Genomic DNA, 72,089 nt, shown 5'->3' on the forward strand with positions numbered 1-72,089 from the left:
AAATTAGTTGATGGGATCTGCAAACAGTAGAAAATTAGATGTACAAGAATCAAAAGCCATTTAAGTTCTTTTCTTTGCTCACCATTCTCATGATGGAAATGTAATACACCAGTAATACCAGCAAGAGCTGATAAGTGTGAATGAATCTGGGTGCTGCGTATCTCCTCCCCCACTTTCCTTGCCCTGGCCTTTGAGGTAGAGAAGCCCATCTCACCCCTGGGTGTGGCCACACCCAGACAAGCAACAGGAGAGAAGAGATCACCACTCCAAGACTGGCCGTAGGAGATGAACGGGACTGTGATGATTGTGAAAAATGCGCAGTCTGGGAGAGGCTGGATTTCCCAGGGGGCTTGAGGACACCCATGGGTGGTCTGAGTGCCCCTGCAGGTGAGATTAGGGTGCCCTGGGTACCTCCCACCCCTGCCTCACCCTGGAGCACCAAGACTCGCTCTGTGCCAAATTTTGCCATAGGGATGTGACCATGCTGGCCCCAAGCCCACACCTCTGACCTCCTGCTGAAGGGCTTCAGCTCCAGGCAGGCTCAGCCAGGCACCAAAGGGCCAAGAGACACAGGATGGCCAAGCCTCCCCCAGTGGTGTTTTTGAGGAACAAAAGTGTGCTTATTTTCTTTGCTGAAAGGAAATGTCTTCAGGAGCCAAGATCACCAGAGGAATGAGGTCCTCCCTCATGACTTCGTCCCACTTGTGCTTGTGCACTGGAACATCTCACCCTCAGCAGACACAGCAGAAATGCAGGCAAGGTGGCAACCCCCGGGCTGCACATTGGATCAGGGTCTAAATGATACTGGGATTTAAAAAAATTTGAAAAATAAAAATTCGAGGAAAAGAATTTTCCAATCTGAACTTTGAGACTACAGTTTGTCCCAGCTCCTCCTTTCTTATGATAGGCCATGGGCCAGGACTGCTGGTAGGTGTTCTCCGAGGCAGGATGACTCCTCTTGGACTTCGATTCAGAGCCACCATGCCAGAAGATGCTGCTTCATGCCTTTTCCTCCAGTTCTGCTACTTTGCATTTCAGATGCAGGGGCATGGTTTATAGCCTAATTCCAAAAAACAAAGACTTGGCATCTATTTTTTATGCTTTGTTAAGTAGCTGTTTGGATTTTTATGATTCAACTTATATTCATGGGGTTTTAGGTTGTGTGCAGCCATCCAACAGCAAGATTAAATAAAAAGTGGAGTCCCTTTATTGATTTGCTTTAGGTTAAAAACAAACATGTCATATATAATTGAGATGTACACTGCTTGTAGATAGTACAGAAGACATTTATAAAGCCATCGAAAGAAATAATTAAACTGAATATATCACAGCCACCTTTCTGAATCATTCAAACAGGGAAGTTTACACCCGTAAAAGGCTGATACTCCTTCTGGCAAACTTTTAATACAATCATTTGGTTTGTACTTTAAATGCCTGGCATATTTTAACCTTGGAGATAAATGAATCTCAGTGGGATTGCTGAGTAATTAAGAAAAGTGTGTCTGATGGTCTTGCTTCATATGGAGAGGTGAAATAACACCAGGAGAGTCAGCTGATCATTTGATATCTTTACATTAAACAAAAAAAAAAAAAAAAAAAAAGGCAAACCCTGAGGCATGCCATTGTTATGCTGTGTGACAGGGATTGCTTTCAAACAAGTCGTGTTTTCAGTGTTAGCTGTATCATGGTTTTTAAATTGCCATTTAAAATGTAAACCAATGAGCATTCTGGAAGGAAGTCTCCTGAGGCCCCCTGAGCCGGAGCATGGAGGCCTCAAGGCCGGAGGTCAGGGCTCATCTGCTCACTGGGGCTTTCCTTGATTGAGGGCGACAGCTCAGTGGGAAAGTGGCAGTGGTGGAAGGGCTTGAGGAGGAGCAGTTTGGTGTCTGCTGGCTAATTACTAGCAAGACATCTGCAGGAGCTGCTTATTTTCTAGTAATAGGTCAAGATATAGTCAGGATGGTCTTGAAAACTTGCTTTAGGGTTTTGTGTTGAGCCATCTGGATGCCCAGTTTTACTGAGGGCTGAGACTCCTGGTAAGAAATGTCAAAAAGCAGCTGAAACGCTGAGCCCCCAAAGGAAACCAGGCTTTGAATTACTGCCCGAGTGTGGTGTGCCATGAGGATCAGCACACACAGTTTTAGTCCCAGTGCTACTGCACACAAATCACACTGGGAAGACTCCCTCAGCTATTCCTGCCAGCAGAGGGATGCTTCCGCATCAAGACGTTTCACTCAAAGTAGTCACTTTGCTGGAAAAACCATGGAGAGCAGGCTCTGGGAATTTTCCCCCCAGAGTAAAGCAGCAGAGTCATGTCCCAGGCTGGAAGCTTTCAGCCTTGGTCTCTGCTGGCTGCCCAAGGTCAGGCTCTGCTCGCCCCTCGGGAGTTGGCTGTATCACAGCCAGGAACGCGTGGCGTCAGCTGGGATTTGTGCTGACAATATTGCTCTTGGTTTCGGTGAGCGTCCTCCAGCATGAAAAGCATTCCAGGAAGGAGGTGGCTGTATCCCCAGGGATGATAACTGATCTCGTCGTGAAAAACATTAGTTGTTCTCTGGAAAACAGAGCCTCCATAAAGACATTATGCAATTAGGACCATTGCCCCTTAAAATTATTATTTTTCACTAAAAGACATTGTTATTATTGGTGGAGAAGTGGCTGCAGGAACAGTCCACTTGACAATTGTGTCTGAGAGCATGGGGCAGAAGCACCTGTTTATTGACTACATAAATCAAATTAATTTAGTTACATTTACAAACACAGGAAGAAAAGCAATAAGGTCTGTCATGTGGCTGTGCCCCAAAACAGGCAACACTGTCAGTATTGAAACTGCTCTCCCCAGGGAAGCCAGAAATGTGATGTGGCTGCAAGTATTCATTTGGTTGTTGTCATTTCCAGTGCTACATATTTTAAATTTACTTCAAGCACTGTTGAAAGCCTATAATGGCGAGGAATTACCTGCCCAGAGGGACCCTGGGTGACATGCCCACCAGCACGAATGGAAGTCGTGCTGTCTTGCTCCACGGAAATAGTGAATTAAGGGTTTATAACCAAGGTTAATAACTTCAGATATATCTCCTTCTACCACAAAAGGAAAGTGAATTATTTATAGGCAGAAGTCCTGCCCCCCTGACTCTCACCTTTTGCCCCTCTCCTCTGCTTTACCAGTATCCTTTGCCTTGTCCATGACTCCAGCCACACCTAAAACACGGCACAGCATTGCTCTTCTACCTGGGATGCAAACAAGAGCTAAAAAGAAGTCATATTTGGAAAACCCTACCCAGCATTTCTCGCTGTGGTATTTGCCACCTTATCCAAGGCCAGATGGGCTGTGTGACGCAGAACCTGGACACCTCAGCCTGTGTCTGACTTGTGAGATGCTAATCCAGGGCACAGGGAGACACAGTCCCTGCAGAACGTAGCCCAGAGGGAGCTGGGGGGCTTTCACTGCCCTGGGCACCTGGAGATGACAATCACTGGTCTGCTTCATCTCCACTTCATTCAGCATAATCACAAGGGTATACTGAGCTGAAGGACAGCCCCAGGATTTGTTTCAGGGAGGACTGAAACAGAGGGGAGCCACCTCATTTTTTCTTCCTGAGATTACCCTGAGGTTGAAATAAATAGTCTAAGAGTGAAGTTTTGCCATCAGATACCTGTCTACAAATGCCACTGGTGTCATGAGAGCACCACATACGAGCACAGGAAAAGGATCGGGTCCTCCAGGTGAGGCCCTTCCTCTTCAGCATATATTTTTGTGTACAGCTTCTGGGCAGATGAGTCCCTGCACTATCTCTGACCTCGATGGGCTCAACCTAAGCTATCTGCAGGCTGGAAAAATGCCACCAGCTGCCAGGATGCCTTTTGGTACTTGTGCAGATGTGAAAGGACACATTCCAAGCCAGCTGTTCCTGGGTGTAGCTCATGCAGGACGGGCGCCTCTGGTGACAAGCTGGGACATGGTAATCATCTTAACAGCACTTGGCACTGGATACTGCCTCTCATCCTCATCACTCCCCAGTCTCTGTGCCATTAGCTAATTGAGCTTTGCAGCAGTGCCTCAGAAACACTGGCTTTGGCAGGCACATTTTTCAAATGACTAAATACAGATTTGGAAAGGCTACATGTGCCTCTTGGCCAGTGGTCATCTGTGGGATCTGTGAGCCTTTGGCTGACAGGAACTGGTGAGGCGCTCAGATAGTGAAGGTGGCCCCTGGTATCACCGAGACTACAATGGAAGATGCTGCTCTAATCTGTCCCAGAAACTCTTATGAAAAGTGATTGGAAATTTAGAGAAGGGGTCTGAAATTCAGACACTTGTCCAACCATTCCCACCCTGAATAATTTATCGTTCTTGTGACCCATGAGAGCAGGGACTTCATTCTTTCTTGCTGAGTTGTTTGGATACAGACCTCCACCCCTTCCTCCATGCCCTCCTCCTTGGCAGGGGAGTCAGGAGCAGCAGTACCTGGTTCACCAGGGCTCCTCTGCTGCCCCAAAAATCTCCTCACCATTTGACATGAGCGCAGCGAGTCTGTCTCCTTCCTGCTACCTATCCGTTCTTTTGCACATCCCTGTGCGTGTGTCTCTGTGTCTGTTCTAAAGCAGCTGGACTGAAAAAAGCCCACTGGGACTCTGGCAGGCTCCTAGGGAGGCCCCCAGCATCCTGATTGCACACCAGCACTGGAGCTGAGAGCACACGGAGAAGATTAAAGGGCAGCAGCACAGCTGCCACCAGCCTGCATCACCAACTGCCACTTCCCCTGGCTCAGCACAGCTCTGGGAGTGAAGAGAGGGCAGAGACAGCCTCTCAGGCAGACCTCCCAGCCACAGGAAAGCTTTTCATCCCTTAAAACCTCCTCAGAGGTGGAGGCGGCCTCTGAAAAAGCTGTTGCTCATGCTGTCAGCAGGAAAAGGAGCCTCCTCCGTGCATCCCTTCTGGCTCCAGGAGCTTCTTCTCTCCAACGTTGGGCGACGGAGGCAGACACGGTCCATCCACCCAGCCGGTGTGGCCCGGGGCAGCAGAAGTCTCCAGTGGGCACTGTTAGGCTGGCAATTGAAAGCAATAGGTCTTTATGGTAATTTGGGCACCAGGCAACCACTATGAATAGGAAATGATAGCAGTTACTTTATCGAGTAACAGCATGAAAATGTGAAGTGCCTTTATTGAGCTGCTGGCTTGCTGGTGAGAGTTAAAGGAGATGCTCTCTCGGGTATAACATTTGCAGAGAAGTGGCATGAGATACTGCCATAAACTCCTCCGTTAATAAGCCAGCAGAGGAAGGCAGAGAATACCTAATGCAGCTGTGTGAAAGGACAAAATTAAGATGGTAGAAGCAGCAACATTTTTCCCTCGGCAGCAGATGTACCCCAAGGAGAAATGAAGAGTTTCCCTCTTGACCCAAGAACTAGAAAACTCATGTAGAAAATAGGAAGGATGGCTTTGAAAGGAATAAAAGAAAAACACATCTTGCCACATCAGTGCCCTCCAATACCAGCGAGAAATTTAAGTCTCTTCTGAAGGGAAGATAACCAGGAAAGAGACCAGCTCAGCAGCTGTGCAGTGACAATGCTCTGCAGGTGGCCAGGGGGTACAGAAATGACTTTTGCTTTGTGACAGATGGGGGAGACATGGCTCAAGTGTGTAAAAAAATGGCAGCGTACATCCCCACTTACTGCCATGATGGTGTTGGATTGCAGCGTTGCAAAGCAGCTCTGAGGGCAATGACCATGCACGGTTGAAGGTGAGCTGCCCAGAGGAAGCAGAAAGGCAACACTCAGGAAACACTGGGAAAACGTCAGAATTGTAAAATTGGTTACAGTTCAGCAAATTCTGTTTTCTCCCAAGTTTTGAAAGATTGTCTGTGGCATTTATCACTGATATCTTAACTAGCATGTTATTTAACTGCTTAAAAAGCTGCTTTTGATAGTTCTTGCCCAATGAAAGCTGTTCTTCTGAAAAAAAAAAAAACCAAACTGTTGAGACATTTAGGATCAATTTCTGCTTAAAGCATGTGTACAGTTCCAGTGCAGCTATCGCCTATATCAATGAATGTAGTCAAAATGGATTTCTGATCAAGAACTTTGGTAAAGCAAACAACTTCTGACAACACTTCTTTGCTTTTGAAAAAAAGACAGATAATCATTAAATAGGAGAAAAAGAAAATCTGCTTATATTCTCACCTGCCATCACTGTAGTTGCCCAATAAGATGAGAGGAGGGAGTACCTCCCTGCATTTTTTGGGTAGACCTGTGATTCTCCTCCATGACCGCAGGCAGCTCTGGCTTCCTTGTAGTTGCACTGGTGTTAAACCTGCCCTGCAAGCGAAGTGGAGGAGTGGAATGGAGACCCCAATAGTGGACAGGTCATGCTTGTAACCAGAGCACCGTGATGTCTCTTTGCTTCTGTAGTCATTGATGGTGAGAAGAAGATCGGGTTCGAGAAGACAGGAGAAGGGGGAGGAAGAGGAGGAGGAGGTAGAGAAAATACACAGAGAAGCTGCAAGATTGACCTGACCTTGGGCAAGAAGGGTGCTTTGCAAAGGAAACACTACATGTCTATTGGGTTTGGTGGAGGAGGTTTTGGGCAAAAACTGGGTCTTCACATGCAGAAATCTGTGATGGCAGAGACTGCCCCAGCTCAGTGAAGGAAAGCACAATGACTTTCTGAAGTCAGAAGCTCATGTAGGAAAATAATTCAGACTGAAAATATAATAAAAATTGCTAGTGGTAAAGATACATAATCTTTGGAAGAACTTAGCAGGAGATGCCACTGGTCTTCCTGGTCTCCTTCAGGAGAATCTTCAAAGCCAGACTTTTTGGAAAGAATGGGCTCCAATCAAAGCACAAAGCAGTGTGAACTCACACATGCTTTACAGAGGCCAGGCTGGAGGGCTGAAACTCTTGTTCAAGTTGTAAAAGTTGTTGCTGTTTCTAAAAGGCTCTGATTCCTCATGGATGTGCCCTCCAATGCCCTAAGATGACAGCTGTAGGTGCTTAGGGAATGCTAGGAGAATGGACAGCAGGTGGTGATCCTTATCCACAAGTCAACTCAAAATGGCATCTCCTATAGTCACTGCAGAGGACAGGGTGCTGGGCTGGAGGGATCGTTGCACTGGCCTAGTGAGACTTTTCGTACGTTCTTGCCTAAAAGACAACACAGGAAAAGGATAACAGCACAAAAACCTCTCTTCAAAATCTGCTGTGAGAGCCAGGAGAGCACATGAAGCTTTGTACATTGTTTGGATCCAAAGGATGCAGAAAACTGCCTGATGTCACAGCCAGGTGGCAGGTCAGATTGGCCTGGTTCCTTTCTCATGGAAATAAAAAGCGTGTAGCCACAGAACGTCCTGCATCAGCCAGCCTTGCCAGAAATCCTACCAGCACTCAGAAACATGGACAGGCTGGAGAGGGGCCTGAATGTACACTCGTGATTGCCCCAAACAGCATCTGCTCTCCTGTTTTTGGGATAAAGACTAATGTTGGTAATGTGGCAGGCTAGGTTTCCCCTATGGCTATGAAGCAGCATGTAGGAAGGTGACTCCCAAAAGTGCCCAGTCAGAAAAACAAACAAATCTGGTTGAAACCAAAAATCTCATGTTGGGTTTGGACAGAGCAACCCATCTCCCAGGCTATGATCCTGCCAAGTCACACAGTGCCTGGACACCTGAGGTTTCCCAGGAGGATTCTCCTTTCACCTTGGCAGCTTGGACTGAAAAACTGGACAGCTATTGCTGCTGTGGTTGATTTTTGTGTCTGGCTGATCCTATTACTGTGCAAGCCTGACGCAGCTGCAGCAGCAGCTCAGTGTTTAGAGCATTATAATCCCATGCATGTTGCAGTGATGCCACTTGAGCTGCTAATTTGGAAAAATCTGGATCCTAATGGAGGTTTAGCTCAGGGACTTCTGCCACTTCCTACTTGTCTGCTACAGAATTAACCATCTTGGAAGTAACAGCTGCAGTCACCAGAAATTTGCAGCCAGCAGTGAAATGGGGTTCACCAAACGCCCCTTGCAGGTGAACTCATTTCCCCTCTCTCTGGCTGCATCCATACAGCTAAATAATGACATAAGGACCTGCTCCATGGTGTGAGACCAGGTGAGTCAGCAGCTCTTGGATTCCCAATCCTGGGTGAGACCACCATGAGCTCAAATTAATGGAGTTATGCTGGTCCAGAGCCTCTGTATGTGAAAACAGAAGAAAGAACTGGATCCACACCCACATGCCAGATGATGCTGTTGATCCTTTTCAAGACAAGTTGCTTGCACAGCCAGCAGCTGTGTCTTGGTTGGTGCAGGGTCCCTCATCAAGCAGGTGCTAGAATTTTTGAAATGCAGTAAGCAGGTGCTGTGTGGGAGTCTTTGGACAAAATATGGACAGTAAAATATTTTCCAGATGTGCCACCATGAATGTAAGCAAGAACGAGCATTCAGTTACCTTCAGATGTACTGAATGCTCATTTTCACTCTTCCTCACAAATATTGGTGGCAGACAGATGCTCCTCAGAAGGTCACACATAGCAAGTATGATAGGCACAGATGCACACAGGATTTGGGAACTGCAAAGGTCCCTTACTCATCTTTGAACATGGTCTCTTTTTTGGAGAACAGCAACACTTTTTGTATACCAGCCCAGAGGCAAGAACACATTTTCAGGTTGAAGATGATTCTGTGTGACCGTGGGATCAGGGATACCTCTCCTCTCCACCCTGGAAGGCAGCTGAGTCTCAAGGTGGATGGATCACAGAATTCCCAGAGCCCTGAGGTTAGCAGGACTGCAGGGATGGGGGTTCCATCTCTGCTGCCCATGGATATGGTGGTGCTCCCCAAGTCTAGGCATTTAGTCAATAGTCAAAAAGAAATTATCTCAAATATTCTCAAATCTCAAAAGGGATTCAGGTGGCAATAACCAGTGTAAACAGCAAGGACCTTTAGCTCGTTTATGGCTTTGATGGCAGAATACTTGCACTGGTAACTTGCAGACTGAAATTTCCTGGTATCAAGATTTGTGCAGCTACTAACTACAAATCAGGGAAAAACAAATAATAACTTGCTGGAGGCTCACAGTTACTTTGGGAACAGAGAGAGAAAGAATACATTTAAGCAAATCAATTAATTCACTTGTCCTCAAGTCTGTCTGAAAATATTCTCAAAGTGTCACTCAGCACTGCAAAAATTATCTCTTTCTCATTTACAACCAAATTCTAGGAACTGAGGGATACATATTCCTTCCATCCTTAACGTTTTTTGGGGGTTGTGTAATCAGCTGTTCCAGCATTCACAATTTTCACTTATTTATCTACTGAGGTCTTTTTCTTTTTTTTCTTTTTTTTCTTCCATGCACAGCCTCTCTGCAGTCTGGCAGAGACAGGATTGCAGTATTGATTTAGGAAGTGGCAGTTGTGACAATACAGTCCCAGGCTAATTCCCGTGCTGTACGAGGGCTGCTCTGTCCACAGCAGCAGCCTCACCCCCAGCATGGGGCTCACTTTTAAAAAGAAGAAAAAAAATGAAAGAAAAGCTACTTTTCTCTGTTCTGCTTTGAAGGGGAAAAGGATTACCAAGGCTAAATAAGCCATCTGAGTACTTAGCTAGCAAGCCTAAATAGTACCCTGATAGGAAGTTCTGGCAGAAAGCTAATTAAATTAACTCTCTTTGATTTATTAACAAGCAGAGCAACATATCACACAGGATTGTCCCATGAAATTAATGTGCTTTCTGATTCCCTTAGCTGCTTCAGCTCAGTCACCTCCCAGAAAACCCGGTCATGGGGACTCAAGTTTAATGAGGCTCAATGGCTCGAGAAGGATCCCTGCCCACCAACAGAGATACGCACTGGTAATAATACCTAAAAGCATGTTTATTTTCGTTGCACTTCCCTAATTCCTTTTTAATGCCTAGGACTATCTAATGGCTAATTCGTAATTTCCTGCTCACTGATATGCAGATGAATGACAAGGAAAAGCCTTCTGCATGTTTAATTATTCTGTTGATTTAAAAGCCACTTTTCCCTCAGTGCAAGTTTCTCTGTGTGTGTGTGCTCTCATGCATCACATATTTCATTATTTTTAGAAGCATGCTCTGTGCCTTTTAATGCTCCCATAGTTCCAGCATCCAGTAATTACCATGTTTTGTGTCCAACGGACCTGATCCACCAGCAAGTGTAAATCAGAAAAACATTGCTGTTTTTAAATGGAGTTATTCCAAGTTACACCAGACCTGAGACCTGACCTCTCCTATTTTCAATGATGGAGAAAATGTTATTTGTGTGCTGGGACTCTTGTGAAGTAGCAGGATATAAAATTTAGAAAACTTCAGAGCAGTGAAAATCCAAATTGAAGCCTGTGAAGGCACAGACAGTAAGAATCTATTTATGTAGCAAGCTCTACTTCTGCTTAACCCCTGCAAGGAGCTGTAACTCTCTTTGCATATTTGATTTTTCTCCCTCAGTAAAACATAGTCTGCTTAACCTATTTTTGCTACTTTCCGGCAGTTTCACTGGAGGGGTTCTTCCCTACGCCTTACATTTAGCTTTGCTATCTGAGCACTCCTTTGTTAAATTAAGGCAATTAATAAATGGAGATGTTAAGCAATCAATTTTGCCTGCATATCTCCACAGCCTTACGTATGACTGGCTGTAATCACAAGATAAATGCAATGTGCTGATGTATGGTAATGTTCAATAATACATTCTCTACCAGGCTCAATTCATCAGGGAGTTTCTGGAGGGGAGGCATTTGTTATTGGCTGTCTCCGGACCTCAAGGATAACATTCCTGTCCTTTCCATTGGCCGCCCCGCTGCTGCAAGCCTCTTCCCGTCTTATTTTGATGATGAATATGAAGGCATGCTAAGCTGTGCCGGAGAGCAGCTCTCGCCGACTACACTCCCACCCCGGGCTCAAGGACTCCAGAGCTCCCCGGCTGCTTCCCCTGCCCACTGCCAGCAGCAGCAGCAGCAGCAAGAGCAGCAGCAGCAGCAGCAGCAGCAGCAACGCCAAAAGTTGTGATGCTTTTCTTCACCCAGTGCTTTGGGGCTGTGTTAGATCTTATTCACCTGCGGTTTCAGCACTACAAGGCAAAGAGGGTTTTCTCAGCTGCTGGGCAACTTGTCTGCGTCGTCAACCCAACACACAGCCTCAAGGTGAGTTAAAAATATATTTTCTCTTCTAACATCTCCTCGCCGTCCCCACCGCCGCCACCCGTGATTCTCCACAGGGAATGAAATGATGCTCTGGCAGCAAGGAGAGAGTGCCGTTAACACATTGCACCCTGGCAGAGAGGACGTTTGCATTCTCTGAATGCACGATTCCCTTTGGAGCAAAGGAGAAGCAACCCACTGCTCCGAGAGATCGTGGGAAGTCGCGGCTCCCCCTCCCCAAAGTTTCCTCATGCATTTCGCCCACACTATGAGCATGAATGTTGCAAGCGTTTAGTGAAAATGATTGGGAAAGTTAGTTGGATGAATTAACATCCCTTGCTAGTCGAAGGATGCTGTGTGGTCTCCCAGGCTGACACTCCAGCACAGAGGGATGCTGCCAGGCAGTGGAGAGCAGGAAGAGGGGGGTGGCAGTAGAGGGATCTCCTCTGCTGCCGTTTGCTCTTTCAGGGGAAGAACGGCTGTTTCTGTCTCCTGGGGGGAGTTGCAGGCATTCCTCTGGCTCTGAAACTGTCCTTAAGCTGTTTGCAAGGTGAATCTATTTTAGGAAGGAGAATACATCTGCTTTAATGCAAAACTATTTATAGTCCCCATAAAAACACTTCTTTTAGTTGCACAGTTCTGAATTTTCACTGACAAAGTGTCAACAGCTCCATCTACACCAGAGCCTTCAAGTTTGTAGTAGAGAAGGAGCAGCAGGGGGAGAAAGCAATCAGGAGGCTTTAATTACTTTATCACACTAGTGAATGACCAACTTTAATGAAGTGTCTTCTGTTTTGTGAGAAGTCCTTGCTGACCTGACTCGTGAGGTAGCTCCGCTATCCTGGAGCAAGCTTAGAAATTAATTTAATTCAGGACAACTTATTTTTGGCACTGCAAGGGTTTCTGTGAGGTACCTGGAGGGGTTGCAGGAAGCATCTTTCCCGAGCTCCTGGTCCCTGGGACGTCCATTGATGGGGTAAATCCCTCTTCAGAATAGCATCACCTCACAAAAAAAAAAAAAAAAAAACAAAACAACAACAAACCAAAAACAAAAAACCAAAGGGGCATGTTTCCCACAGTCATCTTTCCCGTCTCAGGCTGTGCTAAGGCAGAAGGAGATTGTTTCTAGCAGGGTGCCGGCCCCGGGAGGATTTTCCTGTAAGGCTGTGCTCTGAGCACTGCCGGCTGGGGCAGGCACTCCCCGGGGCTGAACCGCTTGGGTGCAGGCTCGCCTCTCCCGGCACCACGCTCCTCACAAGATAACTTAAAAACACACAGCCCTGTCATTATCTGAAAGCTTCTGGTTGTCTGAATGGGTAGAAGAAGTAGCTGCATTCCTAAGTGCACGGGGAGATTTTGTCAGTGAATTCTTCTGTGCTCAGCCCTTTTATGTGACAGTCTCCTGCTACTTTCATCTATAATTTTAATTTTTTTTTTTTTTAAGCGTACAGAAAAAAAGGCTCTCAACACACAACAGGTCCCAACACAATTTCAGTGCCAGTGGAACTGTCTGATAAGGTCCCATAAGCACTCAGGGGGGTGACTATTGCTCCACCGTTACTTTAAGACTAGACCCAAGTTTATCCTTTCGGGTCCTGCCGAGTTGCAGGTTTGCTACGATAGGAGCTGCAGCTGTGTTAAACATATAGGGCACTTCATTTTCCTAAAATCCACAGTGGCCAAGCTCTTCACTGCTCAGACTGAAAGCCCCGCAGAAAGATGAACAATCTCAGTCCTGCTGTAGCAGGATTTGAATGCAGGCATTGGAAGCAAATTTTCTTGGAAACAAACAGGACCCTCTAGGAAAAGGTCTGGTGTGTCAGTGAAGCCCAAGTAGGACTTGTCTTGACTGGGGTGGGAATTTCTCCCCTGATAAGGCTGCATTGGGAACCCGAAGGCACAGGTGTCTCCACAGGAGCCTGTTGAGACACCATTCAGATGAACAAGCTGATGAGAAACTCTCTGCTGTGATAAACCCCTCTGAGTGTAGAGTGAAACGTGCTGTGCAAGTGTTCCAGGTTACCCAGCTCATTACCAGCCACATAAATATGGTGGGCTTCAGCTCTGATGTGCTCCCCAGCTGTTCAGCTTCCCTCCAGCTGCGTAAGGAATGCATCACCACCACTTTGTGGCAGCACCCAGAGGAGATGTGGGGATCAGGTCCCTCAATGCCCAGCATGACACAAACATTGCTCACCCATAGCAGCCTGTGGGCCAACTGGAGGCTGCTGGCTCCAGGCAAGCAAGGCACCTTGTCCAAAGGCTGGTGTCAGAGCGAAGCCAGGTGAACCTGCTGATCAGGGTCACCATTTCTCCCCCAGGGATGCACAGGGAGGCTGTTGTTGCTCTCAAAAGGCATCTAAGGGACCAAGAAATATGAAAGGGACAAAGTTATTTTTCTGTGGTGATTTACAGTATTATGACTACTTTGATGTTTCTTAGTCTATTATTTCTAGCTGGGTCTTTTCAACTGCAATATTTTGTTGACAGTCCCCAAATCTATCTTAACAATTGACAAGTGGAGTGAAAACTGTATTAAGGTTCGCAGTTGATGAATACAAACCTGCTTGGAAACAAGGGCTGGGAGCAATGTCATTTCTCTCCTTTTTCTTCAAGACTTAAATGTTTGTGCTTACTCCAAAATCATAAGCCCTTTACAAAGGGATTACTTTATCCTGTATCTCCACAGCGCTGCTGCAAGGGGACTCCTGGTTGATTGGTGCAAATGATAAATGACAGGCATCACACTCTGGTGTGATTATGCACATTGACATCCTTCACATGGGCCAGGTCTTCAATCAGTGCCACCACACATAACTTCATTAAAGTCAATTGCTGCAGGACCTCCATTTTCACTCCTTCCACCCAAGGGAGTGCTCAGGGATGTAGTGGGACTCAGCCCACACAGGAGGATCTGTAGCTGGTGATCACGTATGTGTGTCAGAGATGTGGCATCACAGAAAGCACTCACTGAGCAGCAGAGGAGACCTGGTGCCCTCCAGGGAAGGTTGGGCTGGCTTCTGCTACCACAGACCCACAGCTAGACTAAAGGGGCACTCCTGTAAAGTTATGCCAGAATGCTGTCATCATCATCATCACAGTCTGGACCTCTGACAATAACCAGAGCCTGTCACTTACCTCTTCTTTTAGGAGAGATCCAGAGGTTGGTAGAGAAGCACACACTCAGAGAGAAACCCTTGTATTTCTTCCCTCTGAAAAGCTCATTAATTGGGAAGGCTTATGAACATTTCTGTGTTTCTTAAAGGGCAAGATGGTAAAAGTGTCAGTACAGACACCTCTATTGATCTGCTGCTATTTTTGCTGCACTCAAGAAGCAGACATGGGTGACTCTAAGAAAGAAAGACAATTTTGCAGCTGTCCCCCTCTATTTTGTCGGCTTGGCAGGAGTATGAATGGGAGGGGGTGTTTGTTTTGGAGCCTTTGTCCTTCTTGCCACTTTCTGCTCTTTGTCCTCCTACAAAGCTTTCCCAGACATAGCAGCATCTCACAGCACAGTGCTATGCTGGGATCAAAATTCACTTGCCAAGCAGAGAAAACCACTTATTTACCACACTTCTATAGGTCACCTTGGTCCTCAATCATATTGTATCCATTACTTTGTGACCTGCCTTCTTTCAAGCATGTGGTCAACCTGACGTCTTCCCTTGGAGAGGCACAGTTGGTCAACAGAGCTCTCTAGCCAAGTAGCTGCTCCCTCCAAAGCCAAAGTCCCTCCAATTAAAGGAGCAACACTTATGCTGCTGGCTGCAGGTCCCAGCATGCAGGGAAAGTTTGAAGGTCCTCAATTTGTATGGAAGAAATGGGCAGGGTTTTCTGATCCCGCAGAGGTGAGGCTCAGTGAATTCCTGTCCGTTTGCCCCCTGTCAGTAACAATTCCCCCCAGAACTGCAAACTGGAAAGAAGGTGAAGTTGGGGGCATATCTTCACTCCTTAGCATCAGTCCTTGTCCTGATAGCCAGCCTCACATGGTAAGGGACAGCAGTGCAATCACATTCCAGACAGGTGCTGATGCTTCATGAGATGCTGCATATGGCTGAGTAAAAAAGATCTTCATTCAAGCAGTTACTAGCTTTTTACACACAATTTTTAAGTCTTTGGGGAGTGTGAAAACTGCTCTTTTAAATAATAAAAACTGTGTTTACATTACTGTAGTAAAAAAACACCAATCCCCACCTCTGTAGGACTTCACGAAACTTGTTGAATTACAAAAAAAAAAAAAAAATTCAAACAAGGTGATAAAATAGTTCAATCTTAATATTCTAAAAGGGTCCTAACATGGTTTATGGATCCAAGCTGTCTTTCAGCCAGTTTTTAAAGTAACAAGCAAACCTGCTCTGACTTAGGGAAGGGATTTGAATCCTGTTGGAACAGTTTGGCTCTGCACCCAGTGGCCAGCCAAATAGCATTGTAATCCACATTACCCCCAGGAGGATTAAAGTGCTAGGATGCATTACACCCCCATGAGATCTACTTATTTGGTGCAAGGGAGGAGAGCAACTATGAAACCTGCTGCTAACAATGCCCAGATGCCGCTGTCTCAGCCCAGACAGCCTCAAATCTCCCATGCAGGGCTGTGATTTGGGGACAAAGTGGTGTTTGGCCCCAGTGTCCAGCAGGATTGTGACAGCTGCAGTGAGAGGATCTGTAAAATGCTGTGCTACCTGCAAACCTGGCTCCTGGCAAGGTGCCTGTTTCCCATCCCAGCTATGGGCTAGGACTGTGTGAGCACTGGGTGCCTCGGCTTTTAAATCCTTTTGTAGGGATGCGGATAGCAGCAGGCAGGGCTTTGTCAGCCCTGCCTCTGTTTGAAGGAATTCCAGCTGACCTGCTCGCCCCAGGAGGCTCGGTCTGTCCTGAGATGTGACTGTAAGGGTGCCCTGCAGACAGGAGGCACAGCAAGCTCAGGCAGCTCTCCGCCGGGGCTCTCCACTGGCTGTTTCCTGGCCCCAGAGCCCCTCTCTCCAGAAGCCATTAACCTTTAGCCGGCAGATCCATCCACCTGCACTGCCCTGGGCTACAGCAAAGGGCAGCGGGGGCATCGCTGCTAGCACACCACAAAGCGGGACAGCCCCGAGCTTCTGCCTGCTCTCACAGAGTAACAGCCACGGTGTCTCCTGGGGAGAGGGAGGGAAAGAGCCCCCAGCTCAGAAGTTTCTGTGCTCATAGGCTCAGGCTTCCTTCTCCTCACCTCCCAGCCCAAACCCACTGCAGAAAATTAATTACCATTGTTAATTGGTGCTGCGTGTTCTGCTACAGCTCTGGAGGGGGATGGAGTGGGCAAGCACTGAGTCCTTTCCTACCCACATTTGATTTTGAGAGTGAATTTGAGGCAGTAGCACAAGGGGTAATGGTTTTAAACTGAAGGAGGATCGATTTAGATTAGATATAACGAAGAAGTGTTTTTTATGATAAGGGTGGTGAAACGCTGGCAGTTTTCCCAGAGTGGTGGTTTATGCCCTGTACCTGGAAATATTCAAGGTCAGGTTGGACAGGGCTCTGAGCAGCCTGATCTTGTTGAAGATGTCCCTACCCATTGCTGTGGGGCTGAAGTAGACGGCCTTTAAAAGGACCCTTCCAACTCAAACTATTCCAGGATTCTCTGATTCTAGATTAAATCTGACCTGGTTGCAGGACATTTGAAGTCAGATGTTATCAAGGGAAGACAGTGATGTTATTTTAATATTAGAGAAACGTCTCTCCCCTTAACAGGGTGTTTGACAGCAGGGTGAGGAGTAGCCATCAGACACTGCCACATATTACTGTGTGATCCACCCACTCTGATATGGCTCAGGAATATCAGGAATTTCTCAGTGCAGCCCTTTGGGTTAGACATAATAGCCCAGGTAACTCTCTCAGGAGAAATACTGTCCCAAAGGAATTGCTGTGACTAACACAGAGGTGCAGAGGAAAAAAAGGGGTGCTTTAGTACAAGGCTTGATTACATGAAATCAGTGGCAAGGTCTCAGTCTGCTTCCCAGCAGATCAAAGGCACACTGAATATGGTCCTGCAAGTCTCTACAGGTGCTAAAATGTCCTCAGTCAGGTTCCCAGGCATCATGAATTTTGCCTCAAAGTCAGAATTTACAGAGTATAATTTTTTGTTTAACCATTAAGATTCTCACCTTGTAGCAAAGGACTCCCAGCATATGTAGCTGGGTGACATTTAAAACCTTCATTTTTTTTCTCAGTAACAATCTGAGGTTCTTAAGTAATGCAAGAAATTGAGTTTAAAGGTAACACACTGGATCCCAAGAGCTCTGGTAAAATGAGGGAGAGGAGCTGCTGTGACCTGCATTCTCAGGACTTTGGTGCTTCCTATGCTGTTTAAAAGCCCATAATTCTTGTTCTGCCTGGCTCAGAGTTGAGACTTTGTGTCTCTTTTGGCACCCCCAAAGTCTTCCCCTCACAACAGGGAATTGGCATCCCACAACGGAGTGCTCAAGAGAGAAAAACTGAACCCTGCAATAATTTCACAGGGTGGCAGTGGGGGAAGGACAGTCCTAATGCAGCTTTACTGGGAACTGAGCGAGGAAGTGAGGAGCAAGGGGGGACACAGCCACACTCTCCTGGCTGCATGGGGCCTGCTGCTCCCCTGGCATGGTGACCATGGGAGCAGTGACCGTGATGGGCTGCCCTTGGCACCGCTTGTGGCATTGGCACTGGCACACGTGGCACGGCACAGGATGGTACAGAGCCCTGGTTCTCTTTGGAGCCCCTGGAGGTGGGTGTCAGGCAGCACATGAGCCACCAAAAAGGAGGGAATTCCTTTGGAGAGCTGAACAAGGTTTAAGCAATACACTGGGCCTGCTTTTGCTGTGAGTTTTGCAGCAGAACTGAGCAGAGCTGAGCCACTTCAACTTCTGATGGAGCTAGGGGAAGCCACTTGCGTCTAGCTGAATGTGACAGCAACTTCCCAGCCTACCTCGGTATGCATGTGGTGTGTTTGGAAATAAAAAACATTGATGTTCACTCATTAAACACCTTATCAGGCTGCATTCTTTTTCTTTCTTTCCATATCTTGCCTCTTTTTGTTAAGTATCTCTTCTTCTCGGCTCTTGCTCTTTTTCATGTTTCCCATTCCCTGCTTTACCAAAGTCTTAAAGCAAAAGATTCTCCTCATCTGTCATTCAAAAACCTTATTTGGGGCTTTTCTTGCTCCTGCTGAAAGGAAAGCATCTCTAACTTCACTGCAACTCTGGATGTCTGATTTTCCTCCCACCTGTTTCAGAGGAAATCATAATCACTCAATCCTTGGCGTCACAAATTTCACTCTTGACAGATGAAGTTCCACTTTAGCATGATCACAGGCAAGACCAGGAGAGCTGCAAAAAGCAGTGAAACATTGTGTCACCAGACTTGGATGCAGCTGGCAAGGAAGCCAAGGGCTTTACCCGCCTGCAAAAGTTAATTGCCATCCTGAACTGGCCTGGAGGTCCAGCAAGCAGGTCCAAGTGAGGAGCTGCAGCCCTTGTTGTCCACCCAGCATAGTGAGTCATGGAAATGATCCCACCAGCTCCCAAAAGATAATATCTTCCTTCTGCTTTGGTGTGGCAAAGCAAATCCACTTCCAGCAGGGGTTTAAGCTGGAGGTTTTGTGTGCACGCCGCCAAAGCAGACACTCGTCCCTTCTGCTTCCACGCTGCAAGGGCAAGCAGCTGGGCAGGCAAGTGGCTCAGCTGTTTTTCAGAACCTCACACAAAGCTCTTACCCCTTGGGATTATTTATGGCTGTGCTGAATGGAAAAATTTCTCTTGTGCATGGAGACTTCCCGAAAATTGCTCTGGGTGACCTGCTGCTAAGAACCACCTGCAATGCTTCTGCTCAGCTCTCCCACAGCATTCTCCAAAGAGGAAAGAGCATCTTGGCACTGCCAATAAATTTCCTGACACGTGTGCAGTGTACAATTTGAAGTACTTTTATTTATTTAGAGGCATTTCTGAGCATCTTATATAACATTAATGGATTTATCTTTAGCTCTCCCCTTTCATCTCAGCAATACCATGAAAGCATCACTGGAGGAGAACAGCAGAGACCTCTGAGTACTTTGTGTGTTTATTTTGGTGTTCTTTTTTTAAAAGACAGAAATGTTTGAAACAACTTTGGGAAGAAATTAACCACCTATTTCCATACCAGATGCAGTGCTTTCAGTTCTAATCTTTTCTTCCAGAGCAATTTCATTCTGAACTGATCCAAACTGAAACCCTTTTTCACTTCCAGATTAGCCTCCTCAGTAAAAGTAAATCATTCAAACAGCCTTAGTATTTCACACATGGAAATATTAGGGTTCAGAGTAGCTGATGAAGTGCCCATCAGCTCCCAGTAAATGCATAGCTAGGAAGAAACACGAGTCCTTGTGAATATTTTAAACACAAGATCACACACTCTTTTGCATCAAATGCCAGCTGAAATGTAAGGAGAAACAGAGAAATGGAGCATAAATAAGACAGAAAAATACTAAATTGGTAACATCTCCTTGTGCAGAGCACAAATGCCATAGATGAGCAAGGAGGCGGATGCTACAGAGCAGAAAACCACATCAGCAAAGGATGAAAATGTTCTTCCACTCCTGGAAACCGCCATGTGGAAAATAGGCAAGGTAATAAGCCTAAAAATGGAGTAAATGACCACCACACAGGGATTACACAGGGCAGCTGGGGTAAGGGGGTGGTTATGGTTACCTGCAGGCTTTGTGAAAATGGGAGGCTGAAATGGGAACAGCAGGATGGTGGCAAGTGGGGTGATTGTGGCAGTGCCCCGGCCTCAGCAGGAGCGCTCAGGGGCTCAGTGTCAAGCACATGCACAGATATGGATGGAAAAATAAGGATGTTTTGCAGATCAGACACTCAGACATACTTATTCTGAAAATTATCAAACTTGATCCAGCAAAGGACCATATAAAAAACCTGCTGGAGTTCAGCAGATGTACCCACCCATTTTCAAAGGTTCGAGGCAGACTGAAGACACCCTCCTCCTCAGCAGGGATGTCTGAGTGCTGCATTGCAATGTCTGCCTTGCTGAGGACACCTGGCTGCACACAGGAAGATGCTCTCTATGCTGGTTGGACTCTCCTGTATGAAAAGGCACACCACAGGCCAGGGGAGTGCAGGCTTTGCTTGTAAAAGGAGGGCAGTACTGTGAGTTCCCTGCTTTTTCTGCCTGAGAGCTGAGGTGCAACATCCTTAGGAGTGTAGGATCAGACACATTCTTTGTTCTCAAAGAAAGACTGCTTTTCTTGCCACCAACAATCAAGGAAGCGGGAAGACTAGCTTGGGATGGATATGTCATTTTTGTCTAGCTGAAGTTAAATTAAATGAACCCCTCTGATACTCTACAGTTCCTTTGACTCATGCAAAAGGAAAACCAAGCAGGATAGTTGTCTCCTTAAGACAAATCCAGAAGTTCGGGCACAGTAACACCAAATATTATGTTCACTGTTTAATACAGATTCAGGTAAGACAACTTTCTTTCCACTTCAGAAAAGAAAGTTTTTAGGGAGATTTCAGATATAGCAAAAAAAGGTCTGGCAACATAACTGCATGCTGGAGCTTTCAATTTATTTGTACTAGAAGGAACTCATCACCTGGAAAAAAAGGTAGGGAATTACTTTTTGAACTAGCTGAAGACAGAGAATTTCAGACAAAGTGAGTGAATAAAGCATGGATTTTATTACCTTTTCCAGGTAAGACAGAGGGACAAAGAGCACCTATGTGGTAGATAAGCTGAACATGAGCCAGCAATGTACCCTTGGGGAAAGAGCAGCCTCATCCTGAGCTGTGTTAGCAGGACTGTAAACCAGTTGCAGTGCAATTTCTGAGATCACATCCACAACTGCCCAGAACTCCTTTCCCACCCGAACTGTTCTGTCCCTGCAATACTCCATAAAAACTGAACTTGGTGCTAACAGGCTGGTGCAGCAGTACAAGGGTGTTGAGAGCAATCTTTGAAGGTTTGCCTCAACAATAACCAAACAGAAGTCATATCAGAAGAACAAATATGAAAAGAACAAAGAAGGCAGACAGAAAGTCTTGTGGGACGCACTTGGGAATCCAAAGTGCAGCACAGGAGACTGACACCAGTGAAAAAGTATGGAGCTGTGCCAGTTACACAAGTATCTGGTAATTTAGACTCATCAGAAATGCAAATCCTCATGGTGGTCCAAAGCCCAGATATATCACCAGCTAATTAAATCAGTCTGGACTGGAAAGGAGGTCACTGTGGCAGATGAGGGACGGCAAAAAAAACTAAGATATACTCCAAAACATGCTTTGGGACAAGCACCCTTATTTGTAGTTACAAGCAATGCTAAATAAATTCTGACAATGAGAAGACAGATTGTTCAACATCTACCAGAAAAGACTTTCTACCATGGCACAAGTGTAAACACACTCCTAAAGAGTGCTGAGTGGAGAAAATAATACAGAGCCAGTCACATGGCGAAAATAATCCACTTGGACAAATCTTCCTCTCATTCTCCTTGTGGGATGGCTTCCAGCAGAAAGAAAATTCCTGGGCTTATTCAATTAACTGCTTCATGATTACTTTCCCCCTATGGTAGAATCCCTGATGCTTCAGACCCACTTTTGGATGTGCAAGCTGTGTTAATTTGCTGTGCAAAGAGGCACAAAGCAGAGAGGTTACTTAGGTAGTGTCATTTCTGTTCCCTGCCTGGATTCTGAGTCTGCTCACAGGCTCAAAGGAGTCTGTTTCTGATTGTCTTTGATCACTCAAAGCCACAGGTGTAGCATAGATTTTAGTGACTTAGGATGAGATAGCATCACTAGAGGTGAGGAAATGCTGATTTTTCCCAGCCTTTTTAGGCCAGCTCATGTTTTGCAGGATGCAAGTCTGTGGGTGACCTGTGTTTTGTTGGGGGGCTTTGTTGGACAGAAATATTGCCATTCCCCATGACTTTGCTGGTTCCTTAAAAGCTGTCATAGTTCTGCTGCAGTGGCAGCAGAGAGGGAAACAAAGCTTGGTCCTCAGGCCAGCTCCAACCCATTTCACAGGCTTTTGTGGGTTTATTAAAATAGTTTGCATTTGTATGTCACACTAGAGAGACAGCAGAAATGCTGTGTTCTTTGCTGCTCTGGCAGTGGCTGTGTTGGTCCTGGAATCAGGAATGTCCTAGCCCACCATAGCAAGGTTCACCATAAGATATCTGACAGGAGCCCACGACACATGTCCTTCAAAAATGTTTTGTTTCAGGTTTGTTGGCTTGGGAGATATGTTCACATCTTATTTTCTCTCCTCACACCCCTAGGAAATAGTTGTGATGTGGTCAGGGTATTGTCTGGCTCGTTCACTGTCCTCTCTGTCATCATTCTGGCATACGCTTTTTGGGGACATCTTTCCCCATGTTGAGCAAAGCAGTGTCCCATATAAATATTTCCCTCAACGCATCAATTCAAGAAGGTTAAACTTCTCATTATTTGTGCTTCAGGGAGTGGCTGAAAATGCAAGTTTTTCACAGCCACACACCAGCCTCAGCAGAGTGCAAACTCAAAGAAGGCAGCAATGCAGCAGGAGCACATTCCTTACAAATACGTACGTGTCCGCCTGCAGACAATTCATAGCTATGCCCGGGTCAAGATTTAAACTGTGTCAGGAAAACAGATGCAAATGCTTGCAGTAATTCACCATTCAGTAATTCACCCCATACAGCCAAACTGGAACCTTTGTCCAATTACTGTTCCTGCCTGGAATCTCAAGGGTCTAAATCACATGGGAAATGATGCAGCTTTAAAAGAAAATTAACTTTTGCTGAGTTTCTTCTGCCATAGAAAATATTTCAAAAAAGAGACTCAAAAATATTAAGGTCATGAATGTTTGCACAAACATAATCACTGGTCTGTAAATAACTGATTATAAAGACTGAATTTTGTTTCAGGCTGGTGGTAAAAGATGAAGGCACTATCAGAAAACAGATCTGAAAGCAGCCTAATCTCCAGAAGCTTCACAAGGCAACTGGAGATAATTTATACTTGCAGCTAAACATGAGCTTACTCGTATCTCTTAATAACTTTTAAGCTTTTAATGATTTTTTAATAATAAAACAGTGATTAGAAAAGAACATCCCAGTTCACAGATAAATCCAGGCTGTGTCTGGATATTTTGCTTATTTGCTGCTTTAACTAAAGTAACTTCAGTTTGCCAGGGGCCAATGAACAGCCGGTAGCAAGAGAACTCAGTCTGATGGAGCAGATGTTGGAAAAGGGAAAACCTTTTCATTGCTCACTCAGAGGGAAAATCTGCCAAAAGCAGCCTTTCAGCATTTTTTGTAGTAGCAACTTTTGCTTCTTGGCTTTTAGAAGAAACTTGCAGATCAAGTAGCTTTTGAGGGGGTTTTTTTGTGGAAAAGGACCTTGAGGCTCTCTACAGGCAAGACACACAGTGGGTTGCAGCCTCCTTTGGTCCTGGATGACACAAAATTACAGCTCAGGTGCTCCAGGAAGACCTGTCCCACCTGGTACTTGCAAATGGCAGAGTGTTAAAAGCTGAACAAAAATCTACCGTCTATAGCCAAGAAGTCCTACAACTTAGGTATGGGTTTTGTGGTAATTTGTTTCCCTGTTGGGAAACAACCCTACATCCTGGTGGACATCACCAAGATTTCCCCAAGGCCCATCCATCTGTTCCTGAGTTCATGGGCAAAATCAGGTTACAGGGAACAGTGACAGAGTTTGCTGTGCTTTCCTCTGCACCCAAAACTGCCTTTCCCCTCCATGGACAAACAGAGCTTTTGGGCACACCAACAGCCCTAGCGGGCTGTCTGTCTCCTGCCCCTCTAGGTCTTGAAGCTGAGGTGCAAGAATTGATGCAGCAGAGGTGCAGCAGAGGCTGGATATGAGCCAGGCTGAGCCTAGGGGATAAAGAGATGCATCAGGTGGGTGCTGTGTCTGAACTAATAAGCCCTGCAGGAGACAGGATCTTTTCAACGGCATCCTGACAAGACTTTGTGGTCTATCTGCCTCCAAACCTGATGGGCCATGCCATGGGCACTCCATCATGCTGCTGGAGCTGCAGGAGCCATCATCTAGCTGGGATGCTCTGCAGGAATCTGTGTCTTTGGTTTGTCTCTCTATAAATCAGTGAGGGACTATATTCCCTGACATCAGTTAAGTGGTTTGGGGTGGAGGCCAAAATAGTTAAATCACCTGTGTAAGTTACCTTTCAGTGTGTGTGCAATGGGCCCATCTGCAAAACTGATGCTGTTGCCATAAATACTGTGAAGTTGCCAAGCTTTCAGGTGTCAGTCAGGCCAAAGGATATGCTCTACTGATCTCATTGCTGTAAATAGGTAAAAAACAAAATGAGGATGCTGAAGCTTTACTGTAGCCATCTAAGTTGATTTTTTTTTTACTTTAATCCCTTAATGATTATTACAATGTAAGTAGAAAATATAAAGCATTTTAGAAGCATTAAGTAATACTTGGAGGGCTCATTAATCCACGGTTAATATGCAGCCACCACTGAGAAGGAAGAAGCAATCATGCCGCCTCAGCATTGCGCAGTGTGCCACCACCACGCAGCTTCAGGAGGGAGGCAGAGGATGCCCCCTCAGCCTGGCACTGCAGGAGGAGGCAGAGCTGGACAGAAAATGAGGCTCTGAAGTAGATGCCACAAGGCAAACACATCTCCCTAACCTCTCTTGTGGTCGTGCATTGGGGTCTGGGGGAAGATCTGTGCCAAAAACTTGACTCTTTCCCCTAACCAAAACAGCAAAGTTGGTACCTTTTTCTTTCAGCTTCCAACCTGAGTATAATTCAGCCACCTAGATCATAGCTGAAGGTTGTGCTTTGGAAAAGTGTGTGTCAGTGCAGCAACCTCTGAGTTTTTTCCCGGCAAAGGCAAGACCCCGGGATCTCAATCATCTAGGCTTCACCACACCAGTGACTTGATAAAAAAAAAAACAAATGTGTGGAAGTATTTGCCAGCCTTATCTTCACCAATAAAGAAAAATGGTCTTCATCATGTTGGGTTTTCTTGGTGATTCCCTGTGCACAACAGTGATAAAACTGTGTCAGTCCTAAGTATCATGAGTTGCCAGACCTGAAGAAGAAGTCTGTGTCTGTAGTGCAGCCACCCAGTCTCTGGGGTTTAATTATGGAAAGGGGAGTTAATTCTCATACAATATGTCCAAATATCAAATGGGAAAAAAATCCCAACTTATCAGATCAGTGATCTTCAGGAAGTTCTTAACTGGTAGAATTTCAAGTGTGTACTGTGCACTGCCTTAGGACAGGGCCAAACAAGAATGGAGGGGCATATCAGGCAATGGTAGATGTACATGTACTACACATCAAAAGAAAGTTCTTCCTTTGTCTTGACAGGAAACCTAATTTTCCTGATACCTATCACCACAGCAAATGAGTAGGGAGGCTGTTGCAGTTCCATATGATATTTTTTCATGCATTATCTTCACTTTCAGTGTGCAAGACAAGGCTAAGGCTGACTGGGATGCAATACTGTGTCATGGCCAAATCTCCAGTTGGAGGTGGTTACCCTAGCTATAAAGCAAAGAGAGATGCAAGAGCAGGAAGCCTTTTGTTTTAAAGGGGTTTATCCCTCACACCCAGTCCCGAAAGTGAAGAAGGAAATAAATTCATGTGCTCAAGGGGTAAATCCTTCTCTGGACAAAACCAGCAGGACTGCAGGGCCCCCTGATATCTCAAGCCCGCATCTGTGCGCTGTGATTCACACAGGGGTGCTAGCCATGGTGGTAAGTGACCTGTGGTGTTCTGCAGTATTGGCTACCACCCCAGACTTCATGGCCAGGGAACAGGGTGTGTGGACAGGTCATCTTCAAAATATAATAGCTTGCTGCAGGTCAGCCCCCTCCCTGCTCTGTGCTGCCCTTGTCACTGATGTGGGTGTGTCTTCTGCCTGCCAAGCCTACACTAACCCAGGAGATATGCCCAGGGAACCAATAAATGCCATACCTTTATGTGATGCTCCTGATTTTCCAGAATTTTTATCAAAGCATAATCTATTGGTGTTATTTAATTACCATAAAGCAGCTGCCTTATAGCATCTAAAATATATCTATTTGCCTTAATTTTGCAGTATGGCAATTAACTACCGACAAATGATTTAAAACATATTTACAGAGGGAAATGTCAGAGATGCATTATTTTTTCATGCCCAGTAAATGCACTCACAATAACCAATTTGGTATTTAATTAACTCGCTTGTGAGCTCACCTTTGAGAAATTTTATTTGAGAGAACATTTGGCTATGATGCTTAGGCAGGCTCTCAGAGGGAGAATGCACCAGCTGCAGGTCAGCAACAATTTTTTGCTTTATTATGTTGGGGTGTTTTGCTGTTTGTATGGGCTTAATGTAGTTCTGGCCTTCACATCATTTCAAAGTTAAACTATTAAACATGCAGAAAATCAATATGTAATAGAAGAATGTTCATTAAGAGAGCCATAAATCAACTGTTCTGTAGACAGAGCAGGTACCAAAAGCTTTCATAAAGCTGCTAGCCCATCATGATCAGAGGAGAGGAGATGGTTACCATGAACAGCACATTCCTGTGTTTCAGACCAGGGTTAAGTAATACATACACACTAACAAACATTAATTAGGAAGGGAATTTGCACTCATCATGACCTAGCAACAGTGTCCTCCTAGTGTTGCTTCTGCTGTAACTCCGCAGATGAGATGGAAATTGCACAAGTTAAATGGCTCTTCCATTTCTGCTCCTACTTGAAATTTCACTGATATAACACAGGGTGAAGCTCTGGTGAGGGTACAATGAAATTTTCTTGCCTCACAGACTTAAATTCACATCCTTTAAATCTAGAAGGGGCTCTTACGGCCACCTAACAAGGCTAGCTGCACAAATTCAAAACCAAGATCCTTCCTCAGGAGCTCAAGGCCATAACTTCAGCTCTCAGATGCCTTTTAGGAAGTCCTCTGGTTCGAACACAATGACTTTAGTCAATAGAGATCACATGTCTATGGGCAAAATATGATATTTTCAGAAATTGTACTGTCAGCAGGAAAAAAAAAAAAAAGGCTACATTTGATTACCTTGAAAGGCTTTGGAAAAGCTGGGAAGGCATTGTTCACTGTTTTCTTCTTCCTGAATGTTAACAAAATAGCAGCAAGGTTTGTATCAATTTGGTAATTTGGTATAGCTTTGCAGTAGGCTTACATTCCCTTGGTGTTTACTACATCAGCCAGCTCCCTCCACAGCCCCTTTTCCCTGTGCTCTTCTCCCTCCCAGCTTCTGCAGGTGCAGATACAGCTCATCTTGACTGCTGGATCAGCACTTTCTGCCCTCTGAGGCTTTGTGAAAGTCACCCCAGCTTGCAAACCTCCTGACTGATGCTTCAGCACTCTGTAAAAGCCACAATATCTGCACACTCCACCTACCCCACAGCAGAGCCCCAGCTCTCCCCACTGCTTTCCCAGGTAGCTGCAGCTTTCTGCCCCTGCCCCATTTTGCTGGATTGCTCCTTTACTTTTCCCCCAGGCACTTCCTGACCCATCCAGCCGGCTTCCCCATCCAGGAGAGGGTAGAGAGCACTCTCCCTGCAGAGCATCTGCTCCTGAAGCAGCCCTGGTCACCCTATATCATGGGGATCAGCTGTGGGCTTTCTGCTCCCTTCACCCTGGCTTTACAAGCCTGGCAGAATTAAAATGCCTAAAAGCTACTTCTGTGCTAATAAAGTATTGAAGCTGCTGTTTCAGGGGACTGGTACTAGATATTTTTGTACCTTTTTTTTTTTTTTTTTTACCTGCAGTATAGAGTCTGTGGCTCATTGATCTGGAAAATATTGTGCTTGTCTTTGGCAAATAGCTAGGCTTCCATAAAATGTCCCTCAAGTAGAAACTCCCAGTTGGCTTATAAATATTGTCACCTGCATTTTAGAGCTGGAAAAACCAAGGCCTTTCTGAGGTTAAAGCAAGATCTGTGACATAGAAAAGAGAAAACTCCAGTCTCTTTTCATTAAGATGTTCTCAGTAATTTTCTGGAATGAGAGATGAAATCTCCTCTGAAGTCACAGAAAGTCTCACAGGCTCAGCACTTAGAGGTTCACACCTCCCATTAGCTGAAAGAAGGGGTTTTTATTGAAGCTGATCAAAATACATTTGATGTTGAAGTTACAGAAAGCCATTAATTATTCTGGTTTTGGAGATAATCAATCCAGGCACCTGTTCATACAACAAACAGCAATACAGTGCTAAAAAAAGAAGAAAAGTAAATGTAAGCTGGTAGCATTTATAGTGAGGAAAAGGTGCCCTTTGAAAGACAAACACTATTCTTTATGTCACCCCAAAGTCCATGGGCTTTGTGAGAACATCCCAGCTCTTGTCAGGGCTGTTTTGCTAACACAAGCAATCTAGCAAATAAATTAAGGAAGTTACTTTCAAGTCTGTGCTGCATCATCTCAAGATTGTACTTAACTTGTTATACAAAATAGAAAAAAAAAGAAGACACTGTTGAGTGCCTGAGGGCAAAAGTGCAAATTTCATGCAGGATGCCTCTGTTTGTCCTCAAGGGCAGTGCTTGGGCAGTGCCCGTGGGATGCTGCCTTCTTGCTGTGCCTCTGTTGCTGCTGGTCATGCAGGGAGACCTACAGCAAATACCTTCTTTCTGCTGATTATTTAAGAGGAAGAGACAAGTTTTGATTGGATTAAGTCTGTGGTAGAATTTACTTAGGATTAAATGGCAGCAAAGCTCCTTTTGAACAACTGGGAGAACGTTGTGCTCATTTCCTAGAGGTTTTATCCACTTTTGAATCAGAACTGGAGAATGAACAATCCATTGGAGTGAGAGACCGTTGGTCTCTCAGAGTGAGAATCCATTGGTTTCAATGCCAAAATGTAGGGACTGGGTTTTGTTCTCTCATCTGTGGATGGGCAGGTAACAATCCCAAGGCATGAGATGTGCATGGCAGCAGCTCTGAGGCTCAGCCTGGCACTTTGGCCATTCCACAAACAGAGCTCCCTGGAGAGCAACAGGGTAATTGTCCTGGAAGAAGACAAATCTGCATTTTTCTCATCACTCGAATTCACAGAAACATTGATGATACTGCAAGGCTTGTACTTTTCTCCTGTCTTTTTCTTGCTCTTACGATAGCCAAGTGGTGTGCTGTTAATGGGCATGCATCAAACTGCTTGAGACAGCATGTTCAGCACTGAGAGCAGGAAATAATCATTTCAGGGCCACTGCTAAGAAAACCTGTCGAAGTGTCTGGGGGCAGAGTGAATATCTAGTACTTGGGGATTAATTATCTGGAATTTAATGAGGCCAAAAGCTAGGTAGCAATTAAATGTCTGTAGATGGAGAGAGTAGTTTCATAAAAGACTTCAGTGGTGAGGCTGGCTTAAAAAGATTTTGCTCTCCCATCTCAGGCTGTTACCAGTATTACTGGCTTTAGGGATGTGCTATGAACCAGACTGCTGAAAGGATCTGCCTTGCAAACTCTTTTGGGGGATTATATGTGAGGTGTGACATTTCAAAATTAGACTTAGGTTTCTGCCAAATTGGAGGAAAGAAGTAGGGGGGTGTGTGTGTCTGTGTGTGTGTGTGGGTATGTGTGTGTGTGCAGCACATATGCCCTTACACACATCAACATAAATGTGTTGCAGAAGTGATGTTTGCACAGTATCAACATCTAAGACTGGTGGGTTATGTATAAATAAAAGAGGGATGGGAAGTAACCGGTTTCCAGAAGTTAAATACAAATTACTTCTTCAGCTGGTTAGGGTTAGCTCTTGCCACAGCAATTTCACCTTGGAGAGATGTATCTAGAGTGGTACAAAAAGAGCCAGGGTGTGAGCTGATTGTTCGGGTGTGTGGATGATCAGGGGTTTCATTTTCATATGTACATATATGCATAAAAGGACAGTGGTTTTTAACAGTAAATTATACTTTGATAAGTCAACAGGAAGTCCTATTTTCCTTCTAATTTTTGTTAAGGGTGTAGCCAGGTCAGTGGTCAGTCTCTTCTCTCAGGTAAGAAGAAACAGAACAAGAAGAAATGGCTTCAGGTTATGTAAGGGTAGGTTTAGATTGGATAGCAGGAAGAACTTCTGCCCTAAAAAGGTAGCCAAGCCTTGGAACAGGCTGTCCAGGGAAGTGGTTGGGTCCCCATTTCTGTAGGTATTTAAAAGAGGTGGAGATGTGGTGTTTAGGGATGTGCTTTCGTGGTGGTATTGGCAGTGCTGAGCTCACCGTTGGACTCGATCTTAAAAGTCGTTTCAGTTTAAACAATCCTGTGATTCCAAGAAATATGTGAACAGTTCCCATCTACTGTTTTTAAGAAAAACATGTTGGACAGTAAAACTCCTGACCGCTGCATGACCCGCCATACAGGTGTCTATGTGACATTAGCCAAAATCCAGTCCTGTTCTCTGCTTCATCCAGTCCAGTTTTTCTGCAGACTTCATGTTTCCCTCTGAGTACAATAACAATATCACTTCAGTTATTGCTGTTCTAGCAAGCAGATCAGACACGCTCCCTGGCATCTCCATACAACATATTAATTCTGATTATGTAAAATATTACAACAATTATTGCATCAAACAAGAGGCAGACAACAGGATTAAAACACTATGGCATGACACATATAATATGAAATTATAGACACATTACTTGACTAGGTATTGTATTAGTTTGCATATGGGACCTAGGAAAAGACTTGCAGCATCAAAGATCATTTTATTTCTAAATCAAGAATCAGAATATAGCCACTCTGGGCTTGAGCAGAGCCCTTTCTTGCCACTTATAAAAAGACTGATGGTTTTCTTACAGCCATGAACCAGCTCTCCATCACATATTTTGTTTTTTAAAGCTATAATGAGATCAGACATAGCTCAGCTTTCCTTAACTCTCCGCGGGCTTGTATCAACGCAGATGTTCATTAAGAAGAGATAATGGTTTAAAAGCTCTAATTTTGTTACCCTCTCTGCCATCTAAACTGATCCTAATGTGATTAGGAAAGTCCTTTCTTACTCAGGCAGGGTCAATTTGTCTCTGAGGAGGTAGGGAAAGGAGACATTGAGGGTGCCAGTGCTGGCTCCGTGCTCAGAAATGTTATCATAGTGGCAAGCAGACTTCTTAATGCCGTGTCCTTCATCACATCCTGAGGCAGGGGAGGGCAACCCACTCTAGTCTTTCCTTATTTATCTGCATTTATCTGGAAGCAATGGGCTGCCACATTTCCACAAGTGCACTTTATACAAAAAGAGACTCCCAAACCTGGTCACTGAGGCTGCACCCATCACATCTGATTTATCTCAGCTTCACCTCAGTGGAGGACCACAAGAAACCCAGCGAACTGAGAGCAAGCTGCAGAAGTGTTGGCACAACAGGTTTGGTTGCCAGAGCTCCTAAACGTTTCGTGTCACATGGAACCAGACAAGAAGTCAAAGCAGTCATAAGGAAGTTTAACCTAAGTTCAGAGAACACCGGGGTGCTCCCACACCCTGATGAGCCTGTGTGAAATAATAATAGCAACCAAAAAAGGAAGAAAGTTCTAAAGATATGTTGGTGCAGTGTTGGTCAATGGGCCAAGATTTGGCTGCAAGTACAGGGAATGTCATGGGCAGCAAGTTGCAGTCTGGAGGGTCATTATGGGCTATGGGGTCATGAGAGTTTCAGAGCCACAGAGTGGGGAGGGAGCAGCAGGGGTGAAGGGCAGAGCTGTAGAATGAAGCCCATCAGAGGAGCTACATGTGATAAAAGCAATGCTGAAAGTGCCTGTGGTCAGGCCACATCTGCTCTGTTTTGGGACGACCTCACAGCAGAGATGTATATGGAAATGTTACAGAGCTGATCACTTCTCTCCTGCTGCATTCACCTACAGCAGGCCTGGGGGGAGAGAAACACCACTAAGCTTTCATATGGGCACTCTCATCTGGCTCTGGGGTGTAAATTACCATGCCCTTCCTCTGTAATTCCCCATCTGATGTCACGAACAAACTAATTTTCAAAAGATGGCGTTACTCTACTCCTACTGCAGTTGCTCTACCTCTGGCTTTTTTTGCCCTTTGTGGTAAGTTAACCCTGTCCAGCAACTAAGTACCTGCAAATTGCTTGCTCACTCCTCACCAGCAGGATGGGGGAAAGAAACAGAGTGAGAAAACTCAGATCTTAAAATAAAGATAATCTAATAAGAAAAAAAAAAGAGAGAAAACAAAGAATATGTGATGCAAATACAGTCACTTGCCACCTCCGACCAGCAGACCAGTGTCCAGCCAGTCTCCAAGCAAAGACTACTTTGAAAAGAATACCCTCTGCCCAATTTATCGATTAATATGACATTCCAGAATATACATTTGATCAGCTAGGCCATCTGTCCTGGCTTTGTCTCTTCCAAAGTTCTCAACCAACCCAAATAAACTTGTTGGGGGGAACCAGAGTGATAAACATAAACCTTGATGTTATGCAAGAACTTCTCAGCAATAACTAAAATGTTTGCGTTTGACCAACACTTTTATTTGTGTTCAAATCACAGATTTGTTGGTCACAAATCCAAAGTCCAGCACCATAAGGGCCTCTGTGAAGAAAGTTAATTCCATCCAAGTTGGACCCAGTACTCCTTATTTGATTTCACTCCACCCTCAGTGGATTTCACTCAACCCTCAGTGACTCCTCCCTTCTTGCACATTGCTCTTTTCTGGTGCCAAATATAAAGGAATGCCTGACTAAATGGAGAGCCCCATTTTACCCAGTGGAGGGAAATAGGCATGCCTAGAGCAGATGCAAAAGCAGATCACAAGGTGAGTCTATGCTATTCACTCTGACTCTTGGGAGATCCCGTATTGACTAGGTAATGAGCAGATGCCTGTGAAGCTCAGTTAGGTAAGGTGGATCAAACTTGTTGCCTTTGAACCTTTTCAGTGATCTCATAACTCTGAGACACAGAACAAAAATCTTAACCAGATTTCTATTTTTGACATCATAGACACTAGTCCAGTAGACTGTTACTTTCCACTTACTGGAATGGTTTGTATCTTCAAAAAGTCTTTTGCTGTGGCTCTTACTAAAATCTGAATTGTTACCCTTAAAAAGAGTCCACACTGTGATATACTACAATACATCACCTTCCACTTGTGTACAGGTGAAATACAACTTTCGCTGTGTTTTTTACCCATATGCCTTTGTGGTAAACTTCAACACCAACAAATAACAATGAAAGTGTTTCATGCTCATTAGCTGGTGAGATGACAACAATTCAGAGGGAAAACAAGAACAAAGAAAGTGAATTTCCTTCTATTGGTCCTGCTGCCTTTATATACAGGGGAGAGGAAACAGTAACCCTCCTTTTCTAGGTCACTTTGTTCAGGCACCTTTTGCTGTGCACAAAGAGATTCTGTAAGCAGGATATCCACAACTTTGAAGTATAACACAGTTATTTATTGGTTGAAACAGACAAGGGATCTCTGGGATTTAATGTCTTGCCAGCCTAAGCACTAGAATGCTCAGTGCCTCCATCAGACACCTGAAGAGTCCTTGCTGGGCAAGTAGTCAGCTACCAGGCCAGGAAGGTTTGCACTTGAGACATGCTCTCAGTGCTGCTGAGTTTCCAGTCTCCAAATCTCTTTGTTGCCATCTAGGATTTTATCTATTATTTTATGTATTTACTATTCCCAAGCTGGTGTTTTTCTTCTTGAATCCTGTAATTGCTAACTTCTACCTGTCCCTACAGAGCAGAGTAATTCTCTGTAGTCAATACACTGAGATATCCCAGGTTTTCAGAGGTCCCTCAGTAAAAAGGGGGTTGATAAGTTCCCGTGAGGGATGCTGGCTTAGCCAGTGCAGCAGAAAATTGTGCTATTTCCTTTACCTGTACATGAACATGACCTGCTGGGGACTCAGGCCAGGATCCAGCTCCTAAAATACAATTAGATGCTATTTGATCTCTGACTCCAAAAGACTTACCTAATCACTTAGAGTCATTAAGAATCCCTGTACACCAAAGCTGCCACTGAAAATGAGTAAATATGCCCAGTGTGCTTCTCTGCCCTGAGCTGAGGTCCTCAGACCATCTTGCACAGCTCTGCATCCCCAACTTGTTTTTTTCTGCATCTCCCACTTGAACCTCCCTGGATGCAAAATTTGATAGTCCCATGCTCCCCAGTTGACTAGATCCTGTATTTAATTTGTGGGTGTACCTAACACAGACTGACAGTCTCCCTAGGACACAACTCCCTAGGAGCAGCTTTCAGTCTATGTTTCATCCATTGTTTACAGAGCAACTTAACAAGTAAGAAGCCTCTCCCAAACGGGAGGGAGCTGCAATCTGCTGCTTCCCACAGGAGTGCCTTAGTGGTAGAACAGACTGAAGCAGGGATCACTTTCCACTCTTTCTGTTGAAGCAAGGTCATCATGCAGGCATAACCACAAGCATCTTGGAAGAGGAAAAAAATTATTCAATACCTATGTCTGTTATGGAAACAGTGAACCACAGCCGATTTTTTCTCTCTCCTGTAAAACACAATCCACAGAAACTAGGGCTCAATCCTAAATTTATCTTCCTTCACGTCAGCACACAAACTGTGAAAGCCTCTGCTGTCCCCATGTCTTCCTGCTCCTAGCAGCTCAGCTCTGTGGAATGGCTGCAGTGGAGCTGTCCTGGCTTTGTTCCACTAAGAATTGGGGTTTATAGCGGTTCACCCTTTCTGTACAGTGCTTTTTCAAGGTACCTGTTATGCTCAAAGCTGGAGAAAAACCAACAGCAGAAATAATGAGGGTGGCGCAACAGTAAAGCAGCCAAGTGAGAAATGTACCACTCCAGTGCAAACGAGACTCATTCTGGCCACTCAGCACCTGCTCTTCTCCCTGGAGCCGCAGCTCCGCTACCAGCGACGTCTACAAAACCTTGAGGTGCCACCACTGAATCATGATGTCACCTGCCCACAGCTGAGCATGTTCAGCTGAATGTGACCCCTCACCAGGTGTCTGTAGTTGTGTGGATGGGATTCAGATATATAACAAGAAGCCAAGTTTACTTGAGATACCCTTGCTCCAGAGTGTCAATATCAGGAAACAAATGACGTGAAAGGAAATAATGCACTCCTATGACTACATTATACACTTAAAATTAATTCCCTGTAGCTGAAACTGATTATTCACATAAATCTCACTCTGCTTTTAAGCTAGGACATAACCTTTGCTTAATTGATATTCGTGCCTGAAGACGAAGAAATCAATTTGGTACATTTAAGAGGACTTTAGATTTTTTGCGTAGAAAGTCTTTCCATGGTAAATGAGTTTGTCTTTTTATAGGCTCGGGTTTGTGAAACAGAAGATAAACCTTTAATAGTTACATGCATAGATGTAGCCTTTCTTGGTAGGTTTGGAAGCCAAAACACTTTTGTGCCCACAATCAATGCCTGCAGAGGCACCTGCTGGAATGGGAGTGTGACACTTCCATTCCTGTTTTACTGTTCTTTAACCATTGCCCACCCCGTAACATCCTCAGATTCAGGTGAAAGTGAAAAAATTAGGTGGGAAAGCTCATTTTAACATCAAGCCTGCAGTGTGGGAATATCAGCATTAAAAAAAAAACCATACAGCCATGTGAGAAAGCTCAGCCCCATTTCTGACTGACTGGAGTTGGGATGTGGTTAGCAATGCATGCTCACAAGCACGCCCTTCCTTCAAGCTCTGAATCAAGCAAGTGGAAGAGCATGGAGTGTGTGCTAGATTTTGAAATGAGCTTGTACAGCAGGTTTGGAGCATGGTTATCATGCCTTGTTACACACACTGCCTCATGTCCTACAATTTATGTGCTAAGTATTTCTAATACAGCAACCGCATTGATTTCAAGGGCAGTTTGCAAAATGGTGTGACTCTGCAGCTGACAGGGAAGGTAAAACCTGAATGCCCTCTCCTAGACATAGAAGGGCTGCAGTATAGCTGAGGAGTTGAAACCAGTCCAAAAGCTGCTGACAAAATGTGCACTTGAAGAAGAGAGTCTCTTTACATAGTGCCTTATGAAAACAAACACGTGCCTGACATGTAGCTGCATCTTGACATAAGATGCCAAAACAAAAAGCCTTTCACAGGAAAGTCCTTATTATTTTCACTTTCAAATGACCAAGTGCTTAGAAAAAGTGTCAAAAGAAGTCCCTGAAGGCTGTCAGTCTCTGTGCAGCCATTAACCTCCTGCTTGGGAAGCAGGACACGAACTCCCCTGATGTGGATTTTTACCTCTCACCTGCACATGCCGAGCCACCTCTGGGTGTGGGAAATTCAGATGTGGCACTACCTACCAAACCACAGCAGGCCAAGGCCACAACACCAACTTGCAATTATCCATGCAATGTGATGGGCAGCATTCTCCCCAGATTTGGCACATACCAGCAAGCATTCTTCTTAATTGCCTTGGAGAGACCAGGAGCTGTTTCCACTAGACACAAAGCAGAGGCCACTCTGTGTGAGCAGTAAATTAAACTACATGGACAAAAGATTTTCCACTTCATCTCAGGGCCAGGAAATGACCCCTGTTTTGTTTTATTCACCTGTATAAAGGTAGCCCCTGCTGACAAATTAGAGATGAGCCAGCGTGGGGCCAGATAGATGGATCAGGAAGAGAAAGACTCAAAGGGCTTGAAGGTTACCAGGGAGCTCAGAGGCAGGAGCAAAGTGGGATTCATCTCACCTTAGTGTAAGAACTGAAAACCTGATACCTGCATCTGAGTGCAGCTTAATCACCCTCAACTCCCCTTACAGGAAAGTGGAGAGAAATAGCCAAGTGAAAACAGAATCAGGGAAACTGGGAAGTAATTTTAGCTGTAGCTCTGACATCCTATGGCTACAGATGATTTACCTCAATCCTGATGCTATTTTATGCAGTCTTTTCTAAATTTTCCACCTGCATTCCTTTAACTACAGTCACCTGTGTATGGTCTATAGCAAGGAACTCCAGCGAAAAGGCATTTGCAAGTCAGTTTGGGTTAACACCACTGTCACTGGTTTTCATTTTCACACGTGACTGTTAAGAAAGAGTTGTAGATTACCTTTCTCCCTACTTTAATGCAAAGAATTCTTCTTAACACTCTTTTTAACCTCAGTTTCTCATCCTGAAACATTCACCCTCCTCTCATCTTCTACCAGTGTCACCTTAATGTTCACCACCCGGAGTTGTGACTATGCCTGGCCTTTTCTGTTCTCCTCGTACTGTCCTTTCTACTTCACTGCCCGAGTTACATGTCTTAAAAAATAGTAGCCAGCCATCACTGTCACCTGGTCTTGGCACCTTTCCAAGTACAAAGGAAATTAAATATTGAGCAGTAATAAGTGAAAATGAAACATGGATCAGTATGGCAGATCATGAGAATACTGGGGGACCTTGAATTACAAGAGTTTCTTCCTTAAACCATTCTCATTTCACAAGACCATCTATGTACTCTGTACCCAAGGGCACTACCAGGCCCACAGCATTTAACACAGCACCGAGTCTTCTCCACAGTCTATTAACTTGGATGATCTCTGGCTGGTTCAAGCCACGGCTGTTGCAGACCCTGTACAACTCTGCTGCTGGTGATTGCCATTCTGGTAAAAGGAAGAAAGCAGCAAGAGCCTGCTCCTCCATTTACTTAATGTATCCTCACTAGCACTGCCCTGTAATACATCTGTTACCAATCAATACTTAATATAATTTTAGCGAATGGTGCTGGAGCAAGCCCAAAAGCTAAAGCAGATCTTCATGTAAAACAGGCAGCAGAAATAAATGGGGAGAAAGCTCATGTGGAAAGCAGAGATGGTACTTTCTGTATCCGCAGATTTACTCTGTGACAGAGCATGGACAGACCTCTAGGAGTGAAAGACAATGGGACCGTTTTCCATCTTAGGACCAGAACAAAAAAGAACAAGAAGGCAACTAAAGACTAACTATTAGTTGATTAAGTGGCAGGCAATTATTAGAATTTTCCTTCCTTCAGTACATGAGACAAGGACAGGGCACTGTGTCACGCAATTGGGAAAGGCTGGAGAGTCAGGGTAGGTTGCAAGGAGGAGAGCAATGTTGCTGGATCAGGGAAGGCTGACCCAGGGTGCAGCTGGAGCACAGGCTCAGACCAGGATGGGTGTTGGGGTGCTGAGCCACTAGGGTGGGATGGTTCCACTATCTGTCTAGGGGCAGGAGGGGCTGAGAAGAAGCCAAGCATGTGTGTCTTGAGTTTGAGACTCTGCAGAATTCTGGAGTGCAATTTTGCCTTCACACAGCTCAAAGTTAGGTTATCCATGACATTCTTCAATATTTCTCCTAAAACTTGGAAGCTATTGGTTTCCCTGCACTGAGGATGCTTTTGAAGGAGACTGGCTTTGTTACTTGACAGCAGAGACTGCTTTTCAATCAGCATCAGACTAAGAACACAGGAATCTGTCATGGTGGCTGCTGTTGGGAGGAAACTGTCCTATGCACTTAACTCCTTTTGATTCAAAATCTCTTTGGTGGGCAGTTTAGCTGCAGGCAATAACAGAGGGAAAAGAGCCAAGTGAGAACATGGCTAACTGTTCCTTTGTCTCTATGAACTCCAGCTGCATGTGGCAGCTGGATTGCACTTCCAGGTAGCAATGGGAGGAAGCCTGTGTGAGTGGAAAGTCCTACTAGGCTCAAAAAATTTGGGCCCACAGCTCAAGGTCCTGATGTCACTGAGCCTCATATATTTCTAGAAAGTGCCTCTGGTAAAGGCAGTTCATCTCATCATCAATTCAATTTTTGCCATAGCCCTGCTAGGCTCTTAATTTCTTGTGTTAAAACAACAAATGAGATGACCCAACTGCAATCTCTAATAGGTATCATGGGTCAGTAATCATTCATTTGTTATAGTGCCTCTCACCCGAAGGACAGAGATGAAAATTTGTCCTCCTAATGGCAAGAGCTGTAAATTAGTTTTATTTCACTGTTAAATCTAGCTGCCTGAAAATTAGGATAACCAGTCCTTAGCTGGGAAGAAAATGTGTCAGCTCAAGGGATTTTCTGCATTAGGCAAATAGGCAGCTCATAATCACCCATTAAACAGCCCCAGTGGCTGTGTCCTGACATCCTTGCCACTCAGAGTCTCAGTGACTGCTGATATATTGAGCATGGTGAAACTTTGCAAGCCTGGTGTCCACCTCTGGGCCAGTGACCCCAGCTCCAATTCTTGCTTAGGAAGAGAAGTGAACATCTCCTCCAGGTGCTCATGGTAATTTCATCTTTCAGGAAGATAGACATGTCCAAGATAGGGATGATGAATTTCTCTGTGAAGGTACATCTTATCTCTGTTATTAAAGGAGCTTCAGATGAGTAGGTCAGATTTGAACATGTTGATCTTTTAGACATATACATTTAGATGAGACAAATCCCACCCAAAATCTAGTCATTTGTTTGTCACAGGTATTTCCTCAACTGAATATTGTTATCTTTATCCTTGAAGTCTTTGCAAACCCTGTGGGTCTAAAAGATGTTATTCTGAATTAGTATGGACTCCCTGTGGTGTTGGAATTTAAAGGGTAAGCCATCACTGCATACTTAAAGGGTGCAAAAGAGGGAAATGAAGGGGTTTAAAAACAGATGGAAGCTCTGCTGACAGGGGCATGAAGGTTCCTAACAGCCTTCACCGAGCAAGTAGCTGCTGGTGAAGTTGTAGAAACACTTTAGTGGTTCCTCCTGGGAGTGTGGGTGTCCCTCTAGCAATCACTTCGCACATTATTCATGTTTTTGGCAAGACAGACTGCACGAAACACCACACAGCCATTCCTGCTTGTTAAGCCTGATCCCGGAGGGCTGCCCAGAGCTCTCCCAGCTCTATCTGAAACCAGTGGGGGATATATTGCTCACCCTGACTGATGCAGTTCCTTGCAGCAAAGCCATGCTGTTCGCATCCCAACAGGCTGCAGGGATTGCAGTAGACATCTCAGTTGCCTGAGGGAACCCTCAGAGGGCAGGCAAGCTGTTGCCTGCACTGTGAGAGATGGGGAGCAGATGTTCCCTCCATCCCATCCCTAAGAATCCCTGCTTCCTCTGTGCAGCACTTTGGGAAGAAGGAGAGAAGTTTGTCCTCAGAAAGAAAGGCAGAAACACCTTCAATGTGATGAAATGAGTGGTCTGTCATCTTGTTCAATAATGTGTCACACAAAAAGCTCTCTAAACAGCTCTCTATAGAAAGCTGAAAATAAATTTTAAAAATCTACCCCACTGTCAAATCCTCAAAATCCGTAAGTGTATGAGAAGAGTTGTAAAATTATTCACTTTTATGATGTGCAAGTTATAGAATATTGTACAGCCAGACAAGTTTATAAGAACATGTATTAAGCTGCCAGCATGGGGAGGACCTGGCTGAAGTTAAAACATAAAACCTTGCCTCAAGACAAGTGAGGGTGTGACAGCGGACATTAAAGAGTGAAAAGAGCTTCGAATAAGAAATGTGGGGCTCTGCCTCCATTTCCTGGTGCTCCACTTGCTCTTATTTCCCATAGGAAATTCCCTATTTCCGCTGAAATAGGAAATATTACAATGGAGAGCCAGAGAGACCAGAGCTGATAGAAAGAGCCTGTGGTGCTGCAGCCGGAGTTGCATAGTCTATGCTAATGGGTTTCTGACTTTAAAAATAACTAGACTCTGGGGACTGCAGCTCTGCTGGGTAATGGGTCTCTCACGTCTGATTGTGCCTGTTTTCCCCATGAACAACCTCGTCATTCCCTGGTGATATCCAAGCAGTCAGCCTCACCTCCATGGCTGGTAAAATCATGGAGCAGATCCTTCTGGAAGATGTCAAAACATGTGGAAAACAGGGATGTGATTAGAGACTGTGAACACGGCTTCACCAAAGACAAGCCATGCCTATTTTGGCAGCTTTCTTCAATGGAGTGGCTGCATCAGCAGATAAGGGAAGAGCTACGATTGCCATCTACCTCAACTTCTCTAAGGGTTTTGATACAATCCCCTACAATATCCTTACCTCTTAGTTGGAGAGAGGTATGGGTTTGATGAAGCGACTGTTAGAGGAATAGGGAATTGGATGGCAGCATCCAAATGAGAGACAGCCAATGGCTCCATATCCAAGTGGAAACCAGTAATAACTGGTATGGTCCCATACTGGGACCCGTACTATTTAATATCTTCATCAGTGACATAGGCAGTGGGATCAGTGCACCCTCAGCAAGTTTGCAGATGACATCAAGCTGAGGGCTGCAGTTGATTCACTTTAGGAAAGAGATGTTATCCAAAGGGACCTTGACAGGCTTGAGAAGCAGGGCCCTGTGGATCTCATGAAGATCAAGTGCAAGGCCCTGCACCTGGGTCAGGTCAATCCCAGGTATCAATGCAGGCTGAGTGATGGATGGGTTTGGAGCAGTCCTGTGGAAAAGGACTCAGGAGTACCTGTGCACATAAAATCAGGTATGACTCTGCAATATGCACTTGCAGCCCGGAAAGCCAACCATACCCTGGTCTGTATAAACATAAACATGACCAGCAGGTCAGAAGGGGTGATTCTGCCTGTCTACTCCACTCCTGTGAGACCCTACCCGGAATACTGCATCCAGCTCTAGGGGTTCCCAGCACAAGAAGGATGTGAACCTGTTGGAGCGGATCCAAAGAAGGGCCACGAAGGTGATCAAAGGCTGGAGCAATTCACCTGTGAAGACAGGCTGAAAGAGATGGGGTTGGAGAAGAGAATGCTCCAAGGAGACCCGATTGCAGCTTTTCAGTTTATAAAGGGGACTGATAAAAAAGATGGAGAGACATTTTTTACCAGGGCCTGTAATAACAGGACAAGAAGTAACAGTTTTAAACTGAAGGAGGGCAAGATTAGATTAGACGTAACGAAGAAAATCTTCACTGTGAGGATAGTGAGACAGGGGAACAGGCTGCCCAGAGAAGTTGTGGATGCCCCATCCCTGGAATTATTGACAGCCAGTTTGGATGGGACTTTGGGAAACCTGGTCTAGTGATAGATGTCACTATCCACGGCAGGGCATTGGGACTAGATGATCTTCAAAGGTCCCTTCTACCCCAAGCCTTCTGTGACTCGGTGGTGCTACACTCCCTCTTGCAGCTGGCACATGAGGTCAGAAGGCAGGCTAGGGGATGCCAGGGCATTCTCCCCCAAAACAGCAGAGCTGCAGGAGGCATAGCACAGAGACTGACTGACTCAGCCTCTCCTGGATAGGATAGACAGTAGCTTTCTGTAAGCAGGAATGTTAACTTTGAAGATTGCTGTGGATTTTGGTTTTCATTTTTTTTGTTAGCTGTTTTTAACAAAACCTTTTAAATAGATCTAAATCTATTAATAGCAATGGAACATTGTCTTCTCAGGCTAAGCTGAACCTCCCTTTCAATTCTTTCTTTCTGCCTGCATCCTCCCCACATGAAGAAAACTTCTATAAGAACTATTCTTTGGGAATTTGAGGGGGAGGATGAAGTAAGAACAGGCTATGATTTGCGCAAAATTAAAAGAATATTTGAGACACAAAACAAATGTTCCCAGAGAAATGCCCCTTTCCTTACTGCAAAGAATATGTCAATGAAGCATTTGTATACATTACACCAACTTAATTCATTTACTCAGACTTGTCTTTTGCTTTTCATGCGCAAAGCTAACAGCTCACATGGATTTTCTGGGTCGTTTTGTGGGTTTTTTTTCCCCTTTCTTAAGCCTGACTACAGAAACCCAAGACCAACTTTCATCTGGCAGTGGAATGAGGATGAATTTTGGGTTGTCTTGTGACAGGGAGACTTTTCTTTCAGTGCCACACTTAAATTGCAAGGTACCCAGAGCAAGGGCAAGCTGAAAGTCACTTGAGGAGAATGGGCAGAGATGTGCAGGGGAACGGAGAGTTACTCTGAGTTAGAAACAACTCATTTTCTCCTCCTCTATTACCTGAGCATGACCCCCACCACACCAGGCCATTGTGGGTGGGGTTGGGGTGCCCATTGCTTGCTGGTACCAGCAATGCCTCAGCAAGGAGACAGACATGACTTTAAGACACTCTTTCATTTCCTCAGAAACAGCTCTCAGACCTCTCTTTAAGGAGAAAGTCTTGACTTTCTTTTGTGGAGCGTTTTATGGCTCATATATTGCTCAGTGACTGCTACAGAGGTGTAGGCACAGGTAGAACCTATGAGACAGAACAGGGAGACAGGGTTAGCAGCACTGGGAGCCCTGTGTTCCCTCCTCACTACACCTACCTGGCCCCAGCCTACTGTCAGCACTCCACTATGGCCAGTCTGGCACAGGCTTAGCTGCACATTGCCCTGTGACAGTTGTCAGAGCAATGTGACAAAGACCACAGAGCAAATCCTTGGCCAGGAGGGGTTGATAGATGGGATTGGAGACACTGGTCCCACCAAGAGAGGCTGTGGGATTGTTCAACAACCACCACCTCATCCTTTCCAGCAGACCAGTAATGTTTGTGCCATCCCTTGGCACTCCTGGGGGGCATCTCTGAAAGAGCAGTTAATGGATTTACATGTTGTATAATTGTGATAGCTGGAGATTGTCTGATGGAAGGGGAGAAATTCAATTGTCTCAGGGTGGATTTGGTCTAATTATCTCAGATGACACCAGCAAATCTGCTTCTCTTGGAGACACGCTGTTACTGTAGTAACTTGTAAATGAATATCAGATGATGAGTAATTTAGAGGCAGTCTGAACTGCTAAGTTTATGAGCACAGTGGGCAATCATTTCTTCTTTCTTTTTTTTTTTTTTAATCTTTTCCATATTAATTTCTTTTTCAGTGTGAATGTAAACCACAAAATCAACAGGTCAGATATAGAGCTCTTGTGAACTCTGCCTTCCCTATCAGTCAGAGCAGATGCAGCTTGGAAGCGCTTTATCACTTTGCTTTTAATTAAAGCCTATAATGGTTTTGCATTTTGTGAACAGGCTTTATCCAAAATACAAAGTGGATAAAGGATGAAGCAAATCTTCTGATAACTCTGCATTTTTGATTATCTCTATTGTACATATGCAGGCTGCTCACTCCCTCACCCAGAGCAAGGATCAGCAGCGTCTCATGAGCAAGCTGCCGATAAACAATGGTTGCACCCTGCCCTTGTGGAGGAAGAGATGATGGGATGTGCCTTGGCTTCCGACACTTGCCTTGTGTGGCCAAAGGGGATGCTATTAGGAGGCATCACCCTTGCTTAAATCAAGACAGAAAATCTTCTAGTCCAAAGAGATGATGGTAAACGTCTGCACGCCCCAGTGCATCAGCAGTTGCAATGCAGCATCAGATACACTTTTCTACGGTTTGCTATCACTGCACTGCACCCAGCCCTCAAATGCAGCAGAGAGAATACAAGTTGCAAATCAGGTCCCAAGGGCATGTCCCACCCTCCAGCCTAGCTTTTTATTTTGAGTAGCAAATAACTGCCAGATGTTCCACAGGAACTGCCCACGCACACGGTTTTGCTTGCATCTAATCAGTCTATTTTATTTCTCAAAGAGAGCGTGGAAAGTGATCTCAGGTGAGATCCACCAAACATGGCAGCTAAATTGGGATCATTTTCCTGGGTGTCCATGACCCTGCTGCAGCTTTGGCTGAGGGTCAGCAGGGTGGTCCATCTCCCTTCAGTTTGAAGCATAGGAAGTTTTGGGGCCCATCTGGGCTTGGAAGGGTTCATCAAACTTAGGTTTGAAGTAGGAGAGCTGGAGACCATGACCTCCAGTGTCCACATGGGTCTCTCTCAGAAAGCATCTATGGACTGAAATTTTTAAGTGTGGATCCCACTCATATTTCATTAGAATTACATCATTTTCAATTTATTGAAGAAGGTTGAGTTTCTTGAAGTTTTTTGCTTGCACTTCAAGAGTTCATGACAGTTGATGCTGAAAAAATTATTTTTAAAAGAAAGCAAGGGGATTTAATTTGAGAATAACATCTTTCTTTTCACCTGGGATACCTTTAAAATAATGAATCATAGATTTGCTATATCTTCCACAAAACCAATGGTTTGGTCCAAAATACCTCTGTATATTTGTGGATTCATCTCAAATTTGGGGTTGTCTGATAGGGAGCAGTGTGTGGTACAGAGTGGACATTACTAAAGCTGCATTTTCTCTGCATAGTCAGAGGTGTGTAATTAGTATGAGGACAGCCATTAACACATCCCATGTGCTGTGTCACCAAGTCACGCCTGATTATGTTGCAAAGTGAGATTAGTAAAATGAGCTTGAAGTTGTCCTCTCACTGCCATTTGATAGTAGGGAAAACAAATCCTTCCAGTGCCAAAGCTGCAACTAATATTCAGTACTTAAGAAATTCAACTGATGCATTCATAATGAACAGGATTTTGTGTAATTAAAATTTTAAATAAATCCCCAACATGATCCCTGGCTTGAATTTCTTAATTTCAGATATAAAAGTACAGCTTTTGACAAAATAGGTTCAGGGGGTTGGGGTTTTTTTTCCTTCTCTTTTCTTTCATCTGAAAGACTTAAAAAAAAATCTCATCAGCATATTAAAAAAGAGCAGAAGATAAATTAAATGAAGACCAGGATTAAAAGACTCACTACTTTCTTCATGTCACCTTTATAGTTCTTTTGAGCTTCTGTCCCTATGAGGTGGGTGTAAGTAACGTGGAGGTGGATGTTAGTGGGTGGCAAAGCTTTTGTGAGGCAGAAAGAAACTGAGGATTAGAAAATTACTGGAGGCAGTTTCCATACAGATGAGAAGAAGCAGTCAGTCCCTAAGAAGCCAAGAATTAGGAGGAAGTCAGTAAGAAAACTGAATAAATGGCACATTTCACTGGCAAAGAAAATGCCAATTTGTTTCAGCAGAAACCCTAAAAGTTGCCATGGTTGCTAAAAGTTGGTGAAAACCCTGGAAGCTGCTCACTCAAAGCAATCTCACAGCTGCAGGCCCAGGTCCCTCATTGTCTGCAGAAATCTTTAGGGCAATGTCAAAAATCCACTGAGTTTTCACTGCTCATCTCCAGTTGCCTACACACCTGCAGGGTGACTGCATCTCTTGTTGTTCCTTGTCACAGGCAAGTTGATGGGGTTGTAACAGGAGGTGTGAGCACAGCCCCTCTCAATCCTTGGCTCCCACCAAAGCTTGCAGCAGCCAGGAACATGTACAGTTGCTACTAACTCTCCTGTAAACCAGCCAAGAAAGCTGTGGATGAAGAGGAAAGAGTTTGGGTATATGGAAAGAATAGTTTCCTCTTGGGAGGAGGATTAGTTTGCAATGTCTCAGGGTGTGCTAAGGTTGGACTGGGGCAGAGAGGGAGCACTGTCTTCTGGTTTGGGCTGGGTGGCATGTGTGGTGGCTTTGTTTTCATGTTTGCAGTTTTCCGTGTGGCCCTGCTCAGAAGCCCCACCCTGGTGGCCTTCAGACCACACCACTGACTGCCCCAAGCAAAGAGCCCGGCCAATGGGTGAATTGATGAGTATTTGCAAAGTGTGTGTGACCACTGGAGAAAATGCAGTTGCATGGGTGTGAAGTGTCTGGAAAAAGATGATTATTTGCAGCACCTGCTTTCCTGTCAGAAACACTTATTTACTGAGCAGTGAACCAGTCTCTGTCCTCCCTCCTTGGGATGTTCTCAGCATGCACTGGCACTGTTCACAGGGATGTGAAAGGCTGATTTTTGCACACTATGTGCATTACAGCAAGTAAAAGCATGAATGAGGCATGCAGGTTTCCAGTGTAACACTGAGCAACATTAGAAAGTGCTGAAGGGTGACACTTAACCTTTACTCTGAAGACCTGAGCAGTGTTTATTCTTCTACAATGGGGTGGTGCTACTCACCCTCCTTATACTCTAGGTCAGCAGTGTCCAGGCCCTCTCCCATGGGATAGGAGCACTGCTTTCAACTCTCCCTCACCCTGTGGGATTTATCTTGAGCAAATTCACCATTTTTAAGTCAGAACTTCAATGGCAAGACACTTAGCTGCTCAGGGCAGCAGCTGCACTTGCTCTCCCTGCTGAAGCACTACCAATGTGCAGCAGAGAAGCAAGGCTTGAGGCATGGTGGTGTATCTAGTGCCTGCACCAACCAGGGCCATGAACTCAGCCAGCAGAGGTGCAGTGTGGGTTGCTGCCTCTGTTTCCACTATTTTCACCATAGCTGATCTAAAGACTTCACTAGTTCAAGCACAAAAGGTCCCTCAGAGCATGAGGAGCAATAGCAAAGCCCTTTCTCCTGGGTGGGGGCCTCAGCTTTGCAGCTGCAGACTTGGAGATGTGTTTGTGCATTCTTTACCTCTTGGAGGTTTTTAACTCATGCATCTACCCTTCATCCTTCTCCTGAATTTTCTATCAAGTCATTGGAGCTGTAATGATGGTGGGGAGCCACAGATTTACACCCTCATGTGAGCAGGCATCCATTTGTCTCTCCACGGGCTGCGTTGTCTCCAGCGCAGCAGGAGAAGCCCATTGTGGTACACATCTTTCCTGGCTAAAATTGGGTTGTCCTTCTGTTTCTTGTCTAGAAACTAGTTAAACCTTTGTGGGTCTGTGCTAAGGATGGGTTTGGTCCTGTCTGATGTAGAGAGGGTGTCCAGTGGGATGTTCTTTCAGCACCACTTGGAATCAAGTGAATTGCACTCCAGGGCTCTTCATGGGCTGTAAAAGGAGCTGACAGTCTTCAGAATGAGGAACTTGCCCCTCAGATATCAAAGGTAGAACAAATGTGTCCATCTAAAGCAATTTGTTGCATTTTTAGCAGAAACCGTGTGTTGTAGTCCAAATCTAGTCATGGTTTGGTCGGGGGATTTTTTCCATAAGAAAAGCACCGTGTGCTTATAAATTGGTCTTTGCCAAGTTACTTGGTCTTGAAAAGAACTGCTCTGTAATAAGCTGCATCATTAAAAAGAAATTTTTCTGTGAGCAGCAGAGCCTGGTTTCCTGCGGTTTGGTGCCTCATGGTGGGATTATGTTCCATCTAATGAGGAGCACTCCAGCTGAAGCCTTTTCTCCTGTTCATAAAGACACTGTCTCATGTGAGTTCTCTGGTGTCTATAATCCATTTGGGATCAAACTGCCATTGTTTAGGCTCTCTCCTGTCTGTCAATGTAATACTGCCCACGTGGCCAGCTGTTCTTCCCTGGAGACATGAAAGGGTCATGCTGCTCTACCCTGATGCCTCTTCTCTCAGAAATGGTTGAAAATAAAAGCATTTGAGAATTCCATCCCACAGTTCAATTTGACTGAAATTGGCCAACAGGCTAAAAGATAATTGAGAATAATACTGGACTGACACAACAATATAATAAATCTAATTTTATTAGGTAATTGGGCAATAAATGGTAGAAAGTGTTAATGGAGCAGATTAAACATGGAAAAACTGTTCATAAATATTTATTCAAGCATTTAAATACACTCAAGGTGACCACTTTTGGCTTGTTCTGCATTTCAATTTTAGCATTTCAATTCACAGCCATATGAAAAACCAACAAGAGCACAAGCACCCCAATAGTTACACTCACACCTCAAAAGTAAATGTAAAATAATATTTTTCTCTGAGACGTTTTTAAAAAAGTGACAAGGACTTATTAAACACTTCTTTCTAAATACTACAGATTTAAAATTTTGAAACAAGAATGTCAAACAATTCAGAAGCCAGATTTTGAAAATGGTTCTTACCAAGTCAAAGAATAAAAAATAGATCACGTGGTATGTACTGAGTTTCCAGAATCTTCAATAAAACTGAAATGAACAAAGTTAGACCAGAAATCCTTTGTTGAAGTGGTTCATGGAAATATTTCAGAAATGTGAGTTGTGAAAGGGAATTGATAATTATGTACACACACACAAAAATTCACAAGTTTAGGAAAAAAGAAGAAAGATATCTTGTATAAGTTGCTCGTTGTAATTTATTTTTCCAGTTCCCGAGCCATAGAGACATGCTTGTCATAAAGAGATTTTTGAAGATATTTGTATTTTCTTACCTTGGATGCAGTTAAGATGGATGAGCTACCACTGTTCTCCATGTTTCTCAAATTAGGAGAATGCATTTCTAAATTCAATTTCATCCTCAGTGGAAATCGTTTCTCTCACTCTGGTAATCTTTGGAGAAGAATTATACACAGTCTATAAAGCTTCAAATTTCAAAACCTAATTTTGAATGTTAGTCAAGAGGTTAATTTAAGATTCATCGTCCAAAAGGGGAGTTAAATAAAACTGATAGAAGGCTGGAACTTGTCAAGTGGTTGAGAGGTTTATCAGCATGTGAGTATGAGTTCATTAGTTTTAATTAGTATAATCACTAATTTTGCATTAACAGTTTGGTGAGAGAAAGTAATTGCTCACACCCACTGTATTAGATTGGGAGATTAGAATTCATTTTATGAGGCAATTAGCATTTCAGGAATTTTTTTTTTAAAGGCTTTTATGATCTGCCATTGCAGTAGCCTCCTTCACCAAAGAGTTTAAATTAACCATAACTTTCATCCTAATGGGATGCAAAAATTAATGTAGAATTAAGTGTGAACCAGTAATCCCACTGCGATAAGCAGGCAGCTAAAGCCACAAACCTTGATTAGTTTATAATGACCTGTTTTATTTCCCAGACAATGATAGTCATTTATCTGTCCTCAATTCATTATCTTCTTGAAAAGTTTATATTCTTGAATTTTATACAGCAAAACAAATAAAATATGAGGAAAGGAAAAGTAGACCAGCCCTACTGAAGTAATAATTGTCAAAAGAAAAAACTGCCAGTTTCAATATTAAGGCTTAATTTGTCAATTATTCTTCATATCAAATGACAGAGGAAGAAGAAACGGCTCCCTTTGACATCCAGTGCCTTGGGAAGAGCCATGAATTTTACAGCAACAGCAATCACAACCCTGCTCTATCCATCATAACCTTTGGCAGCTACTGACACAATGAGAATGGATGGAATTGTCATCCTGGTTGGCAAGGAAGCCCTGGTCGTCTGAGATTTAAGACAGTTTACCCAAGAGATTGCCTTCCAAAATATCCTGTAAAGAAATGTGCAAGTTCTGGTGGGAAAAGCAAGGCTGTAATGAAAGCTTTCATGGTATCCATAACAAGACAAGACAACACACCCTTTGCACCTAATCTACCACCCATTATATGGGATTATGCTTGCCCCTGGATAAAACAAATCTCTGCTCAAAAATCCCAAATCTGCTATTAGTTGGATGGGGTATGGAGGAGAACAACTAAATGTTAAATGTTAGGACTATAATGTAGTTCATGCCATTTTGGGTACAGATATTAAAATAAGGGGATGTGGGACACTATTTAGGGAATTAAATTAATCTTCCTGGGACATATGTTAAAGCAAAGTGTACGTATATATGTATGTACTGTTATAAAGGACATTAATGGATGTAAGAGATGTACCTTTATAAGAGGAGTTCAGAGAGAAAAAAAATGTTTAAACAGCTAAAATTTAGGCACAGCTAGACAGACTGGATCTCAGTCTCTCTGGCATCAGCTGGTGTCACCTTTAGAAGCTGAACTACTCCATCTAGTATCTGAATCCTGCACTCTAAGGGCTCCCTCACTCTACAGGCTACAGAGGCAGTCCCAGGTAACCAGGTTTCTGTCTTGGGTGGGTGAAGTAAATACTTAAAATTGGGTAAGATGAATCATGACTAGGATGCCAGTGCCTTAGGGTTTGTCTATGCGAACAGTTACTGTGGAGAGACATTACTCTTCCTGAATAACATTATATGTGAATACACTTTTGGCTGAATAAGCCTTATTTCTCTTCAACAACATCCTCTTGAGAGAGGCAGAACAGTTTGCTTTTTAGTCCTCACGTGGAATTCTTCTGCAAGAGTAGCTGCCTTTTTAGCAAGCTGCCCTACCTTAATCCAAATTTACTTTAGTATAAAAATGCCCTAAATCTGCCACCAAATCACCTTTGAGAGCAATTTAAGATTTATGGTAGTAAGAGCATCAATTAGGCACAAATACATTGACCAAAAAAATAGTGACAGTATCATATACAATAAAAACTGACATTTATTTCACAAATTATGGGTGTAATAAAGCCTATTGTTTCAGGAAAAATGCCTGTATTTGCTCGTATGTTTCATTAAAGAATAATAATGCCATACATATTTCATTCCCTTATTCTGAGCAGCAAAACTGTTAACTATATAAAATGCCCCATGCTGTCCTTGCTTTGTTGGGTTGTTTTTTCTTTTTAATCAGATTTTTCCCCCTGAACTAATGAAATTGCTCCTTAAACACATACATCATTTTCATTTGAAGTGACTTATCATGGCTCAAACAGTTTGTCTGTTCTCCTGGAGAACAAGGCAACCGCCATCTCCTTGTGCTGTGCAGATCCAGGTCAGGACTTCCTCTGATTCCTGGTGTGCTGAGTTCTCTGCACCCCCACTGGTGCTGCTTTAGGTGGAGTATGGCTGACTGATGTTCTGTGGGGTCTGCACCTCGCACATCTGCACTGCTTTCTGGTCCCCTCCTCTCACATTTAATTTCTCTCTTCCCATAGTATGCACCGACCCGCTGTGCAGCTGCGCAGGCGTCCACGGAGCAAGGCATCCTTCCTCCCTGCCATCACCACGAAGTGGTGCATGACCCCCAGCTGGTCCCCTGCACATGCCCACTCTTCTCCTGCCCGTGGGAAGGGCATCTGGAGGTGGTGGTGTCCCACCTGAGGCAGACCCACCGCATCAACATCCTCCAGGGCGCGGAGATTGTCTTCCTGGCCACGGACATGCACCTGCCCGCACCCACGGACTGGATCATCATGCACTCTTGCCTTGGCCACCAGTTTTTGCTGGTCCTCAGGAAGCAGGAGAAGTATGAGGGCCACCCCCAGTTCTTTGCCACGATGATGCTGATCGGCACGCCCACCCAGGCCAACAACTTCACCTACCGGCTGGAGCTCAACAGGAACCAGAGGCGCCTCAAGTGGGAGGCGACCCCCAGGTCAATCCTGGAGTGCGTTGACTCTGTCATTTCGGACGGGGATTGCCTTGTGCTGAACACTTCCCTGGCTCAACTCTTTTCTGACAATGGAAGCCTAGCGATAGGAATTGCGATAACCACCAGCAAAGCTCACAGCTCCGAAGCTGAAATGTGATGGGGAGGAGGAAGAGGAGGAGGAACAACAGCAACAACAATGGTGCTCTAGCTGCCTTCTGGGAGCCAGAACTCGTGGACTTTTTATGGGGGGGTCTCGGGTCTTTTATGGTATTTAGTACTCGTCCACAGTGGGCATTATGTAAACATCCCGTGGTTACGGTCCCTGCGTCATGTATTTACCATTTTGCTAATACAATTTTATGAGAAATTTTAAAGAGGCTAATCAATTTATTGTCACCGTCCAGCAGCACTGGAAACAACACTTGTCAATGAAAAGTGCACCCAGGGTGACTTGCAGAAACCTTTGGTCTGACCATGCTATGCAAATATGTTTCCTTCATTGCCTGCCTAATGGACCAGAGGTATTCCACAACGGGACAAGAGCACCCAGGTTTCCATATTAGTGAGAGTGACTTAACTCCTGTATTTTGGGCAAAGCCAAGCCCTGCAGGAGGTGGCAGTTTCAGAGCTCCCTTCAGCTTCTGAGGAAACAACTTTCTCACCCAAACAGTGAAAGCTTAGAAGAAAAAGTCACCCCTTCTGCTGAGCAGAGGGCTTGGAAGCCTCATCCTGCATTAAACTGGGAGTGGCAGCTAGTGGTTGGTCACTGTGAGCATGGTTAAATCTCACTCTCGTATCATAAACAGCAGGGAGAGATTGCTAGATGGTCTGGCCGGGGGATGGATATAACCATACCCAGCCATTGGGGCATTCATCTTTTTAGCTGCTGTTTCTTTAAGCATTCAAAAAGAGATTTTCAGAAAATAAAGCATAAGAAGGGTCTTAAGCTGGATACTGATCTTGCTACTGAATTCTGTGCCAGTTAGACCCTCAGTTTGTGCTGCTAAATATTGATGCACAGCAATATAGATAGGACACCTATTTGTAAATGTGCTTTGAGATTTGACAGGCACTTCTTTGAAAAAAAACTCAACAATTTTTTGCCTTGCATACATTTGGTGGGGTGGTGGTGGTGAGGGGTGACTGTCGCTTTCTTCTCCTGAGGGTGTTTCACACACAGTGATGGTCACAAAAAGACACAGGTTTCTCCAGGAGCTTCTCCCTTGAATAGTTTCTTGGGGGAGAGTTGGAGGCAGGTGCTGGCCATCTCCTGTCACTCATTCCCATCTGCAGTCAGGCCTGTTTCCTCCACAGCCAACAGCAGCAGTGAAATCCCACTGCAGTAGGTGACGTGTTGAAGGAGGGGGCTCAACAGATAGTGTGACACATGAGAAGCATGGGAAAGTGTCTTTTCCTGTTTTCCCTTGTGCCTGTGTGTGGCTGTGGTCTGGCTGCTCCCGAATGCTTTTTCAAGAAACATCTGGTGGGTTGGGTCAGTTAGTAGCTAGAGACTGAGGCTCATAACTTGAGCCCCTTGGAAAACTAAGGAAGGGGGGGAAACAAGCAAAGAACAGTCCTTCAGTGTTTCAAAACGCATCTCACTCTAGCTTTGGGTAGGCAAAAGCACTGATGCTGATCTCTCCCACCCATGGCCCTCCTGAGGATTACTATGAATGATGCATGAAGCAAAATGAATTGTAGTTTTCCTGAGATGAATGCCATGCAGGTAAATGACTTCTGAAGCATAGATGCACCTCACCTCCTTACCTGGATTTTCACAGCAGGTCAGAGAAGGGTGAGGGTCTCTTCAACAGGCTGCCCATGACCTCACAAGATGAGGTCTGAGGAAATCTCAGTCCTGGTAGGAAGGCACTGGAGCATAGCTCCCCAGCTCTCCCATCTCTGAATTTAGGGGGCCAAGGGTGGCACACTGATTTGCAGTGCCTCGCTGGAACAGACTGGCTTCAGAGCGGCTGGCATTTTCCCTGTGGTGTTAAATATTCAGGACCAGCAAATGCTGCCCTTTCTCTAAATGATAGCAATAAATAAATAATTGGTGTTTTTGTGGACTGAAACTGGCTTCTGCAGCTCCTCTAGCCATTATTCTGCTGCTGCATTAAAACAAAGCAAAAGGAATAACACCTCAATAAAACCAGTTCTCTAGTTTAAACTTCCTGAGCTCTTTGTACTATGGGGTAGAGACCAAATGTAATGATGCTTTTGTTGCCTGACCACAAGTTCTAGGGAGAGGAATATTATTTAGTTATTCATTTTTTTTAGTCTATTTACTTCTTGTTAGTTGGCACATTTTTTTCTTGAAATATAGACTGAAATGTAGGTATTTTGGGGTATGGTCCTTGCCAAAGGACCAGTGTATTTCTGGCAGGATGAGTGTGACAGTATCAGCTCTCTGGAATGGAGGGATTCTCCATTCTGAAATCTCTCTCTCCGTCTCTTGCCAGCACCCTAGTTTTGAAGGAGGGATGGCAGAAATGTGACCTTCCGAACATAACCTTCCACACATCCCATGCGTTCTTGTCCCAGAGCTTTCTAGTGACCACACCAACAGTTCAGCTTTTCCATTTTGTTTTCAGTCTTCTCCCTTCCTCTGAGAGCTGCCTTTCTCAGCTCATTTTCAAACCCTCAACTGTGGTTTCGCCCTGTGACTTGCAGAGCCCATGGCACTTCTTGCCTTCTCACATTTGTACCTGTTGGATGCCATTGTTTAAATCATTTTCACTGCTTTCTGAAACCAACCAAGTAACCTCCTTTATCAGTTTTCTCCACATCTGCAAAGATACAGCTCTGGCAGGGATTTGAGAAATTCAGATACACTGGAGTACTGATGAAAATCTGTCCAGTAAGACTCCCAGAAAAGAAAAGGAAGACATATTTTGGGGAGAAATGAGATATGGTTGCCTAAATCCAGCTTTCATAAGTGTCTCAACATGAAGTGCAAATGTTTTAAGGTACATTTAAGGACTTCATACCATAGAAGATATTCTAATTCTGTCATAATTCAAAGCCTATGAGCAACCTTATACTGCCATAAAGCAAAGGTGAAGCCAATATTCCACATGGTAGGACATAAATCCTAAGATACAGGCAAGTAGGATCAACAATGAAATTCATTTTGCAAGCATTCTTTCTGTGCTCATGGTATAACACTTTTTACAGCTCTGCTTATGTTTGAAAGGCAGCTGAAGCTTGGTTTCCTAAATTTGATCTGAAATCAGGGCTTCTAAAACTAATTTCATACTCTAATATTTTGCATCTTTACAATGTATTAAATCTGAATTCCTGCCTTCCTGTGAAGAACACAGCCCTACATCTCTTTGAAGTAAGGAAGTACCCTTCATGTGGTGCAGGGGAAAATGAGGTCTTTCAAAATTGCTATGCAGCTGTTCTAATTCTGTTTTCCCAACTACCTGGGAGTGATGTTCCCTCTTTGTTTTGGTGAGGTTTCAGTTGTCTTTTGGTTTTCTACATAGACAAAATATTGGCTTTAGGTTTGTGGTTTTATTTTTAGGATTTTTATGTATCTCTGTTCACAGATGGATTTTCTTGTGCTTAGTTTAGTAAATTGCAACAATAATTTTATCAGGCTGAGACAGATGGATTGTTACCAGACCCACTAGAAAACCTACTTTGGTTCATCTGCACTATCCATCAGACACCATGTGAATGTAAATGTCAGATCTGCAGTAAAACAGCATTAGTGCTTGCAGCTCAATCCCATTATGAATTAAGCTCACATCATATATCCATGACTCCTTATAAATCAGCTGAAGCATCCTGAGTCTCATCATCTTGAAGATGACAAAGGATCTTGCTGTGCCAGTGCTGGCTGTAGGGCTTGTGGAGAAGTAGGGCAGTAGTCCTCTTCCCACTGGACTTGGCATCACACCCTCTGTTTCATACCATCCTTATGAATACAGGCCAGTAAACTACTCAAGGAACAAGAGATGGTAAATTCTGGACAAGTTAGGGTTATAGAAAAATTAGTCACTTACAATAAATTGCTGGATGCTACTACATGACTCTCTCTTTTGTGCATCAGAGGAACTAAATCCAATTGATAGTACTGTAGTACTGGTGATTTATCTGTTTTTCTAGCCCAACACACACCTGACAAACACTTTAATTGGAGAAGAGTCTGTCAGAACAGACTCAGATGTGCTTCTTCTGCAATTGAATCAGAAACAGCTTCTCACATGGAAGAGCTGCAGATTTTGAACTGTTCAGACACAAGCATAAGTTTTTAATTTATTTTACTTTGAGTTCAATAAACTCTGCCTGCTCACACCACCAGAGTGAAGGGTGGAAAACAAAGATTGCCATCTGTCATCACCAGAACTCTTCACACACAAATATGATTCACCTTCTGCAGAGATGAGCCTGCAGAAACAGAGAGGGTTTCATTTCACAGCAGGGTAGCACAGGACACCATCTGCAAGCTCCAGAGGTGTGCACATAGAGCAGAGGGCAGAGCTCATCCTCCAGACAGAAACTACTCAACAGGAATCCCTCCAAGTGTGGTCACAGTGGGGCTGCCAGGAAAGCCATTGGACCTTCTAGGAGCAGCAAACAGCAGGAGTTAAGGCTCTGCGTAGAGAGGCTTCTCTTCTCATCAGCACCTTCTGCCTGGCTACAGGGTCTCTCCTCTCCTGGGAACCTTGTCTCTGGAGCAGTGCAGGTGATTGGATCAGCTGGGTCTGCATGTGAATGGTCCTACACAAGGATGCTGCATCGTGAGTGCAAACACCCAGCCCCAGTCCTGCCCGGTTCCTTTGGGTTTGGTGAGTACCCAGCTACCTGCAGCTGCTAATGATTCCTCCAGGTCCTGACACCCGACAGTTTTGCTGTCTTTCACCTGCATAACTCCTCTCAGGGCAGTAAAGTACATGGTGAAAACCACACAAAAAATCTTCAGCAGAACATCACATTAAACGTCTACCTCATACCCCTGGCTAGGACTACAAGCAGTCATTCTTTCTCTCTCCACACAGGCAACAGACTAATGCATAGCTTTCTTATCTCCCTTTGGGCTCTGCCACTCCAAAAAATACATGTGAAAGATTAGGAAGCAGTGATAATCTTCAAGGGAATAATGAGGACTAACTTTCATTGCAAAGATGGCTCTTCTCACAGTACTTTCACAAAAGGATGCCAGGCTCCAAGAAAGAAACTAACAAACTCTAGTGGAAGGCAAATAGGAAACACCAATTGCAAAGCCTGCTGTCCTTCCACCAGACTGAGCTTTATGTCTTCCAGGTAGGGAAAATCCTCCTGAGACATTGCCTATCTGAATACATCACTTAATCTTGTAGAAAGCTCCAGGACAGAGAGGCTCTTCCTGTTAGAAATTGCATCAAGTAACCTTATTGAAGATAAATGGCTTTGAACTTTCATAGCAACAGTGATGAAGTGCTTCAACATCCATGCAGCATAGACTGAAAAATCAGAGCCTTTAGACAAAGAAATAAACTTATTCAAATGCAAATGTGAGATTTAGGGCAGAGTTTCCAGGTGATCTTGAAAGCACTTTTCTTATTGCTGAGACTGGATGTCTGCATAGCAAGAGATATCTCACTGCCAGCCAGGTCTTATTGGCTTGAGTTCAGGAAAACCTCAGATATTCTTTGTTTCTCTGCTAAGTGAGACCACTTAAAAAAGTAAAGCAAACACTGTAATGGATGAAACAAGTTGGAAAGGATGTTTGTTTTCAGATCAGACTGCCTGTCAAGCAGACTGTGGGGAAAGGACTACATCCCCCACCTGTTCAAGGCAAATCCAGACTGGCAAGCAGGGTCTATGTAGAAATTTTCTTCATGTTGCAGTCTCTGCTTCAGCCACTGAAGATAACAGCTGCCAAGCAGCTGGCTTGAAGACTTTGATAACTCTGAGACTGCTCTCCAAATATCTGCTAAGATTGACTTTTAGGCTGAGATGGTATCAGGGCATGAGACAGGAAGGCTCCACAGAGGCTCTGCAAGGTTCCTCAGCGTGAGTGCATGGAAGGGATGCAGGCAAGCCTTACATCTCTGCCTGTGCCTTTCACAGCAGGACCACTAGGTACACCCACAGGGATCCGTCTGGTCTTTCCTAACAAACTGTGGCAAATAGCTGGGCCACAAAACTGGATGCTACCATTCTAGAGTGGTTCAGTTTCACAGCAGCCAAAATCAATGTGAGTTCCTCCCTTAGCTCTGAGAATTAAAACAGGATCTGGCACATCAGAAACATTAGGCCTGTTCTTATCACCATCAGATATTTCCTGTTTCAGGATACAGATTCCTCTTGGCTTGTGACAATGACAGTAGAATACAAAACATGGCTGGGTGCTACTGCAACTTCCACAGAACGCTTCTGATCCAGAGAGAGATCTCTGGGAACTACAGTAGCACAAATGAATAATTGTATAATATACTAGCACAAAATAATAACACAGTGAGGGCTGATAACATCTTTAAAAGTAGCAGCTGATATTGAAAGGGGTCATTACTTAAAGTGAGCTTCAGGAGAGGCCTGTGTTTTTGCCTAATTGAGATGTGGGGGAGATAGCCAGAAGAGTGACAATCTCAGGACAACTCTGATTACTCAAAGAAATGCTGAACAAAAAAAAATCAGCTACAAGAGTCCTGAGCGAAACAGAAATATATTGCTGTTGCCCCTGGGCAGCAGTTTCTTGTGGCATGTATATTTGGAAAAGGAATTCCTGTAGGCAGAGAGGGTTAAACTTCAGCATGCCACAGCTACTGCACTGTCACTTCTAGAGTTTTCACTAAGAAATACTTAATCAGGACTGCAAAAAAAAAAAGGAGAGTATAAATATCCACTGGAGGGTGTGACCAGTGTGAGAGCTGCCAAGGAGATTTATCCAGCTTCCTCTGGGTAAGCTTCCACGCAGGTCCTCTGCTGGATTGGCAGAAGACAGGGACAGCCCCAGGTTTGAGGAGGACTGGCTGGACTCCTGGCAGACTGTAAATTGTTGTTGCAATTGCACAGTGACTGTGTGTGATGAACTCCCACGCTGAAAAACAGTGAAGATTGAAGTTGGGCCCTCAAGAAGTGTATGTCTGCACTGGCTGGTGCTGACAGTCAGGCTGTGGATTATGGCAAACTCATTGGCCTTACAGCCTATATGCAGGACTAGCGTGTGTTGGTGGTTGTGTATACACTGAGAAGTCATGTTGAAAAAGGATTTCTGCATGAGATATGTCCTTAGTGTGCTGAGGGAAGCACGTAATCATACTGTCTGTGCTGGATCACACCTCACCATGCCTCCTGATTGATTGCTCTTCTCTCTGCTGGAAACACGGATGAACCAGAGCTGAATCACCAGCCATAGAGATCTCCAGGCACTGAGGCCAGCAATGAACACCACAAGGGTGTTCATCCTGGAGGGCCCATGGCTGTGCACAGAGGCAAACACTGAAGAGCACTGACTCAAATATGGAGAAATCTTTGTATATGAGCCATAATGTCACATTTCCACAAATCAGAGGATTTATTTCTGCAAAACACACTCATCTTCACTCGATTTGCCACCTAAGTGAAAGCCCTGCCATGACTTATGAAGTTTCCATATGCAGTGGTGGTTGCACTCCCCATTCAGCCTCAAAGGCTGGCAGGTGAGATGGGCTCTCAGTTCCTCAGTGACATGACTTTCCTCTATAGGCACAGCGTAGCTCTTCTCCAGACTTAGTGATGCTCCCCTAGGTGCAGACTTGCTGCAGAAACCCCTCTGCACCATCTGGGCATGAGATCAGAATGATCTGTCCCAGCCCCAGAGCTGTAAAGCTGTTATTTCACACTGCATTTGCTGTGGGGTCTGTGATCTGACCACAGCACAAGCAGCAAAAGCCATCCTGCCACAATAGTCCCCCTGCTTGGCCAGGTCTAGACACTTGCTCAGCCATGGTGGGTCAGCTGCCCATCCTGGAGCTAAACTAACCCTACACATGACACCCATCTACGAGGCTGATATGCTTGCTGTCTGACAAAACAAACCCATTCTCCTCTCCTGTTTGCCCTGAGTAGACACAACAGCCAGTTCAAGAGACAGGTCTGAACCATCACAGTTAAGTGAGAAGCTAATATGCAGGTGAAAATTGACAGTGGGACTAATGGTAGCAAAATTTAATTTGGGTGCAAGGACTAGTGGACTTCAGCAGCAGCTCAAAATAAGAATGGGAAATGCTGATACTGATTACGGTAAATGGGGATTATGGTAATGTATCCAAACACAAAGGCAACAGGAAAAAGACATTCCTAGGTCAAGAGGTTTTTCCGGATCAACCTTTAGTTTTGGTGTTAATGCCCTGGCAGAAGGCTGACACAGCTTGGGTTTTAGACCAGTCAGGTTGGGCAGCAGCCAAGAACAGCTTGTATTCATTACATGTAAACTGAGCAAATTGCTCAGGCAAGGGAGTCAATAAACATGGAGCCTCATGGCACAGTTTTCCCAGACTGACCTTTCAAAGTACAATTGCATGCTGAAAGACTCGATGGGAGTTGTCTCTGATCAGAGAAGCACTAATCAAACTGGACTAGGCACTTACCTGTACTCAAGTGGGAGTGTGTCAGAAAAGGGCAGTGTAGTTTGAGACTGCTCTCGGCTAGGTCCCATGTGAGGCTGTGATCAGGAAAGCTTCAAAAATCTTTGGCCTCAGGCTCTCTGGGAAAAGGAAGAAATAATAATGGTGATACTGTGAAGCATCTTCATTATCACTAAAATCCCTATGGCTTACTGCTCTCTTCTCATCCAGTGGTGATAACCACATTCAGATCACTTCATCTAGGAGAGATTTTGATTGTGTTCATGGAAGTGCATGACTGATCCTCAGTTCCTTGAACCACAGCCTTCAGGCTGCAGCTCCAGCTCAGTGTCATGGGCTATGGGGTCCCCATTCTCAAGAAGAGCTATCCTATCATTACCCCACTCCCAAGCTTCTTCCCTGGAAAGCAGCCTTGCCCCCAGCCCAAACACCCCACAAAACTATCCTTGTTCTTCCACAGGTAACAATCTCATACCCTTCCAATGCTTAAAGGCCCTCTCTTTAATTCCTTTAAAATGAACATTTTCCAGCTGAAAAAGTGAACCCGAGCCACCTTTGTATTATGTCAACATAATTGCACAAGTATTCATATCCCCAGAGGAGTAGAAAATCCCAGGCTTCTCTTCAGCCTTGTCTTAGATGCCACATGTCATAACACAGTGTCATTTCCCAGGACAGACACATTGAGCCCTAAGGCAAACTAGCTGAAGGCATCACAAATCACGCAGCAGTCAGAAAACCAGCCAGAGACTGAGAGGCATCCGTCCAGCTCCAGCAAGCTAATAGAGGCATCAAGGAGTGCACTGAGGAGTGCTCGGAGCTGGGCTGGCAAGGTGAGCATCCCTGGAGCTCAGCAGAGGACTATGAAGGAGAGGATTTCCTGGAAGATGACTACTGCATTGTTAATGACAGTTCAGGTCACTTTATCCAAACACTTAGATTATCCTCTGAGACACTGAGGTGTGTCCATCTGTGAGCACAAATGACAGAATTGCAAAAGCCCATTTCCTCTTTTAAAATTAAAGCAGTATCACTGTGCTACTGAATGTCAAGAAAATGAATCCTTTGAGAAATCAAAACTATTCTTTTTTTTGATAGACAGTGCAAGGCTGATCCTTACATAGAATTGTTGAGGTTGGAAAAGACCTCTAAGATCATTGAGTCCTACCATTAACACAGCATTGCCAAGGCCAGCTCTAAACCTCAGCGCCACATCTCAAATCTTTTAAATACCTCCAGGGGTGGGGACTCAACCCCTTCCAATGGGCAGCTGTCACGGTGTGCTATGCCCCAGCTAGGTGACAACTGGGGCACAACAGACTCCCCTTGCAAGCTCCGCAGAATCCCAGCTACCAGCGGAGGTTTGGCGCAGGAGCAAAGGCAGCAGCACGGGTCTTGGGGTGAAACTGAGGCGGCTTCGCTTCCTTATCAGCACCCAAGACCAAGACTCAGGGCTAACAAGAGTTTTTATAACATCGCTCAGGAGGAGGGGTTTAGGGGAGCAAACCAATAGGGGTACGGTTGGGGAAGGGTTGAAGGGCGGGGTATTTTATACTTGAACTAACAAAGGAGCACTAGGGAGGGGAATAACTTGGGTAAACTAATAGAGTTCTAAAGGACACAAAATAGACAGCGAATTCTCCAGAAGAGAGGGCAGGTTCAGGGGAGGATCGACACTCAGTGGGAGGGGGGAGCAAGGAGAATTTTGGGGGAAAAGGGCAGGAATAGGAGGGATTGACAACTGAGAAGGTGGGGGTTTAAAACTTGGTAGGGAGTGGCTGGGTGACAAACAAAAAGATTGACACCTACCTGAACTGAATAACAATGAAGGAGGACATCTAATTTTATAAACGTAAGATACAAAATGGGAAACCTGTGTCACTCTAAAGGCAGAGGAGGACAACATAAAGGAATTACTAAATCACAAATCGAACAGTAAGCATATTAATAAAACTAAAGAAAACACACTGCAACAGGCAGCCTATTCTACCTTTTGCTTTATTAGCCTATTCCCCAATGCTTTACCACCCTTTCCATGAAGAAATTCTTCTTCATGTACAACCTGAAGTTCCCCTGGTGCAGCTTGAGGCTTTGTACTCTCATTCTGTTGCTGGTTGCCTGGGAGAAGAGACCAACCCCACCTGGCTCCACCCTCCTTTCAGGGAGTTGTAGGAGTGATAAGGTCATCCCTCAGCCTCCTTTTCTCCAGGCTAAACAACCCCAGCTCCCTCAGCTGCCCTTCACCAGACTCGTGCTCCAAATCATTCCCCAGCTCCGTTGCCCTTCTCTGAACATGCTCCAGCACCTGAGAGTCCTTCTCATAGTGAGGGTCTCAGAGCTAAACACAGGATTCCAGGTGTGGCCTCACCAGTGCCCTCAAGAGCAGGGAAACACTGCCCTGATCCTGCTGGCCACGCTATTGCTGATACAGGTCAGGATGCCATTGGTCAAGCACAGACTGGTCAAGCACAAATAACCTGCCTGAACTCAGGTAAGGTATGCCAGATTGGAGTTTAAGTAAAGAAAATAGCATAGGAATAGGTTATTTACTGCACAAATCCTAAGCAGTGTTTTTCTCCACACATATTTTGACAAATATTTGTATTTGTTGTCATTCATATGCCACTGTCTCCCCAAATATTTGACTTTGACTTACCATGTTACATTTCATGAAGTGCTCTAATTGAACATGCAATGAATGGTACCTCAGAGAGAATTTCCTAATCTGAACCAATATAATCCTCTAGAAATCCTTATGATGATGTATAACGTGAAAGAGCAGCAATAAACCTTTATGGGTGTCTGTAAAACATTTCACAATGTGTGCCATGCAAATCCTATTTGATATTCTCAGCTTGTATCACCTGCTTGCATTGGAGGGCTACTTTTATGAGGAGGGTGGTGCATCATGAGACAGTTGAAATTAAATACTAGAAAGAAAAGAAAAAATTGCCAAAATGCACTGGCTGCTAAAGCTTGTCTTACGATTTGTTTGTTATATTCAATCTTCTCAGTCACAATTGGATTGAAGATAAAAGTGTCACTGTCACCAAAGGCAAAACAGAGGTCCCTGTACTCCTTCTCAGGCTGTCCCTCATGAGCTGGATTTAGGACCACCTGCAATTTGTGGCAGGAGCTTGAGAATCCGCATAGGAATCAGAGTTTTGGACCTGTGTCTACCCTAAGCTGGTCCTGTGGGGAAGCAAAGAAAGGGACTCTTGGCATTTTCTAATCTTTCTGTCATTTCGTTAAATGGAAACAACATGAATCTGCTCCTTATTTCTTGCAGGCTTTGGGCATTGATTTTTGTCTGTTTGGTTTTTTTTCTTCTGGACAATTAACAGGGAATATACTTTAACGTTACCACATAAGTTATCAAAGACCTTCACAGATTAATTACCTAATTTCAGGTTGGTTATTTGCAAGATCAGATTTGGGCAGGATCTCTAACCCTATTGCCTGCCAAATCCTTTTAACATCTTTTTTTTTTTTTTTTCTTTGCCTTCTTATTGCCAAAGACTGTTTCAGACTCTCATGAAGCTTGATAGGAATTGCCTTGAAAATTCAGCTGAGTGATCAAAACTGACCAGACATGCAAGATGAATATTCATGGTTTATTGAAGCAACCTCCACCCTCAGAGCAGGATACCTTCAGCTGACCTGTTGTCTCTCATACAAATTCCTGCCTCATTACCATTCATTCCTCTGGAGCTCAGCTGCAAGGGACATTGAGCTCGTGTTAAATAATTCAGGAAAAAAGTGGAAGAGAACTGTATCTGGTCCGGAGTGGAGGCACCTGAAATTTCCTGCTGTATCTGCAAATGGAAGTGGACTTTAGGCACTACAAGACCAGCTTCTCCCACTGGACATGAAGCAAGGATGTTTCTCCCTTTGATTTTAGACAAGTGGAAGATAAGTGTCTGTGTTTGCTCAGGTGACCTAGAGTTTCTCTTGTGCAGGGTGGAGGTAGGGCACTTTGAGGATGTGATACATTTCAGGTATTTAGATATCGACTTCAGGAGGCAAGGAATAAAATTCTTACATTGCTCACATCAACCTCTACTCTTTTGGGGGCTGAAATCACCAGGAAAACCAGACTGAAACTTACCCCAAACACCACAGGGTAGGAGCAAAGGGTACTTTGTGCTTGCACTCCTTCCAGACGTTAAAATTGCTGAGGAAGGTCATTCATTTACCAGCTGGCAATAACAAAAAGTTAGCAAAGGAGCATCCTGGACTTTGGGTTAGCACTGGGATCCAGTTCAGCAGCAAACAGAGAATTCGATTTTTACTGTCCTCATTTCTCTGGCCTGCAAGAGCAATCCTAGCCTTTCTTTCACCAAGGTTCAAACACAAGAGCTCCACCACTTTCAAGATTAACAACTTTTTTCACAACAGACACATAAAAAATTGCTGATGATGGAGGAAGGAGATGTGAGAAGTGATTTTCCTCCATTCATCCATGAACAAACACACTGGTGGCTGCAGAGCAGACCCTGATTTGCAGAGAAGTCAGTTGTGCCTTAAAACCCCAGGAAGGAAGGGGCAGAGTGCCTTTTGTGAACCAAAATGATGTGTGGGGAAGGCATTGTGGTAACTCCTTTAATACAGCCAGATTTCATGTGCGGCAAAAAGAGGGACTAAAAATAGAGCAGGATGCTAATGAGGGCCTGGCGCACACCATCTGCACAATGAGATGATGATTCTTTTTGAAAATGCAATAATTTAAGGGGTTGTTTCATTTTGTTTCTCTCCGCCGCTGCAAAATGTTCAGAAACATGAGGCTGTTTGGGTCTTCTTTTTTTTCTCCTTAATCTTAGGAAAATGAAATTGTAATGGACAAAGAAGAAAACAACTCAAAGCAAGAGTTGTTTTATTTTTCCCGAGGCTGCTCACATGTGATCAGCAAACAAAGTGGGTCAGAGCTGGCTTTCATAACACTTCAGGTGGATTTCCACACAGACCAAGATGGGGGTTCAGGATATTTTTTATGAAGAGGGACTTTGACTCTTTTCCCAATTTGTTACCTCTGTTGCAGACACTACTGGGAGCTCCCTGTCTTCAGCTTGGTCATCTCTACACCCAAAAAACCCACCTGGCAGCTCACGTTAGCCTGGGACGCTTGCTTTTGTGGCACACCACAGATTCCTTGTCTGCCCCTTTGGCTCACACACAGACTTTCCCTGGGGATGGACATCCCACTATCCTGGGAGGAAGACAAGGCAGAGGGAAGGACTGGCTGATGTCTGTTAGGAGCACGGGCACAGCAGAACCCATATCCGGGATGGGATGCAGCTGCTGCTGGCTCAGAAGCTGAGCCATCCCCAACTCTGGTGCACGCAGGCAAAATTGCCTAATGGTTTGGGCACGATAAGGACGTTGAATGATGCAGGCCTGTGTGAACTACACCTCTGAAGGGAACCAGGCTGAAAATCACTGCAGGAAGAGAAGTGCTCAGGAAACTTTTTTTTCTTCCTGTCAGAGAGAGCCAACTACCTGCCTGTTAGCAGTCTATGTTGGTGGACCATAAGAGCATGCAGCAGATCAGGAACTGTTTTCTGTGCTTTCTGGCACAGGCACACTCATCTCACACACTCACTCATCTTCCTTATTTATAGGAATAATTGCTACTCTGGGAGGGAACAAAACAGGTATTGTCTCTTAATGCTCCCATTAAGCAGAGCACACAGATGGTAATTAATACATCATAGTGTGGCTAAATTGTAAGGAGAAATTGCTGCAACAAGAAGTCACCCCAAGAACAGCAGGATTCAGATTAGTGTTCATTTCAAGATCAACTTCTTCTTCATTCCTTGAAGAGCTAGGGACCAGCTATTCCACATTATGGAAGATTTATTTGTCTGCTTTCATGAGTTTTGTGTCACAATGGAGCTTTGTTATCTTTAATAGATTCATGTACTCCTTCCCTAGTGCTTTGTCAAATAATAATACTTACAAGGCAATAAAAGGGAAAAGAAAGCACAAAGTAAAGAACCACCCCCTGTACCATAAGTCCTGGGTAGGTGAATGTGTGTGTGTATTTCTGTGTGTGTAGGAGAGGGGTTGTTTATTGCACCGTCCGGTGCAGAATTAAATAATATATATACCATCTACATGCAAATGTATCCTTCATTTAGGTAATAAACTGCACCCTTGTATAATTTACCCAAACAAAGGAGCTGTGAGGACACCGCCACTAATCTTCAAAAATCAACTGTGCCTTTTCAAAAGGGATTTTTGTCTTTCTGTGAATTGATCAAACTTGACAAGTAATTTCAACCTAATGTTCACGGCTACCCTCCTCTCTCCTCACCATCTGTAGGTGAGAAATCCTATTTTCTGGAAGTGACAGGGTAATGCAGGAGACTGCAGACATCTGTAAAAAAAAAAAAAAAAAAGAATTGCTTTTCCCAGAGCTAGAGGCACACCAAGGGTGGATTCAGAAAGGATATGAGTGGTTTCTAATAAATTATAAATTCTTTATGCCTGCAACTGCCCAGATGGAGTCACGTATTCTGAGCCACTAAGTTTAATGAGAGCATCTGAGAGATTAAAACATCTCTGTATTTAAAATACTATCGTAGAAATACTTCACTGGAATAGCCTTGCTCTTGTTAACAAATAAAGACTCTCAGAAGAAATTAATTCTGCAAACTTATTGCATCAATGAAAACTACATTATAGACAAAGAGACTGAATGCAAACTCAATTTGCTTTCAAATTTATTTATAAAAATACCAGCTTTGACTGAAAGCTGATCAGTCCCACATCAAGCAGTAGAGGTGAAGTAGAAAAAAGGTCAGTTATCATGCCAGCAAGGATCACTGACATGACTGAGATTAATCCAAAACAATTACAAGAGAATCTTGTGCAAATTTTGGTGTTTTCTCACAGGAAGTACAATTCCAGATTTAGGGCCATTTTGGTCCGTATCAGGACACTTCAGGGAATACAGAGCAGCCCCCATGCACCAGTGGATGGAGATTCTTGTATCCCTAGGCCAAGAGTATCCAACCTCAAACATAAGCACATCTGTGTGTAACCCATATAAATACATCAGTGCTGAGGGAGTAATTATTTTCTATTTGCTATGCACATGCTTTCTCCCTTTCTGGATCACTGATGCTCCTGCAAAATTGTTCAGGGTTATTTTCCCTAGCAAGTAGGAGGTTTTCATGTGATACATCAGATGCCCTCACACCCAGCTCGAAGTGAAAGTGTCATTTATTCACCATGCCTCAATCTAGATAACTGGAGCCATGAGTTTCTTCAGCTGCTGGGTCCTGCTGCATGTGCCTTGCCCCCAAGAACCTAAAGGGAAGCTGTTCCCCAGACAGAGGCATTCCCTACATCCTCCTCTCTTCAACCCTCTTCTGGGGATGCTTATTGGCATTTTTGGGGCAGACCTGCCACACATAAGCTGAAGTGCTCTTGAGCAGGAGGAGGTGAAGTGGTGGCCAGCAGAGGGGAGATAAGGCTCCAGGCCAGCTGAAGGTCAGGTTAAAGTACCTGGCTGGGCGAGGCGCAGGGGGTGGCTGGAGGGTGGCAATGCACTTCGGTGTCACAATAGCTTTTGAAGTTCTGAAATCTGCTTTAATTTCCCCATTTGAGGAAATCTCATAGCTTCTGATGGTTTTCCCAGAAGAGGATTATGTCAAGGGAGATTGAAAAGGTCCCTTGGAAGATTGAAAAGGTCAAGCTTTTCAGGTCTTTCTGTATTTCTCCTTCTTTGTTTCCCTCCCTCAAGGATTTAACCAGACGGTCCACCTCAAACTTAACTAAAACAGAATGGGAAAACAGAGTCAAAATCAATACATGATCACAAAATGTCTTCTTCAGGAAAAAAAATAATAGAAGCTAGTAAAATTTTATTTTTTTTTATTAAAAGGAAAGAAATCTCCGCCACTAGCCTAAATGTATTTTCCCAGCTATCCCAGCTGAAAGAAAAATTAGGCTCCTTTCTGTTGTCAGGTAGCTGGACACTGTGTTAGCTCCTCAACCAAGACAATTATCATCATCTCAAGGTCTGGTCATTGCTGGGAAATGCAGGTCATTGCGTTTTCTGATTGCACAATGAAGAGCTTAAATTTTCCCTGTGAGGGTGCTGGCAGCAGTGAAGTGAGTAGAGCAGGGGCAGACTGGCCATGCAAAGACAGAGACGAGACTGGGTTTGGTCACAGAACTCAGCAGAATGGATTTCTGAGGCAGGAAAAGGCCAGGTATGTTTGTTTCTACTTCAATGAGGGGGGTGAGATTTCATTTTCATTTTATGTAAATAAATAGCTCTTTGCCAATATACATTGGCCTATGCTGACAACATTACTATTGCACATAAAACAGAACAAAGCATTTATAATAATTCATCAATTACTTGAATCATTTAGTATTGAAGAATACTAATATTTTTTCCCTCTAAACCTTTGGGCTTCTTGAGGTTGTGGGCTTAAACCCATGGTGAGGTCAGAGAGACAGACTCTGCTGAGAGCTCCTCTCCTCTCCTCTCCTCTCCTCTCCTCTCCTCTCCTCTCCTCTCCTCTCCTCTCCTCTCTCTCTCTCCTCTCCTCTCCTCTCCTCTCCTCTCCTCTCCTCTCCTCTCCTCTCCTCTCCTCTCCTCTCCTCTCCTCTCCTCTCCTCTCCTCTCCTCTCCTCTCCTCTCCTTTCTTTCCATCAATCATCTATCAAATCAGGCAGGACTGGACCTGCTGTTCTCACCACCAGCAGAAAAATGTTTATTAAGTTTTCCAGATCATTTGGGTCACTGAAGGGAGGAGGGCAAGAGCTCAATGCCAACAAAACCTCCATTTTTCTCTGAAAGGAGAGGCAGCAGCCTAAGTTACTGCCAATTTTCACAAAGCCATAAAAGTCCAGCAGTATCACTAAGATAGGATTCAGTCCACAGCTCCTCATTATTCAAAGGGATGGGAGGATATGGAGACGCCAGAGTAATCTGGAGCAGACAATGAAAGTTGTCAAGTCTCCTCTGATTAAAACTGCAAATCCCAGCACCCTAACCCTAATCCTCTCCTGTGGAAAGGGGAGATTAGTTTGGGTCCCGAGAAAAGATAACTCTATCTTTTCCTGAAGTTACATGTTAAAATTCAATCTTCTCTCAGGAGATGGCAGGCATGGATATTGCTTTTTCTCTCCCTCTAATTAGAAAACCATAAGAAAGCAAACACTGCTGCTTGCACAGTGACTGGTGTGGCAGAGCTCTCTGATTGCTTCATTAGCACCCCAAGACTACCAACACCGCCAGGGAGGCCAGCCATAAGGATCTTTTTCCAGCCCTTGGGGGTTACATGGTGTTTTGTAAGACACTGAAGCAATCCATAAACTTTTTTTTCCATGTACACAGGAGTGAATCATCAGCAAGCCGGCATGCTGTCAGGGAGAACGCCAGCATGCCAGGGCCCTTCAGCCCCTCTGCTCCTTGGTTCCCTAGTCATGAGCAGCAATCTTTCAGTGGGATTATATTTTGCATCATCTGCATAACCCGGGGTGATCCCGACGTCTCTGAGGCTCCCAATTCAGCCAAATCCTAACATCCCTAAAAGCTGCCTTTAATGTCAGCGGGACAAGCTGTGAAGGCAGCTTTCTCAGCAGCACTCTGAAGGGATGCAATTATGTATTCTGTAATAAGGAGCTCACAGCCCATGGCAGAGTCTGAAATGGCCAATGTCCTGTGGGGATAGGGACAGGGGCAGCCCCACAACACTGCTGGCAGCATGTGGGTGAGCATTCAGAAGAGGCTCAGTGCTGGGAGGTGGTAAAACAATCCCCTCTCTGGTGTCCTACACCCCCAGCCCCATGCATCCTCTCCTGGCTGACACCTTGGCAAGAACAGAGGCAGGTGTGCAAGGCAACTAACAGGGAAGGAATATACAGAGCAGAGGGCCTTTTTCCAGCTCCCACTGGTGTCAACACTTCCTCCTCACAGCATGGCACATCCTTGACAAATTTCCTTCTCTCAGTTTTTTAAACCACCGTGCTCGTGCTCACCAGTGCCTCCATATGGGGCTGCTGGGTTTCAGTGGGAAAAGGCCAGTTTTGGAGTGTAAGGTGGAGCAGAGAAACCCACCTGGAGAAGTGCAGTCACCACAGGGCAGGGGACTGTCACTGTAGGGGTCAGCAAGGCCTCCTGAGGGGCACCAGAATGAGTCTCTGCCTCTGAACAAACCCTCCGCAAAGCCTGGAGAAGATGACAGAGTAGCAGCCTGCATTGATGTGACACCTTTTTTTTTTTGTTAGCCCAGCTGTGACTGTGCTCGAATAGTGACAATAATAAGCCTCTGCATCTTGGTTTCCAAACCAAACACCGATGAGACCTTTGTGATCAACTGGAAACCCTGCTGATGCCTTTAAAACATGTCCATGGGAGGACTACAAAGCATTAGCAGTATCACTTATTTTTCACAGCGTAACTGGGTTTTGAGAAGGGGAGGGCAATGCTCATTAGCAGCACAAATGTACCAACCTGTATTTTCAGGCTATTAATATGGTGGCTAGAGTTAATGGAAATATAATGGAATGAAATGCTTTTAAAAGTATGGGATTTAGCACAGTCAGGGAAAAAAATCATAGGCATTAAGGAAATTTTAATGAGAAAATCAGCTTGCAGTAATTTCACAGGCAGTGATTATTTCCTTGATTTGCCTACCCTGAATAGCTTTGTCTTTGGTATGATGCACTTGCAAGGTGTGCACTTGAGGGCAGTGAATGATGTATTACAAGCCACAACTATGACTGTCCTGGAAAAGAAACATGGTTTGATGTACAGAAGATTGTCTGCCTGGATGAAAGGCTAGAGCCTGACCACCCCCTTTCCACCAAAGAGCAAGGGAGGGATCTCGGACCTGCTTTGTCCATTGGCTGCTATCCTATCCCATCCTATCACAATCCAGTTATTTCAATATTTGGAGTCACCTACCCACCTCCTTTGGAGCTAGGGCTGAGGTAGTGCACCCTGCCCTCCAGCAGCATTATGCTCCTAATTAGGCACTCAGTATAAACCCAGTAATACACAGGATTTTATCGCTACACTTACACACATACTCATGCCCACCTTACAGAGGTTTTCTCTTTGCTAGGAAGTGACGAGTGCTTTCACTCCCCTCTGGGGCTTGCTAACATCACAGCTGTCCATCGCTGAAGCTGGTCTGGAGGGACTGAGTGGTGCTAATTGGGCTGAAAGGGCCAGGGATTTATTTCACCAACCTTTGGTGCCAACAGAGCAGTCATGTCTCTCAGCTCACTTTAACTGTCTGTAGGGAAAAAAATGGGTGCATTTAGCATCTGTCCCACCTGACTGCTTTTGGAGCTCTGGGCTAGGAGAGGTCTTGCACCTTGAAGGTGCCTGTTTGCCTTCACTGGAGATACCACTGATCATATCTGAATTTGAAACCTCCACAGGAAACTTCCTGTTTGAACGCACACAGACTTGGTCCATCCTCCCAAGAGTCTCCTGTAGTGAAGCTGGGGTATAGACCTACATCAGTCTTCTCTGCTGATAGCACCAGAAATGCCCAGGGGCCCAAG

At 44.6% G+C, this 72,089-nt stretch overlaps 1 protein-coding gene across 2 annotated transcripts; it reads left to right on the forward strand.

Annotated features, from left to right (window-relative positions):
• The first annotated feature begins 10,706 nt into the window (after positions 1 to 10,706).
• Positions 10,707 to 53,194, forward strand: SIAH3 (siah E3 ubiquitin protein ligase family member 3). Of its 2 annotated transcripts, XM_038155983.1 has the most exons (3): positions 11,015 to 11,142; positions 19,642 to 19,756; positions 51,557 to 53,194. In XM_038155983.1, the coding sequence occupies exons 2-3, from the start codon at positions 19,658 to 19,660 to the stop codon at positions 52,148 to 52,150; spliced, it is 693 nt and encodes a 230-aa protein (XP_038011911.1). In that variant the 5' UTR covers positions 11,015 to 11,142; positions 19,642 to 19,657; the 3' UTR covers positions 52,151 to 53,194. The 2 variants fall into 2 exon arrangements, with proteins under 2 accessions (XP_038011903.1, XP_038011911.1); XM_038155975.1 differs by lacking the exon at positions 19,642 to 19,756 and having other exon boundaries at positions 10,707 to 11,142.
• Positions 53,195 to 72,089: the final 18,895 nt, after the last annotated feature.

This window comes from Motacilla alba, chromosome 1, assembly GCF_015832195.1.
Source record: "Motacilla alba alba isolate MOTALB_02 chromosome 1, Motacilla_alba_V1.0_pri, whole genome shotgun sequence".
In the NCBI taxonomy this organism is placed as follows: Eukaryota; Metazoa; Chordata; class Aves; order Passeriformes; family Motacillidae; genus Motacilla; species Motacilla alba.

Excerpts from the sequence above, each read along its gene's own strand:
- SIAH3 (XM_038155975.1), top strand. The coding sequence starts at position 11,008 with ATGCTTTTCTTCACCCAGTGCTTTGGGGCTGTGTTAGATCTTATTCAC. Across the intron at positions 11,143-51,556 it reads ACCCAACACACAGCCTCAAG|TATGCACCGACCCGCTGTGC; the intron begins GTGAGTTAAAAA and ends CTCTTCCCATAG.